The following is a 72,089-nucleotide window of genomic DNA, read 5'->3' as shown; positions in this document are numbered from 1 at the left end:
CCAGGAGTGAAGCTGGGCTGACCCCTGGCCAACCTAAGCGATACCTTGGCACCACAGTCGGCTGTTATGACTGCAGCTGATCACATGTTACTCTGCAGAATAGAAGAAATACATAAAAATTACCAAGACCAAAGTGAACTGGTAGTACTGGTCATCAAAAGGATAATCAAACTTGGCTGTAAGTTGCGAATCTACTTTTTTTTTCTGGCAGCACTCAAATACTTTTCTGCCAAGGTTTCATCAGCTGTACTATATGTTTTAGTTATTTGAGTCTCCATTAATGTGTCTCTCTGGAACTAATTTTTAGGTGGTTTACCCACAGGAATACCCAGCCCATATGCTTAAGATAAAATGGGGGATATGCATATATGCATGTAGAGAGAGAAGGGATATAATATTTTTTACAAGTGATAGCATGCCTGTATATGATTACGATGTGTAAAAAGTACTCCAAAGCCTTCTCCTCAATCTGTGTTTATAGGAAAAGTCCCATATACTTCTAACAGAGCGAGGAGTTCTGAAACCAATCCCATAAATCAGCAGTAAAACTTCTACGCTACAGCCATGATGTAAGGCTTCCTGCATTGCTGCGAGAGTCTGAGGGTCTGTGCAGCTTCTTGCTGAGGTTACTGTGCTGCAGGCACTGAGGCTGGGAGTCATGAAGGTCTGAGCCCTCACTTCTTCCTCAACAGATCCAGCAAGCCTGTAGCTCAGTAAAGATACTCATGGTGCTGTCTCTTGAGCTATTTTCTTCCTGGCTATATAGAAAGACAAACACAGATGTGTCACTGCATCATAGTATTTAACACATGGCATAGTAAAAAGGAGAAGGAAAGTTCTTAACAGTAATGTGCTGCCAAAATCATATAGATCTTTGCAGTTATCTGCAGGCCAGAGTGAGCAGTAGCTGCATATTATGGACTATGCATCTAGTGCAAGTCAAGGAGATCTACTAGCGGCAAGGAAGCTATGAGGATTTAGGATATAGCCTTTACATCAATTATCTCTTTATTTCCTCTGCTTTATTGGTCTTATTTTATTTTCCCAGTGGCTCCTGCAGTGCATCTGCATTCCACATTTCTTTACAACTTAAGCTACTTGTTTCAGCTACCTCTTGTGCTGCTCCAAATAGTAGGATCCTATTTAAGCACATAAGGGTCACTGTTCTTTCCCCAGGAGCTGTGCATTTAAGTGCCATTAATATTAAATAGGATTTGAGGGAATGCATTCAGGGAAAATAAACCTCTTAAACACCTTTTTTTTTACCATACCCATTTTATTTCTTCAGCATTTCTCACCTCTTGAAGCTGTTTTCTTATTTCCCTATATACAAGCACAGACATATCTCACCCTTGCAGCAAGACTCCCCCCTCCCCTCTGGTAAGGACTCTCAAGGAAACCAGGCATTCTGCTCTTTGCAGTTTTCTTTTGCACTTCCATTTAAGAGACAGGTTTGTTTCCTCTCTAAACCCATTTCCATTCAGAGACCAAAAACTACTTTTCCTCTGTCTAGCCCTGACAAGGAACACGCACTTTCCTGAAGCCATTTGAAGACATAAAATGAACATAAAGGCCCGTTTATTTATCAGCTTTCTTTCAGCTCTTTAAAAAATCACCTTTTTTTTTTCTTATGGTATCCTTCATCCTTCCCAAGTTACCACTCCACAAATAACCAACAAAGGCTGTAGGGCTGAGCAGTTGTTGCTGAACATTAAGACCTCTTTGAAAGGGAACTCTTCAGCACAAATCCAGTCTCTGCCATAGGCTGTGCCACTGACTTGTGCCTCTCCATTAGTGGACAGAATTAGGAGTCAGTACACCACTTTTTGTGCTATTTCATTCCTAAAATGATGGCCTGAAAAGGAATGTGCCATTTCTACATGTTTTTGCCATAATGAATGGTAGTTCTGTGCTCAGATGAACCGTTTAGCTTCAATTGTTTTTCCATCATCCCAGAATGAACTGTTAAATGGGTTGAAAATCTGTTCTGAGCTAAGGATGTCTTTTCTGTAGTAATAATTGCTAGCAAAGTGAAATGGAACATCAGGAAGAAGGAGGACAGAAGGTCACTTGCAATTTATGTTCAAACAAAAACTAATCTGGGAAAATGTTAGCTGTAGGTTAGACATATTAGAACGAATGCACTTAACACTTGTGATTTTGGAGATATTGCCATTTATCATGGATTCATTCTGCTTTAGTAATTAGCTTCCAAAGATGTCTGTGTTACTTCATACCGCAGAGTTACCTAAGCAGTGTGCTAAGCACAACTTTTACCTTTAGGTGACAATTTCAACATGTCTCTAGCTCAGTCATTACTATTTTTGCAATGGTTGATAGCTAATCTTGTCTATCTGGAGTGCCCGTGATACAAATCTGTAATTGTACAGCGCCAATTAACCTTTATTTCCCAGGTGAGCAAGCTAGTTGACTGTGTAATGAAGGAGCACTAAAAGAAAGCATCATTCCAACTGGAAAAGTCGCAGCAGGAGAGTGAGAGAGAGAGCAAGGACATTACCATGCCAGGTAGTTCATAAGAGTGCTTTATTAAGGGCCTATGTGAGCTGTATACAAGGACTCCAAGAATAGCTCTTGTGTTAAGCGAAAGTTACCACATTACAGTTTGTTTTATACTCTTTCTTTCTTCTTTCCTCCCAAGATCAGTGGTCTTGTGAGCACCACAAAATAAGGCTTTTGGCTCACGTTTGCTCTCAAACCAGCACAGCTGTTTGCTGCAGGGCTGCCCCTGGCTGGATGCTTGTAGCACAGCCTGCGTGCCTCAGCAGCTCTCACATGCAGCACAGCAGCCCATAGAAAACTGATGACTGAATTAGATTCAGAGCCATCATCGATGCATGAATATTCCATCTCAAAGGGAGGGAAGGGAAGGGAAGGGAAGGGAAGGGAAGGGAAGGGAAGGGAAGGGAAGGGAAGGGAAGGGAAGGGAAGGGAAGGGAAGGGAAGGGAAGGGAAGGGAAGGGAAGGGAAGGGAAGGGGAAGGAAGGGAAGGGAAGGGAAGGGAAGGGAAGGGAAGGGAAGGGAAGGGGAAGGGGAAGAGGAGAGGAGAGGAGAGGAGAGGAGAGGAGAGGAAGAGGAGAGGAAGGAGAGGAGAGGAGAGGAGAGGAGAGGAGAGGAGAGGAGAGAAAAGGAGGAGAGAGTTCCCTCTTGCTCAGCAAGTGAAGGACTCTTGCAAGAGCATTCCTTCTATGTGAAGGGAGCACATGTGTCAACATTTCTTCTCTGCATATGCACAGGGGTGGCACTTGCAGGGAATTGTCAGGAAGCGAAATGACCCCTTCTTGCTTAGCAGACTGGAAAAAGGGAATGAATTTCTATGGCATCCAGGAGACCTGTTAGTCAGCACGCTATTAAATAAAATGGTGTAATTGTCACAAACAGCGCAGAGCATTTCTGTACAGCCTGATGTGTTCCATAAGCAGATGCAGAGCACAAAACATAGGGAAACTGTGTGAACGAATTAAGGTTTTGCTGTGTTGAGGTCAAAGGGAGAGGGCACCTTCAGGTTCCTACAGAAATAGCAAGAGGTGCCAAACAGCTGCAACAAGCCTATGAAAGGGCAAGGAAAACTTACATGGGGGGAAATGATGATGGATGTGTGGTGGAAAGAAGGAGGTACTACGCAGCTTAGAGGTGCCAGAGCTTAAGGAAGTTCTTGGTGGCTCTATATGCTGCAGTGTGTTTAGCATAGTGAGGTTATTACGTTATTTTTAGGCCCAGTTTTCACATGTGAGGTGTGAACATAGGCTTCGTTTTGTTTTCAAAGGCGTGACTCTTCCTTCACAAGCTGTTCTAAATACACGCCTCAGTGTTCAACGTGCCAAAACAAATGTTCTGCTACATTCTGATTCTGATTTGGATTTTCCTTCTGAGTTTTAAGCCAGTAACATGCACAATAGCAAACTTCTTATCAGTGCTCAACAGCATCAGATATATGCTATTTCATGGCTATACTGCTTTGGCCATCTTCTTCCCCTTCATGGAGTTACTGGCTACTCATTGCCAGTGGAAAAAAGGAAAGTCTTAGAAGGGAAGAGGACTTAAGTCACTGATATGAACTCAAAACTGTGGCCAAAATCTTTTTTAAGAAGAAGTTTTTCTTTCAGTCAGATTTCAGGAAGTCTAATTTTTTTTTTTAAATGAGACTTATGAGCATGTTGGTAAAGGTTTAGCAAGCACAACTGATGTTCACTATGTAAAGCCCCAAGCGCTCAGGTAGCCACCAAAATAGCTGAGCTCTTATGAGAACAGCTTGCAGGATCCTAGCATTGTTTAGGTTGAGTACAAACACTGATCTAAAGTTTCATATGGTAATGAGACTTAATGCAAGTGAGATCTGATCTGGAGCCAAGCTCCACATCTGATCCAGATCCAAATATGTCCAAATCCCTGAATATATTTTAAGTATACCACTTGACAGATTCCCAGAACATCATGAAAAGTTGTATGACAAATATATCCAAATAGGAATGCTTTGATAAGTAAAAGTTCTTGTGCCATTGGGTCTTTCTGTAACAGCGCAGAGGACTGGGCCAGGTACTTGCCTATACACACAGAACAGCGTGGCTTGTGTTGCTCTTCCATCCTCTCTGTACTCCAAAGCCAGGAGCAAAGAGCAGGATGATATTTGCACAGATAATAAAAAAAGCCAAGCTTCTCAATCGCTATGACCAGGTGCAGGAGGGCTCCTCACTGAGAGCTTCTGATCCCCAGACCAGCTGCGAGGCACCCACTTGTCGGAGAGATGCGACGCCTCGGGCTCTGGGCACCACACACAGCACTTTTGCACTCTCTGGCAGGTGGTAACCAAGCAACAATGCAGTTTCAGACTGAAATTGTCCTCTGCTGCTGGATGAATGCATCAGCCACAGCTGCTACTATCAGGAGGGAGCGACTGTGATTTTGGGGGAGGGTGGATGTAAAGCAAGGAGTTTTGTATAAACGCTCTCCCCCCACCAGATTCCTTCTTGCTGGTGCTTAGAGATACTCTTTGAGAGAAATTCAGGGATCTGAATTCATTCATGTCACTGCAAATGAGATTACCATGAAAGAGGAAAGATCCCAGATGCTTGCTCTCATTGTGAAAGAGCAAATGCTCTTGAGTGATTTTTTAGACTAGGTAATTGTAGCACCTGCCTTTGCTGAGTTGTGTAATGATGTAGCTCACCCTCACAGTGACCTTCAAAGAAGAGGAAATAGCTTGTATGCAGAAATACCTGTAACATCTTGCAAGAAAAGGCTCCGAAGAGAGATTGCCTGCTGGCTATATCACGTATGAGGGAAGAGGGGGGCTGGGACTTCATCCTGGATTCTCACACCATTCCTCTTTTACAACCAAAGGAGGTGGCTGGTTTCTGCTTTTTCTTAGCTGTTTTTCCTATAGCTGGATTTGTCGTCTAAACAGGACTTCATCCTGCTCACTGCTATAGGAGCATCATCAGTGTGCACAAAAGAAGGAAAAGAGACTGCCCAGGTGAGAGCCAGTGGAAGTGCAGCAAAAGGAGTCATTGCTGTGCCTGCTCTGTAGGCACAGCCAGTCCCTCTCCCAGCCTGCTGCTCCCTACTTTATGCTTCTACAAAAATGCCTATTTCTGACCAGCAGTGCCAGCTCCTCCTTGAACTCTGAAGAAACATTTATGCAAACTGTAAGTGGTGCAACATGAGGGGAAAGGGCAGGAATGAGCATGTCCTCTCCTCCCTACTGCATCCATGTAATTTTGCCATTTACAACATATCTAGTTGCCCTTAGCTGTAGTCCAGCCAGAAGAAGCCTAGACCTTACTTACTTTTTGGCTTTATCCTTTACATTGCATAAATATTCCTCAAAAGAGCTTCCTAAAATAAATGCACAAAGAGTGTCTGTATTTAGGAACATTCACTTAATTACCTTGCTTGCAGGCTGAAGGCGCTTCAGGAGGACCCTTTTGAAACTATTCTGCAAAAAAACTGGTGCAATTTATTTCTGTTAAAAGTTACAATTTCACAAACAGGGGAGCATGACAGGCTCTTCCTAAATTCCTACAGAGGCAGAGGGCTGGGGACTGCCAGCTGCTCTGCCCTTTTCTGCTGGAAGATCACAGCTGAATCTGAAAACTTGTCACCATGCTGAATCCACAATACACCTGTCTCTCCTGTCAGTCTCCTGTGGCAGACTCTTGCAGGGACTTAAAAATTCAGGCCATAAAAATGGGATTTAACTAGACTTATCCTAGAATGCAATATGTAACATACATGCTCCATGTGTCCCACGATGGGAATGTCCCCCTAAACGGTGATATGTAAACAAGACAACAGCTGTGGAATGGCATGAGCTGCCACACATTAATTCAGAGAAGAGTTAGATAAAACTTCAGAGAGACATTCCTTTTCATTAAATTCCTACATCCAGCAAAATATGAAGAATACGTGATGGAGATCAATATCGTATTCTTTTTTACAAAGTGGCAGAACAGTGAGAAGCCCATTAGAAAGATGAAAATGGCTTCTCCGGCAATGAAAACAGGGGAAAATACCTCCCTTTTTTCATGTTGTTAAGTCTTACATCTAGCTCAGGAAGGCAGCAACTCAGTAATCTCCTAGAGCTCACCTTTTATAGGTCAGCAGTGTGGGAGCCCTGGAGGAATGTACTCTGGTAAATGTATGAAAACAGCTGGCTGCAGCTGAATCAGTTGTTACCTCCCTGGAGATAAACGTTTGTATGTCTCCTTTTGCCCCTCTCTTAAAATAAAAATTGGACATTGCCATAATGCAGAGAAATTTCCTGATACTTTTAATGAAAGCTTGCCTAGGAAATGTAATAGCAAGCACTGCTCAAAGAATCCCTTTTTCTGTCAGTTAACAGGATTGTGGTTTGATGTTTGTTCCTTCCTTTGGTGAGCATTTTTTTTTCCTCCTCCCTTCCCCCCATGTGAAAACAAATCTATTCATCTCTGGTTAAAGAAAATGCTTTATTTAACTATAAATCAATCACTATGGCTGTTTTCTCCCCCTCTTCCTTATATAAAGCTTGGGTAAATTGAAGTTAAACGTCTCCAAATTGCAGGTCAAGGTGCTTGACCATTTCTAAAAAAAAGCATCATCCTAATGGTTTGATTAATTTGTGCTTAACCTGAAAATAATTAGTTCTACCAAGCTTTCATTACTGGTTAATATAACTTCTAACATTACGATTTTCTCCTCTTCTAAGTACAATATCCATACTGATTTTTGTGACACACACTAAGATTTAATATTCCCCTGGGCAAATATCGACCAGGATGGGAGGTCACTATTAGCCTGTCAAATCAATAAATCCAGACGTTCACAGTCACAATAGTTAATTTGTTTGTACTTACTTGAAAACAAAACAAAACCAAGAGTCAAGATTATCAAAGTTTATCAGCATTATGTTGTTTTAACACTTCTTTTACAAAGCTAGTAGCAAGTATTTACATGCAATGTGAAAATTACAAGTTAAGAATGTCATAAATCTTACCTACTTTGACCTAAACAGAAACTAGGCATCATCATCACAGTTTCCACTTGGATATTTAAAAGCAGCATCTGACTATGCCTGTAATTGTAGTACCTGATTGCAGGTCTACAGGGTCATAAGTGAGTACAAGGTCCTCTCTTAAAAAAATATGCCATCTCTGCTAAACACAGGAGGTAAACCCACTTGCACTGACATGCTGCATTACTCTAGGGAAAGAAAAATAAAGCTCTTAGGGAGAAGAGAAGAGATTTTGTTAGAGCAATTTCTTCAAAGATCTGGGTAGGAAGCCAAAATCTGCGTTTGTGAAGATTTTCTGCAAGGAAATAAGTGCAAGGTATGCATCCTTGAAAAGCTTTCCATATGTGGTGATGGAGCAGAGAGACTTCCTAGTAGTAATTCCAGTGTCCTCTAAAATCTGTTATTTATGATGGCCTCATGATAAAAAGTTAGCATTCTGAGTTACACTGAAGTTAGCATACACCTAATCAAGCTTTCTGAGAGGATTTTGAAAAGAATTTCCCACTTACTGCATTAATAACCCCGTGTTTGAAAGAAGTACAGTGCAGAAGCTAAGAGCAGAGGTAGAATGCTCTTTCTCCTCTGCAAAACGCATCACTGAGCAAAATATTTAAGGTCTCTGGACCATTTCTTTTAATTTCTAGAACTCAAGCAACAGCCTTGCCATAGATTATCTGTGAGATGGAAGTGCAAATTGCCATGCAAATGAGTACTGTTATTAACAGATAACAAAGCCTTTTCAAGAAAAGAGAAGGGTAGCAGGCAAGGAGAAAAGGTTCCCTTGGGTCAGCTATGGGGTTAGCAGAGGGAATTCAAGTCTTCAAGCTAAACTATCAACACTGTCTCTCCATTCTGACAATGGAACATTGTTCTAGCATCTCTGTGACGTCCTCTAAAATAACAATACTGTATTCTCTTTGAGTAGTCTGCCCCAGAAACCATATGGATTGCACATAAATTCCCACACGCTTTTGCAAGGGGAAAAGAAAGTATAGAAAAGCTGCAACTTTTTTTGCATTCCTTCAGTGCTGAGGTAAAATAATAACAAAGAGCATGCAAGAAAATATTCTTAATAAGGTATCTAATCTGGTCACGAGAAGGAGAGTGAAAACAGGTGTAGCACCAGTTTGATCCTTATTTTCAATGCTGGGATCATGGTGATATCCTCTTTCTTCATATTAATGCAGACAAAGTGGAGAAGATTTGTAAAGTGCAGTTTATTTCAGTTGTCAGCTGTAATTATGATCACCATCACTTGTACTGTAGTGATGCCCCCATTCAGTTAGAACCTAGAGAAGTATGAAAGGCATCAATCCAATCCCAAAGAGTTTAGCACCCAACTAACAGGCAGCAAGTCAAAGCCACATAAAAGAAATCAGGAATGAGGAGGAGGTACTAAAATGAAGATTATAGAACTGTTGGGTTACAATGGAGAGCTTTGTCCAAAGTCAAAGGTGCCTGAACAATTTAGAAGTGTTGAGCTTATTGTAAAACAAGTAATTAAACGATAACAGCTATGCTTAGCCCTAGTTCTACACGATCTCCTGCGCAGGCTGATCTATAAAAGCTCAGTAAATCCATGAGTTCAAGCTCAGGTTGCGTCAGGGCTTTGCTTTTCTCACACAACTCTTATTTAAACAGCTATAGGAAGCTGCAGAGGAAGCCAAAGATGAAGTCGGTTGTGGAAGATGGAGGAGGATGGCCATAGGGGAGAATACCAGCAACAACTGGAAATATAGCAGCTGATGAAGGTGAGGTTACAGCCTATGGCATCCCCACTTTCCTTTGGGGAAGGACACAAGAGCAGACGCAGCAATGTGGATCCTGGGGACTTCTGTCTGCAAAGCATTACAGGGGACCCTCAGAGACAAAAATGAAGATGTGTCTGTAAGCATATTCAAATATTTGACGCTTGTGAAAAGCCGTATTATGAGAGATGTAAGCTAAGTGGGTGGATAAGCTGCAGCCCTGTCTACAGGAGAAATTTACTACTGACTAAGCTAAGGTGTGAATTTATGCAGCTCCATACTACTCTGCAAAAGCTTCCTGTGTGGATAGCCTTAATCTGCACTAAGAATGCTTTAGTGAGCACAATGACACATTTACTACCGGAGCTAATGGTGAGCAGCTAATGCGCTGCAAATTCACACCCTGCCCAGTTCCATCGTGCCTGCCCCTGCTGATTGCACAGAAGCCTTTTCAGCAAGGGGCACTTTGTGCAAAAAACAGTTAGCAAAGGTATTTCCAAATGCTGATGCTGTAACAAAACAATCCTGCCTGTACTATACTTTGTGTATGGGGAACCATGTTTTAGAAACTGTTAACAAGGGTTGAACATTGATAGCTAGATGAGAAGTTTACTTTGGAAAGCTTGACATATTCTATAGCAATCACATTGACAATGGACACATCAGAATCCCATGAAATACATGCTCTTGTGAAAGAAACACGTCTGGATTTTTTTATAAGTCTGGGAGAGCATCCAAAGGGGAAAAGCATCTTTCCTGATGTGGATAAGAACTAATTTATATCATTAAATAATTCTTTAAATGTGCGCAGGCTAATATGCTTTACATGCTCTGGACTTCTCTTTGTTAGAAAAAGTGAAACTGAATTACAGGTAAAATGACTTACCCATGGAAAAGGACCCTTAAGCTCCTGCTATCAGGTCCTGTTCTTAGGGATTCTGACTGTGATAAGCTGAAACCTTTCGTCTTCATGAAAGTCAGAAAGATCTGAGATTATGCTCCAGCTATTGGTAAAAATTTTGCAGCTGAGGCATTGTAGCAGATGATGAACTGAGTGAAAAATAGCAGTTGCTGGAGTGCATTAAAAACAAAAAACAAACAAAAAAAACCAAAAAACAAAACACTATAAGGAAAGAGACTGTTAAATCCCAATCACTTCTGAAAATTGTTTGCTTTAATCCTACTAACATTGCTGAAACCCTTAATCCTCAAATTGTCTCGCTTACTTGAGTACACAAGGGTGGAGAATGGTCTCCTTCTGTAGAAACAAACATACTTTTTTTTTATAAGTGATAGGTTAAGCATGCAAAGTCCGTCATTACCATAATGACAAAAGTGATTCTGGATGAAGAATACTAATGAATCTACACTCATTCTATCATGGAGGGCATGTCACTTTTATGGTTGAAAGCTTCTGATGTGAAAAACATAGAAAGGTTTCTCAGTGCTTCCTGGTTTTGCTGAAGAGTACATCGCATTGTCACATCACACTGTTACATGATCTGGTAATGAAATATCACAATGCACTTATGCATGAAAATAGACTCAAGGATACAGAAAGTACATTTGCCCTGAATTGTATGGCCTTGAACAACCAATTAAGACACGCTTTATTGTCTTGTACATAAATGCAACAAGTAGCATTCTGAACCAGCAACTAGCACTGGCCACGGGAACAAAATGCCATCATCTGTGAAGGTGGACAGCAAAGTGACAGAAATGGTGGGTACTTCTCAGAGATGCTCCACCTGCCTTCGCTCTGTCTGATTTTACCCTTATAACTGTCTGTTTTACAAACAAACATACCTGCAGAAACATACTGCCACAAGCATTTGGCTGTACTGCGTAACACTGCTGTTGTATAAAAAAAAACTTCCATGTACTGGTTTGCAGGGATGAAGCTGTTTTATAAGTGGATACTCCAATAGGAAACATCTGTCCCCTATTTACAGGCATGGTTTAAGCCATTAAAGCACTGATTCTTTACTCCTTCCTCTCCTCTCTCACAGTGGCCTATTCTTCAGTTCACCAACGATTTACAGCCTTTTCTAGACGTTCCTCTCTAGTTTCCAGTCCTGATAAGCCATGATATTACTCATTATGCCGACATTTCCAATATTTTGCATCTAAGGAGATGCCTGCTGATTTCTTTTCAGCTCAGACAAGATTAGTACAAAGTGAGTGAGTTCCTCCCAACTCCAAGGTAGCCAGTTCACTCAGGCAGAGAATGGCTTGGTATTACCATATCCCATTTGTAATGCTATCTTTACATGGTTGACTTGCAGTTTCCATTATGAGCCTCATTTTCTAGGGTTTGTACTTCATCTGTAACTGGCCATTAAGGTTGTCAGCCCAGCAATGAATATTAATCCAAGACTTTGTTAGAGAATTAGCTTAGCTTGCCTTTTTTTAATTATTTTTTCCCTTTTTATTTAAGAGCTGAAGTGTAAAAATAGATTTTAGATGTGGGTTGTGAAAGTCCCAGCAGATCTCAGTGCCCTCACCAAAATATCATGGGTACTTTGACGCACACTCTCAGCAAACAGAGCAGCACAGACTGAGACATGGTACTTGAATTAAGGTTAATTGAATGTCTTGCTGCATCTTGGGTGCCACACTACTCCATTCCCAGCCTTCCAACTCTTATTAGAGAAGCTCTATATTTAGCTTTCCCACACTAACCCCCATTTGGCCTGCATCTCAATCTCACGGATTCTTCATTTGGTTTAGTTTTGCTCAATTTCAAGGGCAGATAAGAGCAGGGTTAAAAGCTCTGTACATTTCCAAGGAATGTAAAACAAATTCCACACTCAGATGGTAGTTCAGAGCATCAGAATTGTTTACAGTTGTAAGTTTCATCTTCCCTCTGCTACCTAACTCTATTTGCTTGGCTGTCTGTGCCTCCACTGAGCAAAAGTCATGGGAAAGATCATGAAGAGGAGGCAATTTTTGCTTCAGTTACCAAGTCTGAAGGAAGAACACTACTCATATGCTTCTGCAAGTAAGCTTTCAACTTCTAAGATCCCTAAAGCTTTGTGAAACCTTGATAGAAAAAAAATGTGACCTCTGTTTCTGGGTGCCTGTCATCTTTGCTTAGAGGGCCTCTCTCTTCTTTTCACAGCTCTGAGACAATGTCTTCCATTTCTTTAAAAGTTTAAACCATTGATGAATTTCTGCAGTGTCAAAGGATTGTCTCATTCTCTTCTGAGCTTGCCAGAGCTCCTTTGCAGCCACAGAATTTCTCTTTCAGGTAATGTGAATGTGGCAAATGTTCCACAATGACATTGAAAAAGACTTGCATCCATTTCTTAATTACACAGAATCACCAAGGTTGGAAAAGACCTCCACTTATCACCAATATTTTCCACAAAACCATGCCCTTCAGTACAATATCTAAACATTTCTTGAATACCTCCAGGAATTGTGACTTCACCACCTCCCTGGGTAGTCTGTTCCAGCACCTGACCATTCTTTCAGATTGGATACTAGGAAAAATTTCTTCTCCAAATCTCCCACCATGGTTTGACTGTTAGACTATAAACTCTTCAGAGTCAGGAGCTGCTTTTGATTTCATTGCAAAATAGAGTAAACAGTTGTGATAAAGTCAGGGAAATGGCAAAGGCTGTGATATATTGATAGCCTTAGCAATTGCTTGTGGAAACCAAAATTCAGAGGAATTCAGGTGGGATTCTACTAATAAAATCCTCACCTGCTACACTACAGTTTGAAGCTGAAGACAACAGCAGGAAACCCTGTGAAAATGTAAGACTGCTGTAATATTCTAGTAAAACATGACTGCAGAGTTTGTACAGCTCTCCTTCCCAGCTTCTACATTTGTACAGTTTAGTAATGAAGTACACAGTCCCCATCACTCATAGCAACATTATCCAGCAAATTTGCTGTCCCTCAGACCTACTCTATCTCTTTATCAGAAGCTGCTGCTCTGATGGCAGAGATAGCACAGCAAGCAACAAATCAGCTGCACTGATGCCACAGGACACAACCCAATATACCAACTGACTTTAGTCTTACATTAAAACACTGAGCTGTGCATTGCTGCTGAAGAGAGTGCATCTCTTGTTCCATCCCTTCTGCGGCAGGAGCAGTAGCATTTAAAAAAGGGCAGGACAGCCATCTGGAGCACATAGGATTTTAGTTTTCACTGCTAAATCTGACAGGGATCACGGAACAGAGCCCTCAATTTCATCTACATTATTCACTCATGCTGTATTAATTCATTCCTACCGTCTTTTACTACTTTGGCTAACATATGTGAGTATCATATTGCCTATTGCAAAGCTAAGCTTGCTTTAGACTGCAACAGGATGGAATTCAGAGAAAAGCAAGAAAATTAGTTGATCACTTATTCTTCTGGTAATGGCATGTCCAGGAACTAGGCATAATTAGTTCAGGGTGCCATACAGAGATGTACTGCTGTCTCTCTGCACCACATGCATAAGTAAACCACACTTCCTTAAGTAAACTCAAACACATAGTAGAAAACTGAAGCTTTTCCCCAAGTCTCCCTCTTGCTTGTTCAGTTTCTGAACCCTTAAGTTTTATTTCTTTTTGGAATACCACTGCTAATGTAAAGGAAATTAAATATCAACATTTCTTTCAGCACTTTTTAATCATATGCTTTGTGGCTAGAACTTATGCCATTAGTAAATGCACATTAAACCTTGAGGAAAGTACAGTACAGCCCTGGGAGTTCAAGAAACCAAAAGAAAATAACCAGTCATTGTCCCACTATTATTTTATGGCTACCTAGAGTGTTAGGAAACAGAAAATTAATACTGATTAATGTGTTCCTCGGATTTACTTTCAACGCAAGAATGAGCTAACAAATTGAAAACTAAATTAATTTTGATAGGAATTGAAGCTGTTACATCCAAGTTTAAACCTAAAGACAGCCAAAGTCATCAATTAGAAAGAGATGAAACAAAACACAGTATCTCTAAAACCACCAATTTCTCAGTTCCATGAGACAAATGTAGACTTGCTCCGAGTCCAGCTTCCTGCAGATAAAAAATAGGTGACTCCTTCTAGCAAGACTTCAGCATTTTCCTGCTCATTTGAAATTAAAACTGTGTAAACAGTAACACCATTACAGTATCACAGTATCTAGTCTTGTGCGGGTTGGAAGGGAGCTTAGAGATCATCGAGTCCAACACTACTTTAAAGTGAAACTGTGGTGTAGAGGAAATATGAGTAGAGATGGATAATATTAGGAAAATATGTTGGGAAAAAAATATTATGAGAAATTTCTTCTCAGAAAGGGTGGTTAGGTGTTGGCACAGGCTGCCCAGGGAGGTGATAGGGTCACTGTCCCTGGAGGTGTTCAAAGAAAGGGAAGATATGGTATTAAGGAATATGGGTTGGTGGGCACAGTAGAGGTAGGCTGACCATTGGACTAGATGATTTTAGTGGTCTTTTTCAACCTTAATGATTCTGTGATTCTTGATGCCTCAGAACAAGCAACAGCACATTCCAGAAAATAAAGAAATGTCCAACACTGACCAGAACTCTGGATACTTCTTCTGAGGTTGCATGTTATTTGGTGGGATTTTGGAGCAAGGCTCTCACCAGCTGTGTGGTTACTTCCTCAGCACAATGTAACTGTTGTCTTGACATGAGATTCTGCATTGACAGTTCACCTTACTGCGTGAACCGCTCAACATTATGAGCCAAAACAGCTTCCTCTCTTTTTCTTGTAGGAATTACATACTTGAGTTTTGCTCCAGTTAACAATTTAACAAAGTGGGACACCACCATAGGCCTACCAACTCAGCAAAATAATCTCTTACACTGCTGTCTTACTGAAATACACACCTGAGATCTGTTGGAAGAAACATTTTACAATGGGATGAGCAGTCCTACAATGTGATCGCTATTTGCTGTACATGGAGCAGCAAGAACAACACAGCATGTGTATCAAAAGAAGCAGCATAAAAAAGGTTTTTGCTGCTTTAAGGTGTAAATCAGTACAAAAACAAAGATGCAGATTGTGAAGTAAGTTCAGATTTGATATTTTGTAGGTGTGAAAGACACCAGTGTGGATTCTTATTGAGAGGCTAGAAGAATGTTAAAAAGCCACTAAGAGGAGGAGCTGTTCAGGATCTGGAAGACTGATTTATTTGTTTTCCAAGACTAATTTGAAGGTTATATCTTACATGATTTTCATGCTAAATTCACTCATCCTTACAGCCCAAGGTTGTTTTTTGGTTTGTTTGTTTGCTTGTTTTTTATCACATGTATTACTGCAATAATAGTGCAACACTGCTTTCCCATGTACTCTAACTTATTAAGTAATTTGTACCCGAGCTGCAATTTCTATCAGTTCTGAAACAAATTCCTTATGTCTTACTGGCAATTTTTTTTCTAGCTGCCAGGGATTATGACAGCATTAGAATAAGATGAATGAATAAACACCACACCAGAGATAAACTCCATTATCATAGGGTTTATTACAGGTTTCTTTCCATGCCTTCTCCTTCTCATTAGTTATGATTTCAGTGGCAGCATGAAATGTCAATTGTCTGACTCTCAACCTTCCCATCATGGGATACCTTTAATACTGACTTCCCATTCAGTTTTAAAGGAAAGGACACATAATCATCCCAGCACTTAATATGAATGCCCCTGCATGATATTCATCAAAAGACAAATAGTCCATCTCTCTTCTGTACCTGGTAGAAGCCGAGTTTACTTTTGTAATTCGGGATGTGATCTACTAAACATAGATCACTGAACAAAGCAGCAGAACTTTTCAAGGTCCCTGGGAAATGTGTATTAGTGCATTCTGAACACTGACCCACAAGAAGAACAGCAAACAGAGGAGCCTATGGCCAGCTGGTTAATTTTACTGGGGTTTGGTTCCTGACAAAGTAGCGTATGCCACCTCTGCAGCTGGGAGCTGAGGCAGTGATCCACAGTTGCTCCCTGCAAGCCCTGTAGGCTCTGGTGATAAATGCATAGTTCCCACGTGTCTGTCCAAGATCTCAGTGAGGCCTGGGCAAACTTTTCTTAAAACCCTCAGTCACATCCAAGTGCCCCTGCTCTAAAGCTGCAGGAACATCTGCACTTAAAGCCATCCTGTTTTTTGCTAGGTGAATTCAGTGCTCCTCTGTTTTCCATCAAAGAAAGTCCCAAATGTAACACAGAAGCCTAAATAGCCTTTAAAAGCATATTTTTCTTTCCACTGTAACTGAGATACACTACCTTCCCAGCTCTCTCTGCAGGGCCAAAATATATGTTACTGATTCATTATGAGACCAAACCAAAATAGCTTTGCTTAGCAGGGCTTTGTAATCTGCAGGATAAAGCAACCAACAAGTAGGACTCAAAGGACACAGAAGACATTTGTTTCTAAGAAAGAAAGGTTATAAACAAGGTGTATGCTATCTATAACACCTTATTTCCTCATTCACAGCTGAATCCTTCCTCATGAGAAAATTTAGCAGAGACATTACTATCATGACTATGGTGAAACCACAATAAATCCAACCGGATATTCCACTCCAGGGAGAGATCTGGGGGGAACGGTAGAAATTGCCAGCAAAAGCAGAACTATTTCAGGGTGGTCCACTTACAACTAACTTCTCCGTTTGTTGATTATGTTGTTGACAGTTGGCCAAGAAATTTGTAAGAAGTACCTAAAGTTAGCTCAGAAGGTCATACTCAGGAACGCAAATAAGTGGCCCAAATTACATGCATTTTGTGCTCCAGCAGCTCAGCAACTGGTTTAATTATGAAGGAAGCATGCTACTTATTCATCTTCATTAACATTTTGAAAATCTTGACCTTTCATTTACAATCCAAGGCAATGCAGCCTTTGTGTAATCAACAGTTCTTAATTGATTCCATCAAGAAAAAAAATGAGACTCTTCACATGAGACTGTAAAAGGCACAAAAATTATGTAACCATAGAATTACTAGTGTTGGCAGGGACCCTGAAAGGCCATCTAGTCCAATTCCTCTGCAATGAACAGGGACACCAGGTGCTCAGAGCCCCTTCAGCTTGACCCAACGTGTCTCCAGGGATGGAACATCCACCTCCTCTCTGGGCAACCCATGCCAGTGCCTATGAACAGAACAGTGATTCTTGTTTCCCCAGAATGGCCAACCCAAGAGCAAATTGCCAAATTCCCACTTCTTAGGTGCCTGCTTGCCAAAACAAGAGAACCTGTTTTAACCCTTAATGGAAAAGTCAAGCATGGAGGATGTTAGCTTTGCAGTATCATATTGTTGATGAACAATACCATGAAGCAAATGCATGGAATTAGATAGCAAAGGAGAGATCGGAGGATACGAAATACAAGAGGTTGGATCACACTGGGGTAGCACTGAAGAAGCTGGCATAGAAGCAGAGAGCTGTTTATGGTAACAAAGGAGAGAATTACTGCAAACCTTCATTGCCATTTCATAAGAGCAATTGGCAGCCATCAACTGCTTGCAGACTATACAAGGAAAATAGGGAACTGACCACCTTCAGCCAAAAGAAGAATGCATAAAATGAATCAGGTCTCCTGCACATTAAGAATCAGAAACCTAAACAAAAACCATTTTCTTCAACAGGCACAGTGCCAGCAGCAACACTCTGAACTGCTAGACTGCTCTGACAGCAAAGAGAAATGGAAGCTAATCCCAAATCTGCACATGGAGCTCGCTCTCTGGCTTTCTTTTTCCAGAGCAAAAATACTTTGGCCATAGACAAATTAGCTTCTGGGTTTGGATTTTGAGTAATTGAAAGAATTATGTAGTGATTTAAGAGGAGAGAGTAGATCACCCAAAGTCCATACATGGCTTGGCTGTGTTAGTGGAGCTCATGGCTCTTATCCCTCTTGATTCGAAAAAGACTTAATTGTCAACACAGCAGGGTGCATACAGAAAACAAAAAGTTCCAGTTCTGCAGCTCTTCTGTTTGTTTGAGCCTGCAGGATCTGACTTGGTTGAATGGTCAGTAGAAAACCAATAAAAGAGAAGGAATCTTAAGATTATTAATGAGAAAAGCAGCATTTATTAGTCTAGATTCTTTATTTTCCCTGTGAAAATATGTTCAGATACATCTATGCTAAAATACAGAAGAGACTCCCCATAAATCCACATACACTGAGCTGAACTTTGTGATGGGCAGCAGTTGAAAAAAACAGTGGAGAATGGCAGAAAAGGGAAGAACAGCTTTGACCAGAGCCTCTAGTTAACTGTTCTGATTCCTTCCTCCTACACTTTATTTCATTCCTTTGATCAGTCTAACATTATTTTCCAAATTATTCACTAGGGAAAGAAATATTTTATAGAAAGGTTAAAGTAGCGCTGACATTCTCCAACAAGACAGAAGTGTTGGAACTTAGATCCAGTAAGTTCTCGATTCCTCTGATGAGCACTGCAAATACCATGATCTCACATTAATGTGGTTTCCATTTCCACAGAGCTTGCTTGAAACTAATTTACCATAAAATACTTCCTATAATAGTGGAGCTGTTTGCAAGATCATGTCTATCTTTAGTTTCCTTCTGACACCCAGTGTCTGTAGATTTGTTAATCTAGATTCTTGTTCAGCTGAGTGTGTCACCCATTTTGATTCTCCTAGGAGCACTGTTAATCCTCCTTCCAATGGAGGACATACATTTCAGATTAACTTTTGTAAGAATTCACTGTGAAACGCTCACAAGCAGCCAAGGGACTTTCCAGGCCTGACACTCACAGATCAAATATCCTATGATTTGTTTGGTGAGACTGTTCTGAATGTTGTCCTGTCATTTACGGATCAAGTTGAACATTTAATCACAAAACCTCTCACATGCAAATCTCCTGCCACTTCCTCCTTCAAATCCCTCCTTAAACACATTTCCTTTGAAAACCTTCCAATGCTCTTCTGCTCACCAATAACATCTGTACCCACTTTATGGTAAAGCAGTATCGGTGACTTGTGTCTAAAGTAGACATTGTGCTAACTGTTGCAGGGCCCAGTCTTCCATCTGCTTGTAGAGCACACATGTTTTGAGATCACCCCCCTCCTTTCCCAACAAAGTCACCAGAAACTGACACAATCCAGAATCAAATTTTGATGGCAGAACCTGTGGCCAGGTCCTGCCAGTTGCTGAAGAAAACAGCCCCATTTTCCTAAGAGTTTCTTAGACAAAGAAAAGAAATAAATACCTCTATTGCACATAAGAATGTTTGGTAGCCTGACACAAGGAAAATTTGCAAATTTTGTGAAACATAAATAGCAAAAATAAATAACTTTCTTATTATACTTCCTGTTCACCAAGAAATACTTCCTCCAGTTGCTTAGGGCTTATCAACATAGACTGTCCTACGAAGAACAGGTCTTTCAACTTTAATTACAGCTACTTAATCCTTTCAGTGCACATTTCCCAGACTTTCCTCTGCAAAGCACCATGGAATTACAGGTGGCTTCCTGAGGCTGGCCTGGCATTATGCTCTAACACTTGATTACCACTGACCTATACAAAAATATCAGTGTATTACAGAGTGCCCATGTTCCTTTCACTATATGGATTTCCAGCTTCTTCAGACCCTCAGCCTCCCACTCCTTACATACCCACCTACTTCTCACACTGCTGGTTTTGGAACAGGCTTATGTTCTGCTACCTACTGCTGCGGTCACTGGATGGTAGCAGCTATGCCTACAAGTGGGATTTGCTTGCAGAAGTGTCAGCAGCAGCACTAGAAGCAGTGACAAAGAAATACATCTTTCCTAAAACAATACCTTAAAAAATATGCATTTGCTTTAGGTGCACAGTATAGTAAATCTGTGATGTAGGGGTCCATAAACACACAGTGAGTTGGGTCTAACCAGGGACTGAGCTACTTATACACTACCCTGGACTTTTAAGTCTGTGTATGTGGATACCCAAATAAATGGCCTCTTTCTGTAAGGTTGAAAACTGCATTTACTAAATATGGAAATAGGGTATCTAAAAATAGCCACACAAGCATGAACATATTAGCCTTATTCTATAAAATGGGGGCAAGAAAACTGTAGCAAATCACATGCTGGAAATAGTTCTAAAAAGTACCCCTTCTCTTGCCCAGCCCTCAAAGAATCCTTGAGCAAAACAAAACAAAACAGTGCTCATGAAAATTCCCCAAGTTGAACATGATGAGAAAGGCACAAAGATCGCTAGCGATAAGAGGGCTCCCTGCGGATGAATAGCCATTCATGTTGCCAAAGGACAATTAAAATTCTGCATTGTTTAACTAATTTTTACATTCTTTTTTTTTTATGGCAATAATCATCATAGGACAGAGGAAAACAATACTATCTAATGGCAAGTGCTCATGGAGCCCCAAGCCGCAGTAGAGAGTGATAAAGCTACACTGCACCTGGAGTCTGCTACATTGACAAGCAAACATAAGCACATAAATAGAGTTTACATTTGATCTTCCTATTTAGAAGTTCTTCAACACTGCTCTAGCAAAAGCTTTTTCAACAACTTAGTTTTAAACTGGAATCACCTCTAAACCTATCAGGTTTCGGATAGAAAAAAAAATATCACATGAATTCTCAGGAGTATTTCTAATTTCTTTGCTTAATTACATCCCTGAATTTTAATTTCATTCTACCCTGCAAGTTTTTTTTTTCAATCTATGTTTAAGGCATATTAAGGAGCAGGCTAAAACCTTTCATCTCCAGAAACACAGATCATCTTGTTATCCAAATCCCAGCAGTGAATATTCTAGATGAGAGAAGAAAATTCCTGGTTTAGTAATTTGTACAAGACTAAAAGGCAACGCGTTTTTCTTTTAAAGAGCTTTAGTCGTTCTCCCAAATTACTGAAAACTGTGAGTTACTGTTTCACTCAACACAACAGTCTTGAGCATATTTTTGTCTCAGATTTCCCCTCTAAATGCCTACAAAAATGTGCTACGGCTCAGTGCGTTGTGAACCATTCCTTCCACTTTCTTCGTGTTCAGTTATTCGGTTCAGCAGCATCCCCCAGTGGCCATTCTCCTTCTGCAGCTAAGATGGGAATTCGGAGTTTCCACCGTTTCCATATCCACCAGTTTGTACAGCAAAGAATCATAGAGTAGTAGATTCACTTGAGTTGGAAGGGACCCTTAAAGGCCATCTGGTCCAAATCCCCTGCAATAAACAGGGATGCCTACAGCTCCATCAGGTGCTCAGAGCTTCACCTGGGGTGTCTCCAGGGATGGGGCATCCATCACCTCTCTGGTCAACCTGTGCCAGTGCCTCACCAGACTTAGAAAAAACATCCTTACATCTAACATAAATACCTCCTTTTTTTAGTAAGGAGGACTCTGGCTCAGATATGGTTACAACAATACACAGTAGCACTTACCTCTGAACAGAGGGCTGCCACCTGAACTCCAAAAGGCAACATGAGGGTCATCATCCTTCCCAGCAGCTGCTGAGGAAGGCAGAGTGAGCTTTGACAAAGGACCCTTTCTAAGGGCCCTTTGTGGGAAAAATTTCTCCAAACCTCAAATCTGATATCAGGTCTAATTCTGTACTCATTTATAGTAGGGTAATGCTATAGAATTGCTGACTTCAGCAGGAATGAAAAAGCTATCTACTTTCTTTTATAAGTAGTTTAAAAGAACTTATTCGCTTTACTTTTTGCAAAGTAACATCCAACTTATATTGCAATAGATATATCGGAGTATTTCATTTTTTGTTTCATACCAATTTTGATCTCTCCTTCATTATAATTTCTCTGGCAAGCAGTAACAAAGCTGGTATTATTTATTTATTGAGCACTCCCTGTGTGACTGACATTTCCATTGCCCTCAAGGAGACACAGGCCCTGCCCCAGGAGCCTTGCAGCCTAACGAAACAACACAGTTTGGAATCACTGACCACGCAACAAGAGCCCAACATGTCAGCCTCTAACAGTTCACCATCTACAGCTAAATGTTGCTTTTTAGACAGATGAAGGCAGAAGGGCTTAGTATAAGAACAGTATTTGGGATAGAAAAAAAGAAGAAAGGCAAATTTGAATATCGAAAGGAAAATACTGCAGTAGCACAAAGGGCCCAGGATTGCCTCTAAAGGGCTCAGAGTATGAACAAGCTGCTGCAGAGATTGCGTTTTCTAGTTAAAATCCATACAAAATATCTTTGCCTTTTCTAGTTAAAATCCATACAAACAACAGACCTGAGCACCCAAAATGTGAGCCTTGGATGGATTTGTGTCTGAAGCTGCAGAATATTTCTTGGTTATGGCTCCTGAAGATACAAAACATCATTGCTTACTGCTTGTATAGGAACTGTCGAATCACAGCCTGAACCTCTGATTGAAAACCTGTGGTGAGCACTGAGTCAGCCATGGGAGCACAGGTGAAGGCAATTCAGCTAAGTGATGAGAAGGGGTGGAGCCTGGCTGCACTTCTCCTAGACCCCATTTAAGGGCTGGCTGCCACTGGGAAGGCTCTCTTTTTGGAGATTGCTCTCCTTGGAGTTTTCTTGTGAGCCTACAACACTGGTGAGAATTTTCCATTTATTACTACTTATCATTTTCTAACAAACTAATCTTTCTTGTTACATACTCTCTAAAGACCAGCCTAGCTACTCTTTATACTTGCCAATTATATACTTGTTGATTATACACTGCTGTTTTCAGGGGTTGATTTATTTATGTTCCCTTCTGTGCTTGTCTAGCTCTCTTCATTAATATGTTTACTCTGGAAATAGTAAAATAAAACTTTGAGTTCAGGCTTCTTAAGTGCTCACAGATCTCTAAGGAAAGAGGCCCTTCATATCCCTTCTTTCTCCACTGCATGTACACATACGGGTTTTGGTTCTGAGACAACCCTGGAGCACTAAGGGCAAACAAGAACAATGGCAGCTGTCAAAGCTATTGGAAGTAATAGTACAAAACACTGCATGTGAAGACTAAATCTAACCCCAATTGCCCTGTTCAAACCTAGCCCAGAGCTGGGAAGAAAGCAGCAGTATGCTGTCACATGTTTGTAGCTTCCTGAATAGCTCTATATTGGACTTGCTCTTTAAGCACTGTAAGAGTAAGTAAGATTGGAGACAAGAAAGCGCTAGTCCTGGCAAAGCCTTTGCTCTGATAGCCTGAGGCAGAGGCACTTATGCAGCTGATTCTCAAAGCTTCACCAGAAACACAAACTGGCAGTACAGTAGAAGATTAAAACCAGGGATGACTCACCACAGGCTAAGACATGGCAGTCTGCTCCTCCTAACTTAGAACAGACATCTACCAGAAAATAGTTTCATAGACCATACCACATGGGATTACATTAAAAACAACAACAACAAAAAAAACCCTGTTCCTCTTTGTTCCTACAGGTGTTATCTGCTCTGGCACTATTTCCAGTGTGAGGTGAAACTGCACAACACGAGCTGCTCTTAGAAGATAGCGAAGACCCATTTTCACTTCTATTAAAAGCAAAAGCATCACACCAAAAGTCAGCTGACTTTTACAAATGAAAATTTGCACTCTATGTTAGAAAAATATTTTGACAGAGACACTTCATTCAAAGAAAATGACTGATTTTTATTTTTGCTATTTTATGTTGCTGGATGGGAAATGCTGCAGCATCAGCAAAAGATGTACTTAAAAGCAGTGATTACTCTACTTCTTCCTTCTTAAGCAGTGGCACTATAGTTTCAAATACTCTCTTATTTCAATACAAGTCAGGGCATAAAAATATTAAGTTAATTTACTTTTGTTCCATGTTATGTATTAATTAAGAGGTGGCTGCTGGGAGAAAGTTAAAATAGGTGATAAGCGGTAGTTAAAACAATTACAAGATCAAGGCTAGTAAGGCTTTAAAAAATAATAATATAAACACCAAAGTTTTCTGCCAAAGGGGCAATTTACATATCTGAAAAGATTTAAACAAATGTGCCTTTCTACATTAATACTTAGTTACTTCTTGCTTGGAAGTGATGTTATTGCTTTTGATTTTTCTCATATGTGTTATAGTTCATGTGTGCGATGTTGTATAATCATTTATGACTGTCACGATATGAAAGCTTTCTACTAATTACATTTGTTTGTGCTGGAAGCAAGTTACCTTGGTTGAAAACAGTGGACATTTACCCATTAATAAATGTGACCTTAAATAAGAAGCATTTAGTGGGGTACCATGAGCATACAACCCTACTGAAAGAGTAAATTGCTTACCATTATGCCTTTCAATAATGTTTTGGGCTTTTTTGTCTTACTTGCATGGAATGCTATGTGCCCATCCATAGTTAGCCCCACAGCAGAGGACAAGGCAGTCAGTGCAGGATCTGGCCTTGGTCAGCTAGAGTATATAATATTTAATTGCTATGACATGCTTCCCAAATATTGCCAAAACATCTTGTGAGAGGAATTTTTCAATTAGTTGCAGAGGGCAGTAGTCTCCTCAGAGAAGTATATAGGTAATTTCAGCTTCTTATGTTGTTTCAAATGTACACAGAAAATGAGAGTTTCTGAAACATCGCTGCAGAGTCATAGAGGTTAATTGTATTAAGCTGCTAATTCACAGCATGGTACTTTTAAGTTTTAATTGTGCTTCAATGGTTTAATTATCTTCTATTTCAGTTTAGATGGTTTGATCTACAGTTCATGTGGGCCTATCTTACTGCCTCCATTCAGTTAAGAACCCCTTTGAAGCTAACAGTATTACCATGTGACTGAGCTGCTCAAGACCTGCAGTGTATATACACAGTGGTGCCTGTGCAGTCATGTGTTGTAGGGGAGGAATCATCTTTTGATTTGGCTCTGTAGGTTTCACAGTGCCCAAATCAAGATACAGAGGGAATCAGTAATGTAGACATTTAGAAAAACAAACCACTTTTAGACGTAGGTTCACATATTTCCACCACATTGCTCTTTAAGAAGTAATAGCAAGATTAGCTGTGGGGGCAAGTAGCACATCTGGAGCTACCAGAGTAAGAAGTGAGCTGCAATGATTTAGATGAGTCATTGTTCCACCTTAATGGAAAACCTATAAAATATCAAGCTGCCAGAGAGCAACAGATCTTTCAGGGGTTTATTGGTTTTACAGGTCTTATAAAAATTACCAGAAAAATATAAAACTTTAATAGCTCAAAAATGAAAAGCTTTCATGAGCTTAAGCTCAGCCTATTTGGATCACGGTGTAGCTACACCTCTACAGCTGGGATGTGGCATACTAGCTGCAAAAAACACACCAGACTCTCTTACTTTTGTCTAGTTCCCTTCTAAGCTCAAACACAATCATGTCTAGAGTTTCCCTCCATGCAAAACGAATGGAAAATGTTTAGAACTCTGTTTATAGTTAACTTGCAGGTTCGCTGTTAGCCACAGCATGTCTGGTGACTTCTAAATATGCTGAGGACTGAACCATGAAGCTGATGAAACCACTGGGGATTATTACAGTAGAAACATAGATACATTTATTTTCCTACACTGCATACTCAAGAGGCTTATCAGGCATAATTGCCAGTCAGGAGAATCTAGTTAAGTAAGAATTTGTCACATTTCCTGATTTGAAGAGGTACTTTAGAAATCAAAGACTAGACCTGAAACACCGGAGACCCATTATTATGTTACAAGATGGAATATCTGCTCTGGCTTTCAGTCTTGTAACCTCTCAGACTAAGCCTGTATCATGTGCCATATCCAGCAGTTACCAGACTGCAGAGCTCATAGCCAGAGAAAAGCTAAATTATTATATGTCACTTATAGCCAATTTAGGATGATACAGTAAGACTGCTGTTGATGCTAATGTAGACACAGGTAGCTGGAGCACAACTGTCATGTTAGTGGCAGTGACAGTCCTCTGCATAACAGGTAAAGATGTTTTCTGTGTAGAATGCACATATAAGTCTCTTGAGAGCTGGTAAAAATACAAGCAGGCAGACTGCACTGCTTCTTAAGTCTTTTCCAGTGCAGGTACAAGCACCCAGGAAAAAAAACACCAAGCAATGCAATGCAATAGTGGGATGGAAAGTGCTTTAATAAGACTGGAGTGGCAGAGTCTTTAGCAATAGCAAATGAGAACAAGCCCAACTACAAGAGCTGCAGAGAAAGGGAGGGAGGGAAGAACTCTGAAGGGCCTCAGTTAGGCAGGAAGCTCCAGCAAGAGATGTCCTTACCTCCACTGCCAACACTTAAATGAGGTCTGGGAAGGGGTGGATCCTGGCTCTACTCCTTCCAGTCATTCAGGTACATTCCATGCACCTGGGCTTTTCTGGGTTGGGCCTGTCTTCTCACCAGATGCTCAGTCACTGGTTCAGGCTGTGACTTAGCATTTCCAGTACTGTAATTAAACCTCACCACCTGCCAAAAGAACATGTAATTCTTTTTTTATCTGTGATATAAAATTTCCTAACTAAAATGTAGTTATTCTGATTACTGGTAAAGATGCCTAAGTCTGTTGAATCTAATCTTTAAACACGGTAGTTTACATATTAGTGCACAGTTATTGATACATTTCTATTGTTTAAAATGGAAGATAAGAGTTCCGCAGACATTCGTGTACATATCAAGGGAGTTTCAGAGCAATACCATGGAAAACATGCAATGCACATCACAGAATCACTAACTGCTAAGATTCAGATGTTGGCTTTTTCTTATTTTTGCAAAAGTGGATAGACTGATGGCTACTTTCTTACACCCCAGAAGCATAAAGAATTGGTTATTTCTGTAAGCTTGTTATTAAACTAAGCGGAATCAACAGCCTTGGTGAGTCAGCTCATGTGTTGTTTGCCACGTGATAGCATTCACTGCATGCATTAGTACTCAGTCCTTGCTAATGCATTCAGTTTCATTATAAATAAGCAAAAATAAAATTAATGGATTTGAGTTTATGGTAGATTTCCATTAGGGATTTTGTTCTAGCTGCCAATACAACTGGATTTCCTGTGAATGAATAGTTTTGACCACTGTGTAATTATTATTTGGAAGAAAAAAAAATAATTAAACCATGTAAAAGGATTGCAAAAGCATTCAGACCTGTGGGAAAAATCCCAGTTGCCTCTTTTTCCTTCTAGCATGATGTATTAGCACAATAATATATATCCCCTTATGCTTGACTAGACGCTGAAATATTAAAGCAGATACTGCAGTTCATTTTATGTAAATTATGATATCAAATATGTTTATGGTCTCACAGTACAATTAGGTACTTGGAGAAATAGGTCTCTGGAAAGGGAACACCTTTGTTAAAATACACTTTCCCACATGCCGAAGAACAGCATCAGTGTAATGAAGCACTCATGTACCTCCTGAAATGGCAGAGGATGGAAAAAACAAAGTAGCTGTCCTCATCTTTGAAGAATTTTGCTATGTTGTATTTCACATAAGTAATTTCTAGGGATGGAGGATAGTTTCTAGAGAATGGGATTGAACAGTGGATCTTCTTCACACTATCACAGCAACGCAGCCCTGGGAGGATCTTCAAGATGTTGTTTGAACCAAAGCTGGATGGCAATAGGGCTCTCCCTGCTTTTGTCTAACATGCTTAGAGCCCTTCAGCTATGGGAACATCACACCATTTCTATGTCACCCAATTCTTTCATATTTTAAGGCAACAGATTTTTAATAATCACCTGCATTTTGCTGCATTCTGTGCCCATTCTGTGTCCATTGTTTCCTGTTGTATCTCATTAAAACATAGAAAATAAACCACTTTTTTTTTTTTCCCCAGAATTTTCAGAGATGGATCCAACATCGTCAAAGTTCTAATGAAGGCCTGTGCAAGACACCTCTGCACAATGTTCCAGGTGTGCAGGCTGAGCAACTTTGAAAATGCTTGAATTAGTTTCTCTAATGTTTAAGGTTGCCTTGCATGCTTTCCCATCCCTGGAGGCACTCAAGTCCAGGCTGGATGGGGCTCTGGACAGTCTGATCTGATGGGGGGCAACCAGCCCAGGGCAGGGGTTTGGGACTGGGTGATCCTTAAGGTACCTTCAGACTTAAGCCATTCTCCAATACCGTGATTCTATGGCTTGAATGAGTAACATAACAAATCTGGATTATAAACTTAGCATACTGGCAAAGCAGCTAACCATTTATTTAAGGACAAACATGGATAATAACTTGTAGGAAACACAGCACACAAATGGGGCAGGAGTTGCTAAGCACTTGTAACAAGTAAAGGTGATTCAAGGCTGTTGGCCTCAGTCTTTAAGGTGGCTACTATGACCGCCAGGATGTGTGGGCTTCTTTACAGCCCAAACACAAGAGTTTGAGTAGGAGCTGAGGGAGTGGCAGGCGATGGGTGGCAGAGGCACCTCATCGGGGCCAACCGGGATTGGGGCGGCCGCTGCGCGTGGAGGCCCCGCCAGGGAGCGCTGTGGGCGGAGGCGTGACCGGCCGGGAGCAGCGCTGGGCCCCGGGGCGGCCGCTGCCTTCCGCCCGCTGCTGTCCCCCGGCCGCGGTGGGAGCGGAGGAGGAGCGGCTTGGAGCGTAGAAGCGCCGCCAGAAGCAATGTCTGCCCCAGCCGGGCTGCCGCCGCGGTCTGCCGATGCCGTCGCCGCTTATCCAGGCGGGCCCGCTGGCTCCCGGGAGGCCGTGGCCCCTCAGGGCGCTGCGCCGCGCTGCCAGAACGGTGAGCGGCCTGCTCGGGGCCTAGCGCGGCGGGCGGGGAGGGGCACACGGGGGGATACCGGGCTCCGCAGCTGCGGTGCTCGGGATGGGGCCGGGCAGGCCGCGGGGTGGGGGGCTCCGTCGTGCCGTTCGGCGGGGCCTGCGGCCGGGCGGGGCCGGGCCGAGCGCGTCCTTGCCGGGCTGGGGCCGGAACGCGGGGCGAACTTAGGGGTAAACGCGGAGTCTGCTGGGCTCGGTGAGCAGCGATGGGAAGGGTGTTCGTTTCGTCTTCCCATGTCGTGGTTAAATATATTTGAATTCGTCGCGATTTTTTTTTTTTTATTCTTTAAGTCACTTATGTCATAATCCGGCTTTGTGTGTGTGTATGTGTGTGCACAGGCATTGTTCTGTACAAGCTAAAGCGTAGGGTAACGACCTACAGAATTTTTGCTCGTGAATATTTCTCGTGTCTGAAGGGTAGCTGGGTGATGGGTGTCTCAAATAGGCTTTGGGTAACTTGGCAGATCAGGCAAAAGGTACCGTGATGAGTGACGGGGAAGGTAGTTAAATTGTACCCTTTAGGGAGAAACTGCTGCTACAAATGTATTCGCCGACCTATAATATCGTAATGCTGAGACTTGTCGAAATTATGTAGAAATTATTATATATATATATATATTTTTTTTTCCTGTCAGTCAAATAAATGTTTTTGGTCTTTTAATTCTGAGAAGCATATATTATTCAGTAATTGTCTTTCATCTTTATCGTATAACTTGCTAACTACTCCTATTACCTTTGGCTTCCGCTTTAAGGTATTGTTCCATGATATACATTTGATTTGTAGGCCAGACCTCTGAATTTGTCACTTCATGTATTTTAGCACCAGCAGCCTAAAATTCCTAAATTAGTCTCTGAGACTTTCAAGTGCTACTTTCCTGAAGTTATGTAATGTGACACAAGACTTGAAGCTACTTTTTATAACTGTAATAGAAGGAATAGTGAGGGGGAATAGTAACAGAAAAAAGACTGTACTAGAACTTTCCATTCTATCAAATAGAAGCTAAATTTCACAAAGATTGGTTTGGAATTTAATGTTGCATCAGTTAAATGTAAATTACCTCAGATAATGTAGTTAGTTCTATATTGGCTGTATAACATGCTATCATGTGTCCTTGCACATATTTGGAGAGCTCTTTGTGTTTTAGTTTCATAACACCTGGAATTTTTCAGCTTAAGCTTCCGAAATTACTTGCATCTGATGAAAGAAAGACTGATATTTTTTTGCAGAAAAAGGCTCATTGCATGGACAGCGGTAGCAAAACGGATGTTCCTCTTTGTCTTTAATAGGATTTGCCCAATCTAGTAACCACATCCATTTGAGACCTGTGGGGGCATCGGTTTTAACAGAACTTCAGGTTAAAAGTGAAAAAATATATATTAACGCACTTTATTTATTTATTTATTTTTTCTTCTCAGCGTTCTCAAGTTGATTCTGTACTTAAATTCAGTGTGTAAAAAAAGAAAGAGGATCTTGCTTGACCTCTTGTTCTTCTGTCAGGGGCTTTAAGATGCAGTTCTTCTGAATGAAGTGTTGCAGGCACAAAGTTACTAGAGTGGAATTTTGCAGGTGACTTTATATGTGACAGGAGAATGACTCTGAATGTCAGCTTTAGAAAGTACTGCTTGTTAAATTAGTATTAAGAAACAATGTATTTATTCCAGTAGCCATTGTTAATAGCCTAATGTATTGACATTTCCAATGCTGAGAGGATGGCTATGCTGAATTCCCCTGCTTCTCCACAGGATTTTTGTTTAATATTATTTGCAAGTACTTGGTTTAAAAAAATAATAAATACAGTTGATATCTCTGCAAGTGTTTTGGGATTATCATTTTAATTATCAGGTCATGTAGCATTGTTTTGCATCCCTCAGGTCTTTCGGATAGTTACAGTTATGTTAGAAGAAGGGGATAAATGTATGAAATTCCTGTATTTGTTATGGAAATGGGAAGCTGATGAATTCCACCACTGAGATGCTGTGAGAGCCCAGCAGGACTCTGTGCCGGGTGGCAGTGAAGGACAGGCAGAGCTGAACTAGGCAGGGCAGTGCTGCCCCTTTTCCTTGCTGTAAGAGACACCCGAGGGAGCTGTGCTGCTTATTCTGTGCAGGTGGGTAGAGATGCTAAAAGTTGCAGAAAACTTGACTAGGAAGGCAGCTTGCATTCAGTCTGTAGGTTACACGTGCTTGGCAGATGGCTAAATTATTCAGGTAAGAGGATGTATGGACAGAAATACAAGCAAACAACACTATTAAAAGCAAGCTGATTTTACTGGTTGACATGGATGTTGGTGTTAGTATAGCTGGGACAGGGTTTTTTTTGTATGGCAGCACTTTTTTTCTCTGAGAAAGTGCTAAGGCTTTTGGCATCCAGCTGTTAATGCACATGTATGTACATGTTACAATATTATGAGGTACAGATTGTCTGTGGCAGGAGAGTTTCCCTGCTTGCTGTCACAGAGATCACCCGTTAGCTGTATGCTTGCTATATGTAGGTAAGGCTTTCACCTCCTCGTATGGTATTTTCAAAAGGGAGTTGTCAGTTGGGGAGAAAGGTGCAGTGCCTGAAGCAGCAGGACAAGGATGTGCAATTATCTGGATTTCAAAATGACACCAAAAATATGCCCAGATTTCCCGTGTTGAAAGTGGCTCAATTATCTAGTCATCATTAAAAGCTTCAGCTACTAATTGCACTACAGGTTACTTTCTATTCGTGTCCTTTATGATGAAATGAATATAAAGCTCATTTCAGATGATGGGGATAATCCTTCTGTAGTTAAAAAAAAAACACTTTCAGAAGCTAAGGGTTTTTAAATCCAAAGGATCATAGATGTGTCTTTCTCGACTTTGTGGGATTTTCCTGTGTGCTCTTGTGTCGTTTTAAACTTGTAATAGCTGTTACTGTTTACAGGCATGAAGAAAGATAACTTGGGCATTCTCTGATGTGGAGACCGCTGTTTTGTACTGGTAGTTAAATCGATCCATGTAGTCTGTGTTTTTAAACCAGAGTTGGAGACTGCAAGGCTTTGCAAGATAACTTGATACGCAGCTGTTTATTTAAAGTGAGGTGCTCCTAAACCAGTCTCTAAATAATACCTATTCGGTTTATTCAACATACAATAACACAGTAAAACAAATGCACAGAATATGCAGCTAGAACAGCTTTCCTCACCACCTTAAATGGCACACCTACTGAAAGCAGTGAGCCTTCCTGTAAGTTATTTGTATATTTATCAGTTTGCTTTGCTGCTCACGTGCATGTAAGTGTAGCCCATAGCTGCCAGTGGGTTACTAACTGGAAAACTCTGTGAAGGAGGATAAACTACGGAATGTTATACAGTAGCTTCCACTTTGATAACTGTAATCAGAAGCATACAATTACATGCTCCTCAAAACTATTAATGTGTTGTTGCTTAAAAGCTCCAGTGCTTTCTCCCCAAGGGCCTTACTGTTACTTTACCCAGCACTCTCACATTACTGTTGTTAGCTTCTTTCTCTTCTACTCAGAGTTTGGGTTGTCGTTTATGAAAAGGCATTTATAATTGGATCAGAAAGTACTTTTGGATGGTATTCTGTTAACAAGTCATTATTACAATTGCCCTGCAACTTAGTCATAAAACACTTGGATGTTGCTTTGACAGTGGTGACTTCAAAACTTCATTCTTCAATATAAGTATACGCAGGAGAAATAATACTTGCTTGTTGAATGTGCACAAGAACTTCTTTACGGTGAGGGTGATGGAGCACTGGAACAGGCTGCCCAGGGAGGTGGTGGAGTCTCCTTCTCTGGAGATATTCAAGACCCGCCTGGACGCCTACCTGTGTGACATGGTGTAGGGAACCTGCTTTGGCAGGGGGGTTGGACTCGATGATCTCTAGAGGTCCCTTCCAACCCCTACCATTCTGTGATGCAGTTGATATAAGGAGGCAAATCAGAAATTCACTGTTCACTCACCTGCCTTTGAATTTGGATGTTGCAGCATCACGCTGTATGTCGCAGTTCACCAAATGCTGGGGAATAACGTCACATAGCGTGATGTAAACAGCAGGGCGTGGTGATTTTAAGAAAGGAAATAAACCAGGGAAATGCAGGCGGGGATCACTAGAAAACAGGAGTTAGAGCTTGGGGAAAGAAACTGAGAAATACTTTGATATTTACCACTAATCAATTTGAATAATGAGTAAATAAAATTTGGATGTGCTTAATATTTGGTGTCTCAGCATGTGTCCTTGCTGGACTGGTATGTAATTAACTTCTAACGCTGCAGAGCTGCTTGATGGGACAGCTGAAGCTCTCTGATATCAGCATCTCCTCCACCTGACTAAGTATCAGGAAGTAAACAGAAGTGCCTCTTTGAGCACTGTGTGGTTTCATAAAAATGATGGTTTCCGTAAATACAAAAATACATTAAGGAAACAAATAACTGCTCTGAAGAATTTTATCTTGGTCACCATACTGGGAATTTATTGAGACAAGTACCCATGATTTTTATATTAGCATATACATTTGACTGCAACTTTTTGCTTTCCATAACCAGTTTCTTGAAGGCATATTGTATTCAGATACTGAAATACTGATTTAGTGCTTGCTGTTGCTCATTATTTACTTAAATATTTTCTTAAAACGATCAAAATACAGATGTGGTGCCTGGGGTGCTGGAAGTGGAAGCATCTTTTTTATTTTTTATTTTTTTTTCATATAATGGAAGATGTCTGTTTTTCTAGTACTTTTGTGCATGCGCAAATGATTTTAGATGTGTTATTTTACATGCATTGTACTTGGTACATTCATTTTGTTCTGCTGGTGGACACTGATCTCAAGTGTAGGGACAGAAAAGGAGAAGAAACAAATTGCTTTTTAGCTACAGAAAGTACAGAGTATATTCGCACTGCTGTCAGATGCACCTTTAATACATGAGATGCTTTCTCTTCATTTCAGGTCCCATGCAGAGTCAGATGCAGTTCCTCTCTGGCTATGGCTCGCATCCTCCGAACTACAGTGCACCCTCAGGACACTATTCCCAAGTGCCCAATAAAGCAGTTTCATCGCATTTGGATAATCAGTATAGAGCCAGTTACCAATCTCCTTACTATTCAGCACCAGCACAAAATGTTATGACACCACCTGTGGGAACCAATGTGTTGAATACTCGGGAATCACAGCAATTCTACAACAAAACTCCTCCCCATACAGCGGGGTTGACTGAAGGACCTGTTCAAGGAGCAATACCATCTGGATCCTACTCGTATACAAGTGCTCAGCAGTCATATTCTGCATTTGGTGATCACTACAACGCTTCAGTCAGCTCTTCAGTTGCATCTCAGGGATTTCCCCTTAATTCTGGTCATTATGCCATGCCTGTGGTTTCTAGTGCCATGTATCCTAATGTTTCCTATCCTCCTGCAGCTCCTAGCAGCATGTATGGGCAGGCATTTACTTCTCAGAGCCTTCCTGCAACTGGACAGTTCAAAGAGACAAATACGTTTTCTAGCCAGAGTGCATCAGTGCCTCATTCACTTCAACAGCATGTTCCTGTGGGATATAACTCTACATTATCAACTAGTTCATCTGCTCAGTCCTTTCAAGACAACCTCAGCAAGAATCTCACTGGATCCGTTGCTAAAGCAAACAACCAAGTAAACAGAGGTATGGTGTTATTTAAAGGATGCACCTGGAAATCATCAGAAATCCCATGCTTTTTGTTGTTTTGGACTTGATCATTCTGTGAAATTTTATGTTATAATTTTGAATTCTATCCTTATCGATTCTGGAAGCTTTTCTCATTTGGTTACCACGCTCCTCACAATAGCAGCTAATGCTATCACTGACATGCTCCTATTGAGAGATACAGAAAATGACACTGCTGGGGGAGTTTAAGGGTTATTTGTTATTATTTTTAAAGTAACTTAGAAGGGAAGGCTTTTCTTGCCATTTTGAAGGAGGATGCAATTTCTTAATTGCAAATACATGTTTTTCATTCGATGACTAGAGAATTTTTTTTGATGCTATGACTTAAGTTTGTTCTTTAACTTCTACCTAAGTGAACACACATGCACACTCTCTCTTCAGACGGTTCAGAAACTTAAATGGGTTTGGGGCCAATGTGGTTGTTAGGTTTTTTTTATTCAAGAAGCAGATGCATGTGGCAGCTGTTCATGTGGTTGTAGCTGATTTTATTTTATTTTTTAATAAACAACAGCACAATTTTAGCATTGTTGTAGCAGTAGAGAATAAGGTGGGGGAAGTACCAGTTGAAGTTGCACTATTACCCAGTCCTTGCTGGTAGCTTCAGCTTCTGCTGCTCTGTGAGAAGGTTGACTAAAAGTTCATAGGGCAGGAAAAGTGGAAGGAATTAGATGCATGTGAGGAGGGCTTACATAATGAAGCATGTTGCTCTCCCTCTGTGTCTGTATCCTCTAAACAGTGTGTGGAAGAAAATTCGGATTGTCCTTCTATACTGGTCGTGTTCTGACTTGATACAGTTCTGACTTGTAAGCTGTGGAAGACTAATAGTTTTCTGATGAGATGGGTATTAGTGAGCCATAGAATGTTTCCTCCTTTATGCCAGATATTTCAGATTATAGTTAAGCATCAAAATTGTTTTTGGAGTGCTTGTAGTTGGGGCTTCCTAAGACCATGGAACATGGTTTTGATGATGGTAAAGCTTTGAGTGGGAGCACCAGCTTAGCTTAAATCAAGTTCATCCAGTACATGTCAGGGTTGACTGTAGTTTCAATGTTGTTTTGTTTTGTTTCCAAACTATGAGCGTGGTATCCTCAGCTTAGTTTTTGGAGTTGTGAATCCTGTCTCTGTATGGTACACTGTGCGTGTTTATTTAATATTTCCAAGCCAAAACAAAATAATGTTTGTTTGGTTTTTTCTTAAAAAAAAGGGGGGAGAAGCTTTACAAAGCTACTGAAAATAATGGTGTTTAAAGGCTAATCCTAAACAAACTGCCTCTGTGCACAGTGAGTTCTGTTGAGAAACTGATTTATTTGGAACATAATTCCTTCTTTTTAATCTGTACCATTTTTCAAGTTGAAACTCAACACAGAAGTGATTCTGTGTTTGCTGACTGGGAGGGAGCAAATTAAGGTAGCAACCACTAGCAGACTGAAGGGAAAGCAGTCTGGTTTACTGGCAACATTGGCACAATCAGCTGAAATGCTGTTTGATTAGCAGCTTTGGTGCAGTATCCCAGTAATTTACAAAACGAAGCCTGAACTAACATGGTCCCACTCTTTCTGTGGTATTGATACAAATATTTGAGGGCGCTGTAAGTAGCTATAGATGTTTCATCCAACTGAGTTGTCACATATAACTCCATTAGATACAGATAGAGTTCTAACTACCCAAGTAAGATTCATGGCCTACCAGTCTCTTGTTATTTAATTTTACAGAATGACATCATTAATGAAGTCAGAGTGTTAGGATTTTTTGTTGTTTTTATTGGTTTGCTGTTTTTTGTTTTTTTTTTCCTTTGTTGCTTTTAAAGTATAGAATTCAGTATCTTTGGCTTAAAATATATTAAAAACACTGATAGGTTGCCAGGTTAATGGCTGATGCCAAACTCTTGTTTGGTCTTGGCATAACTGAGTTGCTTTTTGGGGCACTAAAATGCTTTCTGAATTTCTCCGTGCAGTTTTATTGTAATCAGATGGAGTACTTTTAAATAGATAATTCAAAGTGTTGGCTGTCTTTAAAAAGAAAAAGAATTTGAAACTTGAAAATGACTTGCCAGTTTTTGTACATCTTTGGAAAGAGTACAACATGCTAACAATCCAAGGAAATGATAAACAGCTCATAAAAAGAACTGTTCTGGAGAACAGCGAGGAGGATGAAATATTCAGGAAGAAAACAGTGACAGAAAACAGATTCAGTCTCTTCTGTGCAAAATTGCTTAAAATATGCTGAAATTCCTGAGTGTTTTCTAAGGCTGTTCATGTAAATAAATTTTGATTGCCCCCTCCTACCTGCTGGTTGGAGTACCAAGAAGACTTTTTGTCATTGTAATTTTCAATTCTGTATTTCTGCAGAACATTATTGCTATGAATCTGTCTAGAGCAGTGCTATCCTATGTAAATAACCCACTGTATTGCTCAGGGCCTTTGCCTTTCTATATCAGTAGCTTTCTTTATTGTTTTTCCAGCTTATCTCAGTTGAAATTCTGAATGTCCTGCTATGCTACAGGCAGTGTGAATCTGAGTGTTTTGTCAGTCAGAATGTCCACGTTTTACTGGAGTCTCCTCTGCTCCCATCATTGAGGGGAAAACTCCAGAGGGTGTATGGGAATGGGTTTCTTTGCTTTATGGATCTTGTCTGCTGTGCAGTTATCATAGGCAGGCAGCTTGATCTGGAGACACTTACTTTTCTTGACCTCATGCACATCCTTCCCCTTATGTCACACAGGGATCTGAAGTCCTTGCTGCCTCACTTCTGTAGGAATGTTGTAATCCTGTATATATAACATGGGTGTTATAATACTGTATATATAACTGCAGCTGATATGTGGAAAGTTGTGGAGACAGGATACTGCAAGGAGGTTGTAGATCTCTCCATAGAAATTAAATGCTAAGCTGGGTGGGGGGAATAATCAACATTGTGCCTGTAGCAGTTTAAAACAGATGGATCTCTAATTTCTTTTGAAAACTAGATAGTACTGCTGTGGTAAACTTTTTCACCTGCTACTTTGGGTCTCAGGTTGGAAATAATAACTTCTGGTGATAGTATATAGGAAAAACGACAGTTTACCTCTGATACACACGTTTCCAAAGATTATTTCTGTAGCACACCTTTTAACTGTACGTGTGGTGCAAGGTTTTTGTAACCCAGGAGCTGGTTACAAAATCATTTGGCAATTTTTAGTGCAGGGTATCCTCGTTGTTGAAAGGCATGAATGAAACATTAGCGTGCATAAAAAAAGATTTATAAGTGAAGGGGAAGTACTGAGAAGGTTGTGTCACTGCGATGGGGTTTTGTATTTATTGCATCATAATGAAGGTCTTTCTTGGTCTGAATGTTTTATGGGCTAACCAGCATTATCCTGGATAAGCTAATAGGAAACTTTAAGTGGGTGGTCAGTCCAGCTTTGTCCCTGAAATGTAGCGTGCCATCCTGAACTGATCAGTGTTTGTATTGCAAGACAGTCTTACTAGTCAAGAAAAAGAGAATATTAGTAGAAAATTTGCCATAACTGCAGATTGTCTCATGGTCTCATGATGAATTATCCACATATTTTTACAGATTAAGTTTGTTCACTTTACTTGTGGCTTCCCAGAACTTTCCCATCACCAAATAAAGATTAATGTGTAATTTCACAACTTACATAAAAAGAGAAAAGCTGTATTATTTTTTGCTTTGAGTTTAAAAACCTTCTCTTACTGTAATGAGAGAGATTAATTTAATTCAGGTAAGGATCTCCATTATTTTGGAGGAAATTTTTGGATAGCTTGTGCTTAAAAATAAGAATCTAGTATCTGGCAGGGGGGCACTGAATCTTCAGCTAGTTCAAATGTAAACCAGTTTTGACTTTAAGCATGTGATACTGCTAACATGTAGACTGCTTTATGGTAGTGCTTGAAACTATGAGCATTGCATTATTGACTTGAAGCATGGAAAGTACCAAAATGCTATGCAGAACTCTTGCTGCTGCTAAAGCAAGGTAAGTATACTAACATCACAGATCCTCCCAGATCATCTAATTTATCTTGTTTGAGGAGGCTGTTTAGCTACCAGGACATCATCTCTGCTGGCAGATGCTGGTGCTTCCGAGGGAAATCTGAGAGGCATTGTGTGGAAATGTAGGTTACAGCAAATACATTTCAATAGAAAATGCTGTGTGCATGTACTTTGGAGAAATACGTTTTAATCTAGATTTTAGTAATGGTTGCAAAGAAGTAGTATATCTATTGCACACTGTGTTTAAAAACTGCATTATAAATAAAAGTGCCATTAAGATGGCAAAAAGTCTGCTGCCAAACTTGAAGATGAGTAAGAAAAAAAGAAGGTTATTTTAAGCCTGTTTTGAACCTTTAAAGGAGGCAGGAGACCTCAACTTCCCCACGGAGTCCTGTAAAATATCAGCTCTTTTATTGAGGAAAATGTCTAAGGTTGTATGTGCTGCTCTTTTATTTATGCGGAGGAAGCAAAGCTAAAGTTACACATGGATCATTCACTGTATTCTGTGATTTAAATTAATACTCTGAAAATGTAAGCATTTGAATTTTGTTTCTGCTTAATTTCTGCTGGTATGCTGAGTCATTGAGCTGGTCAGATCTTGTTTTTCCTACTGATGTATTTAATAGTTTGGTCTGTGAGAAGTTTTTAAAAAGTAATTGTTTTTAAAACGAATGCTAATACAATGTTTTTGCTGATTTATAAACAAAGAGTGACTCTGTTTAACACTAACTTAATTGAACTTACATTGTCCTCATCTGATAGGAATTTCAACTGGATCATTAAATCTCTCAAAGCATTAATCTGATTTTATTTTATTTTATTTTTTAAAAGCAGATTATATCTAGTCCAGATGTTTAAAACACACCAGAAGTTCTCTGGAGTGCTTGGGGCTGACTGAAGCAGATGGCTTAGAAATGGGTTTTGTAGTTGGGTAACAAATTGCACAACACCTGGAGCCTGTGAGAGAGGCAGAATCCTGGTCACATGCAGCTAACTTGCGAGTTTTCTGCTTGTGAGAAGTTTGTGGGTAGGAAGATATCCCTGCATTCCTCTTACCTAGGAAGAGGAACCTCTGAAAGTATCGTGTTTGGGAGATGGAATAAAAATGCATTCATTTAGCTTCTGCTTAATCTTGGTTGTGCTACCTTACATCTTTCTTTTTAGTGTTTGTTGTCAGAGCAGTCTGTTCATTTTAATGGAGTTTCTTACATTACAGTCCTTTCACATTAAAAAACAAAAACAACTGTCTTTTTCATAAATAATTGTGTGAAGGCATCTCCACTGGAACAGGTTTCCCAGAAAGATTGTAGATGCCCCATTCCTGGAGGCATTCAAGGTCAGGCTGGATGTGGCTCTGGGTAGCCTCGTCTAGTGGTTGGTGACCCTGCCAGTTGCAGGTGGATTGAAACTGAATGATCTTTGAGGTCCTTTTCATTCCAGGCCATTCTATGATCTATCTGAAGTACTATGCTGTTTCTGGTATTGTGAAATCAACATTAAATATAATTGCTTGCATTGTGTATTTGCCTGTGTAAATACAAAAAAAAAAAAAACAACAACCAAACCCCAAAGCATTTCTACTTTCTGCTTTTGTTTCCAGGTGTCACTGATTCTTCACAGCCTGCGCACTCTGTGAGCCAGACTGCTCAGCTTAGCAAGCCTGGGTTTGGGGCACCTGCTTCGTCTGCTCTGATCTCCTCAGCGAGGACTCCAGCTCCAGGCCTTTCTTCGCAGCCACGGTCCTCACCCTCCATTACGCAGTCACCGGACTCAACCCTTCAGGAAGGTACTAAAAGGGAATGGGAAATTATAATACAGAACTCTACCCTGCTCCACATGTGGATGTGAATCCTGGAAGCTTTATTGCTCTTTTACATTTGTCTGACTAGAGGACTTCTCTCATCTTGTCAAGCTCCCTTAGTGTTCACAGCACTCTGGTTCTGTTTGGTTTTTACTTTTTCCTCCTCTGTTTGATCTCTTCTGGTTATATATTTTTGCTGTCTTTGCCTGCCTTACTGGCACTCACATGTCTCTTTCTTTTAAAACACTACCCTTAGTTCTTTTAAAAAGTTGTTCACAATTCTGACATCTTAGAAGAAGGGCTTAAAAGTATCTTTTGTAATCAATCTGTTGCAAAATCAGATATAAACTAGCAATGGTGGAGTTGTTTTCCTAATGCCTAGCTGCCAGCTCCAAGCTCCTGTGGAAAGCTATTGCAGGAGTTCTGTGGGAGAACACAGAGGCCCTTAGTAAGCTTCTTCCTGTTTTCATGTTGGTGATGTCTTGATACAGAGTGGGTCTTCAGCCTTCTGCCTTGCTAACGTAGCTGTGATGTTTTGAGTTGCCTTTTAGGCTGTTTGGTATCTCTGTTCCTAGTATTCTTAATTTAATTTATTGCAATGTTTTCTTTCTTGCTGTGTTTTCTTCTGGTAATTTTAGAATGTTAAGTCTTTATGGAAAAACAACTTGGTGTGCAGAGTAGGAGCAGATACTGGTCTTAGTCAGAACAAGGTGATATAGCTGGCCTTCAAAATAACTCTCAAAACCGTAGTCTTTGGCAATCACAGTGTGCTTGTCATTTTAACTTTCAGAGTATTCTGACACCCGTGTCTAAACTTCTCCTTTACTTGCATTTCTTTCTTTGCTCCTGCAGAGTAAGGAATCTAAAGAAATAATTTCTGTGAAAAAGATAGAATCAATTCACAAAGATAATTATTCATTGCTACCAGGTGCTGTGTACAGCGTACTATTTTAAGGAAAATAATAAATCACTTTTCAGAGCTGTGCTTGATTCTTGCACAGTTCTATAGATTATTTTGGTACTGGGTAGAATTTAGTTGTACTGCAGGTGTGTTTGCTAGAAAAAAAATGCTGCTTAACGTCCATAATAATCCTACTGTAGATGAGAAAAAGAACTTAGTTGTTTAATTTTGCTTGCCTTAATGGGTTATGTATATATACCACATTATCACTGTGTATGTATATATATATATTTGTATATGCATTATATATATATATATATATACGTATGCATTTTCTGCAGCAATTCCTAAATAATGTACCTTTTTATATTTCCAAGATTATTATTCCTAATTAATATGATTGTTATTATAATCATTATATTAGTATTATTTATTATTAATACTGCTAAACTCCGCACTAAATTCAAAATCATTTATGTAAGTAAAGGTTAATGCAGTATGTAGCTGGATGAACATCCTTCACAACCAATACTATGCGTATATCAGGAATGCGTAGCTAAGTCATCAGGTGCTTGCAATGAGCTAATTATATTTACATTGTTGTAACCAGTAATTAATTGGTCTCTCATCAAATGTAAATTTCTACTGTTAGGTGGTGATATTTTTGTAAGCATTAGGATGCTTTCTAAACTTTTTTCAGTTAGCTTCTATTTTAGGAGTCTGAAATACAGAATGTACTCTTGGAATACCTTTTTAGCACCAATTAAGTGTGATAACTTCTTTTGTAGGAATTAACCTACTGAAAAAAATTGAACTTCTGAATGTTTCTCTGGGTTGTTAGAATTTCACACATGTTTCTGATACGGTGACAGAATTAACTGCTTTTATCCTAATAGCAGTGTTGTCTACATGGAAAACTTCTAGAAGTACAGTTTGCGTTATTTTAAGTCTGTTTCTTTGTTTTTAAGCTCCTCTGCAGGCATTCTTATGTAATTTGTTTAGTTGGGTAAGTTCTTACGGNGGGCGAAGCACCTAAAACGTGTTCAAGCCTGTTTCATCTTAAATATCCATACCGATGTAATGCAGATAAAAGAAATATACTGGAAATTGGCATCCTAGAAACTGACTTTTGTGCGCACATATCCTGTCTGGATATTGTTTATGTACTCCTTTATGTTCTGTGTTGTTGAGAGGAACTGGTGAATAACTGAAAATAATACAAAACAAAGAAAAAGAGGAGAGTTCACTTAGTAAATTTAGTATTTGTAATATTAAAATATTCTCATCCTCATAGCATGTTCATTGAAAATATGAGGCTTATGCAACTGAAGATCTTTAAAATATAGCCTATTTTTGCATGTCCTTATTTCCTTTTTCATTTCTGTTGAGGTCTCTATTATGAAACTTAACCTACGTAAGCGTACACTTTATGTTTCAAAGTCTTTTATTGTATGAGTGGTTGTTACTTAAAATATCTAGATAATTAGTTTCATAGACAGATGAGTTCTTAGTATAGGTTAGCACCTTCCTTTTTTAAGCGAGACATTTTTAAGACTGGAAGATCTTAACAAATTATTGGCTACTGTAAATGAGACTCAGCAGGATGGGTTATCACATCATGATTAGTTATGATAGTGCTTGAATTGCTGTGTTCAACCACCCATGCCTGTCCTGTTTCCTTTTCCCATGTGGTGGTCTACTGGTTGAGCTACTGGGCTGTGAACCAGAGTGAGGGGCTTCTGCATCTGAGGTTGACTTTTTAAATGAAGTTATTTTTCAAGCAGATCAGTTCATGGATTTGTTTGTGTAGCTGAACAGTTGTGTTGGTAGAATGTGGCAGTATCCTAAAGGCAGAAATTTTCAGTACTGATGGCAACAGAAATAAAAACAAATGAATCTACCCAAGCTGGCAAGGTAAGAGTTAAGCCAGCCCTGCCTCCAAACTTCATAATGACCTTGTAGTTTCTCATTACCAAATTACTGTCATTCACATATTTTCATTTATCTGCAGTCTTCTTTCTGAAACACATGTTGTCTTCATTTCTGTGACCAGTGACTGGAAAAGTACAAAAATAGGAATCTATTGACTTGTTTTTTCCCAACACTTTATAATGCTTCCAAAGGGGGCACAGTAGAATAATTAATTCATTCCTTTCATTTGCCTGTGCTTGGAATTTTTGCATTGGTGTGCCCTTTTCGGGTAGATCTACTTCCTTTCTTCCTCTGTCTGTGATATTAGTTAGGAATCGGTCTATGTACTCGTGCTGTGCTGAGCTTCTTCACTGTGACCTCTGCTTCTGTTACACTTCAGATTTTTTAACTCTTGTTACCCCTCCTATTCTCTTTTTTTACTTATTATTTCTGTGTTGGTGATCTTGATTTTTCTCCTCCATCATGATCTAATTGTTGTGTCATATTCATCATGGGTTCTCCTAGGACTGAGAAAAAATATGTGGTCTCTTCAGCTATATTCTCTTTTATGACAGAGAAAGTTTTGTTTTGTTTTGTATCCTTATCAAGTGCATTACATGGGAATGTAAAGCAGCAGTGTTAACAGTACAGAGGGACTGCAACATCATACCTTGCTTGTCTTCATTGCTTCCTACTTTTATTGAGGAAAAACTTGGTTGGAGTTGTAATAATGTTGATGTGATAGATGAAGGGAGATACTGTCAGTCACTTTGTGCACTAATCTCTGTGTGCAAGATACAGCTTCCCAAGAATGCTATGATACACCTTTGCTCTGTTTTCTTTTTACATCCACTGTGTATTGATACTCTTCGCCTCGACTCTGTTTTTTTCCTTAAGTGAAATTGAAGCAGTGCTTTGTTACTGCTAATGTGGGGGGGAGGAGGAGGAGGAGCACATGAAAATAACAGCATTTGTGCTTGATATTTTACTTAAAATAAAGGTTGATGTAGTAGATTTCAGTTTGAAGTTGGGATTAATAAATACCATGACAGTTTCGGATTGTTTAACTTAGCTATGACACTTCTGTAGTGCTATTTAGTGTTAAGATTTAAAAAAAATGCTCTAGTGTAATGGTGTCACTGTTTCTATGGGGAGTAAAATCCCAAATTCCTGACTTTTGAAGATTTAGGTCTTGTTGTAATGGTCCACCAGATTGCTGGGAGGAGAAATTACATTTCCTCTTAGTATGTCTCTTTCTGGCTGCAAATGAATTTCAAAATCTGTTCTAACCCCTTCCCATCGCAAAGGAAATTTAAGAGTTCTTGGAATGTTTAGACTTAATTAGTAACACTGTGCATTCATTATAAAATACTGCAGTGTGCTTTACTCTTTTTAAAGCGATATGTGCATGTGCTGCTTTTGTGTATTGTTCACATATGTTTAAGTATTGTATGTTTGTGGTTTGGAGCTGTCTATGAGTTGTCATCAGATCTTAAACATGAATGGTAATTTTTAAGTATTTAAATATGGGTCTACAAGCTTGAATTTAGGCACCGACTTTAAAATAACACTATGTTTTCAGGTTTGCCTAGTTTAAATTTCACTGTATGTGTTGCTAAGTGTAGGTTTGTATTCTTACACATTGTAGCAGCAGTATGTTTCATTATTTTCTGACAGCTTTCACACTTCGAAAGTGAATGCCTCTTCCCTTAAATAGCAACTGTGTCAAGTAAAACTTGAGTATCAATGCTTTTGTAACATAATTTAAAATTACCTGGGAAGGAGCATATTTACAGACAGATGTTGCTTTATGAAGGCATTTTAGACCAAGCTGATATTAACCATGTATACTGAAAGTCTGTGTGTATATACTTTACACACGCAGATGCAAAACTTTCTGCTAACTTCTGTGTTACTAATAATACTTCACTGGCTCACTAAAAACTGCTTCTGCTGTACGTAGTTCATGGATCAGCTGTGGGTCTGGTTCTCTAGATGGTATAGGGTTGTACATTCAACTGTTTGCATGTTGGGATTTTCTCTGTAATGGCTAATATCTCTCACTTTTATTGCGATGATTTGTGACTTTTGTTTCTCATCTTTCCTGTCTGTCTGATTCTTATGTTTGTGCTTTCCACTTCACAGGCATGCAGTATGGTGGATATGTTAATAATCAAGCTAGCTCTGCACCAACTCCCTTGTCATCAAGTTCAGATGATGAGGAAGAGGATGAGGAGGATGAGGAAGCAGGTTGGCTTTAGCTTTACACCAGTATCTTATTCTCTCCCTACTCAAGTTTTGTTCCATATTTCTTTCCCCTGAAATTATTTTTCTTTCTTTAAGACAGAAAGTCAGTTTGACTCAGCATGTATCAAGTTAACTAGAAACTTCCCAAACATTAAGTACTATTGCAAACAAAAAGGAGTTTGGTAGTGGTCATTGAATGTTCTGTTTGTTTCATTTCATGTTAATATCAGATGTTTAATGTATCTCATTAAGTAATATTCACAGCTTAAAAAAATCAATGAGTTTTAGTACTATTTGAAGTAGGTTTTGAGTTACCAAGTGATGATAGCAATATTAGATCGATCTTAGTTTGTTTTACAAATAAAGCAACTGCATGTCATTTTTATAATATTAAACAGCATTTACCTGGTTGCCCATTTTGTGTCTAGGAAAGCCTTACAATTAAGGTAGTAAAGTAAATATTGAAAGATTTTAAGTTTGGGTTTTTTAAGACAATAATCTAATCTATTTCATTTTTCCTTTTTTCTTCTTTCGTTACCTCTCTGCAGCTCAGACACATGGGGTTGAGTTTTAACCTGCTTGCTTTGTGGCAACCTAAATGCATTTACTGTTTCTTAGGAAGCAGTTTGACCTGCTTGGTTAGGCTCTTGGCTGCAAGGATTCTGTCTGAATTTCTTCAGTGGAAACTATTTCTTCCAGCTTACTCAAAGAAAAGTTTGCTTTGGTGGTTGTGAGGCAGATGCTGTTTGAACTCTGCTTTCTGAAGAATACGATTTTTTTTCATGCAGAGCTTTCTAATGAGTTTTCTGCAGAGAATTATGTTTGCTTAATTCCCACAGCCCCCAAAGCTTCTTTTAAAAGGCTGTGTCAAAGTTGTATTTATTGATCACATTTTTTTTTCCCCTATTTTGCTCTCTAGACCTACTAGAGACTAAATTTTCTTACACTCCACCATCCTAATTTCTGGAGATCTGTACTTCTGTTAAAGCCTGAAGTCTTTGAGCTATCGTTTTCAAAATTCATATGCAAAAGAGTGAAAGGGCATCCAGGCTCAAAGCATAATTTGCCTAACATATTTCCTGTTTTATGCCCTGTCACCAGGCGTAACGTATATTATAACAGATTTCTTGCTCAGGCTGTGCCAGTGGTTTTACGCCAAACAGGTGTGTTGTACATCTGGTTGTCTGTGTTTATGTAGGTTCTCAAAGCTTTTTTGTACTTGGACCTTTGACTATCTTGCTAACTGTGTGAAAGCTTAAGTTACATTGATGTAAATAACTAGGTAATTTCAAAAGTGTTTTGTAAGTATCACTTCTGTCTAGATAGTGTCTATAATTATTTCTATTTTTTAATTCTAAAACTTTTTTCCCCCTTTTTCCTAGTGTTCTCTAGTCTGGTGCTTAAAGTACTAAAATAAATGAAGAGCTGCTGGAGCTTATTTTAAGTTTAGGGCAGCTATTTAATTTTGTGGAAGTTCTTATGTTTTTTATTGAGGGAAAATGGTGAAATTTTAGATGCGTGTAGCCACCTTAGAGTCCAAAGCTATTTCTGATCTGCAGGGAACTGTACAGCTCGTTGTTCTAGTAGTAACCATGTAGTCTCCAGAGGAGAGTAGGGCATTTATTGATTTCTGTCCTCATTGGTACTCAGACTACTCTAAGTGTTACAAAATTTCAACAGTCAGCAGGAAACACCATATGTGTAAGCTCTTCAGTAAGTATATGGAATACTCTGATGGGAGTTCATGTTCTTTTGTTAGGCAGATGCTGCTTGTGCTTCAGAGTATCTGAGATTGTAGTTTAGCTAAAACATCTCCATATGTAAAAATTGCTGCTTGATTTTGTTGATATTGTTTTGTTTTTTATTTTAGTAGAGGTAGGACTAAGCTGCGTTATTTTTGTTCCCAGCATTCATTGGAAATACTTTCTTATTTTCTGTGTTAGTCACTGTGCTTTCTCTTGCCTGTTCCAGCTAAACTTGGGAAGCATATATTTTTATTTTTGGTAATTCATTCTATCATTAATATCTTCCAAGGATAAAGAACAAATTAATTTTATGTGCGACTGTATTCTAAATGGGTTTCATTTTCTGAGTACAGCTTATTGTGGAGAAAAATGTCTAGCTAGTGACATGGTGGTTAAATGGGGAATCTTGAATTAGCCTTATACGTTCAGAGTTGTGCTTGTATCTTCTTGATGTTCTTTTGGAAGGCAGAACAAACTCATCAGGTGAAGAACAATGTACTTAAACTCTTAAGTGTTTATCTTGTTGACCTAGTAAAAGCATATTTTGACTTCTCAGTAGGAGGACATAGCAAAGCTGTGCCATGCATGAAATAATGAGTCCAGTTTCCTTCCATTTCTAGAGCATAAAATAAGGAAACAACAAAACCACCAAAAACCCAACCATGTTGGTACATTGGTTCAGTTTAGCCTTAAGTGGGGATGGTGCATGATCACTCTGAAAATGATGGGAGTCTTCTGTTGTTTGGAGTTGTGAAGGAAATCATGGCAGTCTGTCTTTAAAATGTTGTACATCACTTTGTTTCATTTAATACAGAAAGAATCTATTGGATTTTATTTTTTTTTTTTAATTATTTTGAGAAACAACTTATTTGCATTGTTTTTGTGTATCTCTTTCGCCATTTGTTTCTAAAAATATGTTGATTGTTCATCTTTTCTTCACCCTCCTTTTTGCACTGGTAATAGCTTTCAAATCTTAGGGCTACAGTGTTATTATTGTGTGGTTGTTGTTTGTGTCTTTGTTTGAAATAAATCTTCATGGTTCCTTACCAGAGTTTTTAGAAAAAAAAATTCTCAAAGATTTAAAAGATTTACCATTTGAGTCAGCTAAGTTTTTATTTTTGTTTGTTTTTTTTTCTTTTTCCTAGCACTTGACAGTTCTTCTACTACTAGCAGTGCGTCTCCTGTTCTGAACAATTATGATGCCCTGGAAGGAGGTGGCTATCCAGGTAATGCTGTTGTATGTATATTAACATAGGTACAAGGGCATTTGAAGGAGGCTTTTGTTTTTTGTCCCCTTTTAATTGAAAAACTCTTCATTTTAAAACCTATGGAGGTTTGTTTTTTGTAAAATGACACTTAAAATTTTTGGATAGTAGATACACAAGTCTGTGGTTATCTTTCCATGTATAACCCCTTTTTGGCATCACCTGCGGTAGATGTAGTTGCTAATGGGTTATTTATGTGATCAGAATCACAGAAGGTTGGAAAAGACCTAGAAGATCATCCAGTCCAACCATCACCAATACTTCCCAGTTAAATCATATCCCTCAACACAACATCCAAACGTTTCTTGAACACTCCCATGGTCGGTGACTCCACTACCTCTTTGGGCAGTGCATTCCAGTGCCTGACTACCCTTTTCAAGAAGTAATATTTCCTAATATCAGTGCAGATAAAAATCTTGGTGGGTAAGGCAAAAATTTTATATGGGAAAAGTGTTGTTAAAATGTGTTCAGGATTTGATGTTTTAACTAGGAAATTGAAATTCTATTGAATATCTGACAGATATTTCTGTCCTTCCAGAGACACGCTCTGTGACCAGCAGTCCAGTTCCTACTCCACCAGCCCCTCAAACATCCAAAACTTCTAAGCCCTTTGGTTATGGATATCCAGCATTGCAGCCTGCCTACCAAAATACAGCACCACCTACTCCCGTGCAGCCCACTAATCCAAGCCACCATCCTGGGTTTCAGCATTATCCACAGGTTTGTATTTTTTATTTCAAAAGTTATTTGATGTAACAAGAAGTCTCTTCTTTTTATTTCTTTTTAACATTTTATATTTATAATTTGTGAACTAGTAAATGCAGAGTGTCATGCTGATATCCTAGCTGACTTCCTTGGAAGGCTTTTGAACTGAAATTTGAAGTATGATGCCAAATAATGAAGCATAACCACTCCACTTTTATTAATTAATCCAGTTATTAATAGCAGCTATGATTTTAAGGTTTATCGTTCTAATGATCTTTATTAATGAAAGCAATAAGGAAAGGCATACTTACACTAGTGAACCATCTTGCAAGTAAGATGTGGCCTGGAGTCCAGATGAAAAAGCTCCTCAAAACTGGAGTTCATGATGTGGCTCTGCTGGTATCAGAGATCACCAGACACCCAAACACTTGTGTACCTGGTTCCTATTAGCAGTGCAAAGAAGTGTGTGTGAAGGCATGTAGAAAACAAAACAAACAAAACTAGAAAAAAAAATTCATATACGCTGCTTTTTCTGTAATAACCCTCAGCAAGCAAATGTCACCAAAACAAGAAGATTTAAGATAGTTATGTAAACATGACTGTATGCTTATCAGTTTGCAATGCTCCTGGGGCGTTTTTTTTCCTTTTTTTCCAGCAATATCCAGGTGTGAACCAGCTGTCCTCTTCCTTAGGAGGGTTAAGTCTGCAGCATTCTCAGCAGCCAGAAGGCTTAAGACCTGTAAACCTTACACAAGATAGAAACATTTTACCTGTATCTTCAGTTCCAGCTCCTGTGCCGAACTTGAATTCTGATCTTAGGAAATTAAACTGCAGTCCGGAGTAAGTATACTATGTCTAAACGAGTGTGTTACGTGCTTCAGTGATGACTTGCATATTTTTTGACGTTACAAATAATTATAAGCAGGCTACTATTTTGAAATGTTTGTAATAGTATAATCCCCTTTACTTGAAAGTAAGTTTATCCTCTGCATTCTTACGCAAAACTTGAAGTTGTCCTACATGCTTTGCATGTAGTATGAGTGTAGATTTCTTATTAAAACATGAAGAAACCTGCTGCATCTTTGCCTTGTTTTATCCGTCTTAAAATAAATAAAAGAATACATACTGAAACACCTTGACATCATGCAGTTCCATCTCATGGAATTTTTTTTGTAATATTGCATAGGATTTTGTTCCAGAAAACTATGATGATCATACCTTAACATACTAAATTAACTGTGAGTATGTTCAACCATTGTAATACTGCAATTACGATGAATACTTTTACCTCCAATCCAAACATCCACCTGCTATTTCAAGTCAGGTGCAGCTCAGAATAGTGAAAATTGCTTTCCCCCAAACATTTTAATTCTAATTAGAAAAAGATATGTATTCATTGCTCCTGATTAACTCATATGACTGCCCTATTAGCAATGCATGTTCCCACCAGAAAACAGATCAGAAACGAGGATCTCAAAATCAGTCTTAGGCATGGAATACTGTACAGTGATGTTGAAACTTTGGGTTTCATACTACTACTAATTTGAGATCAGTCCTGTATGTTGCATTGCATGAATAAAAGAGGTTTTGATTGTCTTGGTATTTTAGATACTCTTCTGCTGGTTTCTTACATGGATTTTGCTTTCTTGAACTAGTGAATGCTGGGTTCCTTCTTTAGTTCTGTCATTAACAAAAAATAAGATCTTGAAAATGAATACAACCTGTCATTTTAAATTGAACCTTGTATTTAAAGCAATTATTTCTTTGTTTCAAGTTTGTTTTGCTGTATATATGCTACTAAACTACTTAAGTGATGTACAGTCTTTTTCAATTTTTCTGAAAGTTTTCTTCTAAGTCCTTTTCCATTACTCTTTAAATCAGCTTTGTAAAATATAGGTGCTCTTAAATTTCAGAGTTCTTTAAAATCAGGAGTTAACACAGTGTTTTTTGCATGTTTAAAAAAATTCATTTTCAACAAAATTCTTTTATTTCTTTTCAGTTCATTTCGATGTACACTGACAAATATCCCACAGACACAGGCTTTGTTAAATAAAGCCAAACTTCCTTTGGGGCTCCTGCTTCATCCTTTCAAAGACTTATCGGTAAAGTAGCTTACTTTTTTAGTATATGTATTTAATACATTTTAATATCCTTTTTGGATCAGACAGGATAAGATTTTGTGACTTATAATTGCTAAATTTAACAGAAGATGTTAAAAAAAAAAAAAAAAAAAAGTTTGTAATTAAGAGAGAAGGAATTGAAACCGTGGCCGTATTGTAACTGACTAATTTTGTTTAAAGATGTATGGCATCTAAGATTAATGAGTTTAGATTAAGATAATTACTTTTACTGATTTTAAGTAGATGTTTAATAGGCATTGTTACACACTGTGAAAATGGTCTAGGAAAGATACTAAGAGATGATAGAATGTCTAGGCTTTTGAAGCTTTTATACACTGTGCTGCACAATAATGGTCTTCATAAAATGTGTTACCTACCTTTGTAACAACTTTCTATTCTTTCTTTTTAGCAATTACCAGTGATAACATCAAGCACAATAGTGAGATGCAGGTCCTGCAGGACATACATCAACCCTTTTGTTTCTTTCATTGATCAAAGGAGGTGGAAATGCAATTTATGCTATAGAGTTAATGATGGTAAGTTTTGTAACAGAAGAAGTCTGCATTAATATATTTCTAGTATTTGTATTGCACCACTCCATGGAGTACTCTGAAGTAGATTAAAATGATAATAATCTTAAGATGTTTTCTTAAATATCTAGATATTGTCAGATACTGTGCATTTCCTAAGAAAAAATAATTTTGCAATTCTGTGGGAGGCTGAGGATGTAATCAAATTACCCCAATTTACTTGTGTAAGAAAATCAGTTTACTCCATGGACTGCCATTGTAAAATACAACTGGAAGGATGATGACAGCTAAATACTGTGTGCAATGTAAACCAGATATTATGATAAGCAGTAGAGATTGAAGCTTGTTGTGAAAGACTCTACTTGCATTCCTTCTTACAACATTTAGGTTATGTTACTGTTGAATATAAAACCTCTTTTGTTTCTAGTTGTTTAACTTCAGTGTTGTATGGGATGCCTTTTGTCCCATATTCTTAATGTGAATATTTTTTTTTTCTGTTAATAATTGAGATCTGTCTGTGTTCATTGCAATAATTGTTCTTATTTGCTAGCAAGTGTATAAATTCTGGAAACTTTTTTTTTTTCCTAGTTCCTGAAGAATTTATGTATAATCCTCTGACACGATCTTATGGAGAGCCACACAAACGGCCAGAGGTCCAAAATTCTACAGTGGAATTCATTGCTTCCTCTGACTACATGGTAATAAATAAATTTTTGTGGTGAGCTTCCACAAAATGGCACGTTAATATAAATGCACTTGAACTTAATGTTGAACATGGCATGTTGCTCAGGTGCTATGTAGTAAATTTCCTATAAAGGTGCTCCAAGACCAGAGAACACTTAAAGTTCATATTTATTTTGAGCTTTGGCAAATGTATATATTCAATCCAGTGCAGTTTAACATCGTGTAGTTTGTTTTGATTGTGGTGCAGTGTAGTTTCTGGATTTCCCCTACTTTGTGAAGAGGTTTTGAAAAACTGGTAGTGAAATAACAAGAGAGCTGGATTCAAATTATTATGTTTCTAACCAGTAATCAACCTATGATTGTTGTAATAGTAGTCTTGTCTCAAAGAATGATAAACAAAGCTTGGAAGTTGACCCTGCTCATAATGACATCGTTAACTGCACCAAAAGTAAATTGCACTTTTGAAATAGAATTGGAGCACTGTAGCCAAGATGTTTGGAAATGAATAAATATAGCTTACTATGTAGTTGTCAGTAGACAGTTTTTAGCACTGGATAATGTATTGTGTTGTCCACATGCTGAAAGGTCAGTGATGTTTAGAAGAGTAAATTCTGTATCTGGAAGAAAAAATTAATGCTTGAGTTTAGTGTTGGAGGGAGAGTCTAACAAATTGGATTTTTTCTCTGAAACGTAACATTGTATACTTCAAATAAGGATCATTAACTACTGAGAATTGTATAAAAAATTTATTCACCTGGCTGTTAGTTAATTTTATTCTTCGATACGATGTGTAGCTTGCATTCTGAATATTGCCTTTGTCACCTTTCTATTGACTGAAGTTCTTTAACATTTCTTTAACTATGATTTTTAATTTTTTTATTTGATATTTTTTTCTTTATTTCTTTTTTTTTTACTTTGTAGCTTCGTCCTCCTCAGCCTGCGGTATATTTATTTGTTTTAGATGTCTCTCATAATGCAGTGGATGCTGGATATTTGACAATAGTCTGCAATTCATTGCTGGAAAACCTAGACAAGTAAGAATATAAATAATCTTTTGATTGAGAAGACTACCTTCTTCTAAGTGTCAGTGAACTAAGTGTCTGAACCAGCTGTTCAGAAAACACTGAAAAAGTATTACTTGTGTTCATGCTTCAGGCCTTATTCTCTCACTGTCCTTTTCTGTTCCCTTTTCACCTTAGTAAGTAAACTGATCAACATTAGCAAAAACTGTATATATGCATGTCCTTTATAAGTGAGAAATTTAGAGCCTAATAATTGTCTTTTTCTTCTACTAATGCTTAGGCTGCCTGGAGATTCAAGAACAAGAATAGGATTCATAACATTTGACAGCACTGTTCAGTTTTACAACTTGCAAGAAGGCTTATCTCAGCCTCAGATGCTTATAGTTTCAGATATTGAAGGTATGTAAGAAGAAAGTGGAGACAAATTTGTTAGAAGATACTTTTTGTTCTAGCAGAAAGATTTGAATCTCTTGAATATTCCAGTATTAGGTGAATTTTATTGTATTTGTAGGGAATATATTTTTAAAAAGTAATCATAGGCTATCTACCAAATAGTTGGTGCTTAAAAAGTGAAAATCAAATATTAATTTTGCTTTGAACTGAAGCTTTGTAAAGATTACTTATCTCTCAGAAAAGTAGATCCTATTTGGTGGCAGTTACAGCAGAGAGCAATGAAATGTTTTGTTCTATTTTAATGTTACTTTTTCCTTCTTTATGAACTTATTTTTAACTTTTCTCTACAGATATTTTCCTACCTACACCAGATGGCTTACTAGTAAACCTCCATGAAAGCAAAGAGGTATGGCTACTCAAATTAGCTCAGCGCAGTTAATCAGCTAAATCTTCAAAATAAAAGTTCCTTTTAAACTTTGAATTCAAGACTGGCTTCATAATGTGTAAATGTAATGTTACTTTCTAGTTATAAAAAAAATTACACTTTGGCACACCATTTTTTAAATCTACAATTTTGTTTTCCCATATCAAGCTAAGCTAAACTATTTGGTATTGGTTGTTATGGCACTACAACTTTTTAGAAACAGCAGAAAATGTGAAGCTTGCAAATTTCACAAACATCTTTTAATCTGTTTTGCAGCTAATAAAAGATCTGTTGAATGCACTACCAAATATGTTCACTAATACACGAGAAACGCACAGCGCCTTGGGCTCTGCTCTTCAGGCTGCATTTAAACTGATGTCTCCAACGGGAGGTCGGATATCTGTTTTTCAAACTCAGTTACCATCTTTGGGTGCAGGGCTTTTGCATTCCAGAGAAGATCCCAATCAAAGGTCAAGCACAAAGGTATAAAAACTTAGTTATACAACTCAGAAGCCTAGTGACTGAATGTGTTTTTCTGTCTTCACAGCTTGCAGACCATTATTGCAGTTCACTAAATTTTAAATACACAGATTTCATGAATATGTATAGTCACTAATTTAAGCATGCATTTGTGACATTGTGCATGAACTGTTCTTTGGGCCTGTGGTCTATAACTTTTCTTGATAAGAAAAGGAACCTGTGTGTGTATCTTCTCACTCCATTTATCATCAGCTTGGGCTTTGAATATATATTGACCTGTGCACTTTAAATGTGATTTCTTACTGTATTTACAAGGCCAACAACACTAGTATAGGTGTAATTATATTAACTTCTATTTGCTTGAGTGTGTAAACTTCTCTAAAGGGATTATAGCTGCTTATAAAGATGAACTACAATAATGTGCAACATAAAATTTTATTGAAAAATGCCTGCAAATAATTGCTTACAGGTAACTTGCTATTGAACAGTATGTCTGTTGTTTCTGAATGTTTTAAGGGAGCACAATCAGTGTTCTAACTCTTTCCTGTGTAACGTTTTCACCACAGGTGGTCCAGCATCTTGGTCCAGCGACAGATTTCTATAAAAAGTTGGCATTGGACTGCTCAGGCCAGCAGACTGCTGTGGATTTATTTCTCTTAAGTTCACAATATTCTGATCTAGCTTCCCTTGGTAAGGAGTAGCTAATACATGTATTTATTCCTTCCACAGTGTTTGTCTCAGAAAGCATGAGCTACTTAAGGAATTCCTTAATTGTGTGACTCATTTTGCACTTCTGTAAAGGCAGCTAATACTGTGGAGGTGTTGACTTTGAAGTTGATATCAGTAAGGAACAGGAGAATTGGATTAGTGGTGTCAAAGACAATTTATTTTGAGATCTCGGGTTTAAATTAGAAAGTACTCTTTTACTCAAGAACATAAAACAATCCATTGGCAGGAAATGAATGAAGTTTAATCAGAAGGGAGAACTGGGAGCTGTTCTCGCCTTTCAGTATTAAACAAAAATTTGTCTCTGTACACACCTTTGTTTGATAGTGCAAGCAATTTGTACCCATCTTAGTTGCTGAAGGTACGTTGGGTTGTTGAAGTAACTGTATAATTAGGTCACTTCATGTTGAAGTGACTTACTACTGTCTTCAGTGAACTGAGTCACAGATGGTTCTTGTACAGATGTAGCACACATCAGGAAAAAGGTAACGTAGATGTGGCTTGCAAAACATTGTATGCAGTTTTTGTCTTGACCTCATGGTTTACCTGTTAACCATATATTTTGTCCTTCACAGCTTGCATGTCCAAGTATTCTGCGGGATGCATCTATTATTATCCATCTTTCCACCATAGCCATAATCCTGCTCAGGCTGAAAAGCTGCAAAAAGACCTTAAAAGATACCTTACCAGGAAGATAGGATTTGAGGCAGTTATGCGCATAAGGTGTACAAAAGGTATATTGTAATTCCGTTATATATGAGAAAGTTGATGTAAACATTTTCACAGTTATTTTGAGTGTGCTTATCTTTTGCTGAAGAATAAGATATTTGCAACTTGTACAACAGCTGTTACATTAACATTTTCCATTTGGGTAACAGAGGGGTTTTTTATGTTTACTTTGTATAGTTAAGATTGTACCATTTCAATTTCAAATTAGTTGAAATGAAGAGAAGTAATCAATTTGGAGTGTTGAGAATTGGGCAAGAAATCTGCAGGATCATTTCAAAACGTCTAATGATTTATATAATAATCGATTCTGCTTAATATTTAGGGTAAATGTTTTTGGTATGTATTTCCATATTTTTAAAGATTGAGATCTATGGCCTTTAAATATTTACCAGACTTTTTCAAACTGTTTTAACCATACTGTCTTAATTATTTGATCTTCTTCTAGGTCTTTCAATACACACTTTTCATGGAAACTTTTTTGTCCGATCTACTGACCTATTGTCTCTTGCCAACGTCAATCCCGATGCTGGGTTTGCAGTACAAATGTCCATTGAGGAGAGTTTGACTGACACATCTTTAGCTTGTTTTCAAACAGCTCTTTTGTACACTTCCAGCAAAGGTAAAGAGATTCAAATGAATTGGCTACTGTTAGTGCTTGTTTTGTTTTAACTATAATGTTTGTATAGCTAGTTCCATAGTTTTTTGTTTATTTTCATAGCCAGCAGGAATCTTGTCAAAGTTAAGGAGCCTGCTTGGCAAGTTAGTCATGTTCAGTAAATCAAGCACTATTTTGATGGAGATAGTTAATTTATCTCTGTTTTACATAAAGTAATATTGCTGATCAACTTTATTTAAAAGTCATGCCATTGCTTTAAGCAGTGATGTGTTTAACAACTCATGCAGAATCAGAGCTAGGAGGGTGATGAACTTGAGCCAGTTTCTAGTATTTTGAGTGGGCATAAAGAATAGCAGCCACTTTCTGTTGTGGAAGTTATCTTTCCAAAATTTTGGAACAGAAAGCTGCATACTTCATCAGAACTCCTACTGTGAACACTGTAAACTGCTTTGTTATAAACCTGTTTTGACTTATAATTCAGAAATGCTCTAAAGTATTCAACTTAAAGACAGGGATAGGAGCTGATGATACAGCAAATTGCTGACTGGTGTGTTTTTTTTTTTACCAAGAGCGTGGATCTTTATTGAGATGAGATATACTGTATGATCATTTGTGTATCATATGCCACCAGTAGATATTTTGTGATGATACCTACTTTTTATTTTATAGGTGAACGTCGAATTCGAGTGCACACACTTTGCTTGCCTGTAGTAAATTCACTGGCTGATGTGTATGCAGGAGCTGATGTACAAGCAGTTGTATGCCTCTTAGCAAACATGGGTGAGTACAGGTCAGAAAGATTAAAGTATCTTTTCTTCTGTTCTGTTTAAACAAAGTTGTGAATGAAGCCTGGCTGTTCCTTTTCCTCTTTGTTTTCCTTTGCTTAAAAAAGAAAGGAGCAAGATGAAAGTACTTCTGACATTCTCTTCTCTGTATTAATTCACTATATTTGTTGGATTAGGAGTCTTGCTTATCCCCTCCTTGCTGGTCACAAGTAGCTGTTTCATAGGTTGGTCTCTGCCATTGAATGTGTGCAGCTCTGTGCAGGATTCTAGTGTATGGCAAATAAATTAGAAAAAAAATGGATAGTACTTCCATATGTTCTTGTAAATGTGCGTTTAGTCCAGCAGGTGGCTTCCTCCAACCAAAAGATTTGTAGCCCTTAGCAGGGAAAAGTGAATCTTAAGTTGCCCTAACCACTGTGCTATTGAAGTGATGGGAGAAAATGTATCTGTGTATCACAGATAAAATATATTGTTAGAACTCCTCAAGAATGGGAATGAGGAAGTGCAGGCCAGCATGGTGCTTTTTTATTCTTTTCACTTGAGCATCATGAAAGGGAGTTTCTGTATGGCAAATTGAACAAATAAACTCTACCTGCTTCTTTTATGCTTCTGTCCAACAGCTGTGGATCGCTCAGTTTCATCTAGTCTTCCAGATGCAAGAGATGCCTTAGTTAATGCTGTGGTAGATTCTTTGTCGGCATATATGTCAACTGCCTCAAACCTGCAGCAGTCTATGCTGATAGCACCAAATTCCCTCAAGTTGTTTCCACTCTATGTTTTGGCTCTTCTCAAACAGGTGTGTATAAGCTGGTGCTACTGATGTTTGATTCATGGTTCTGTTTGAGTAATTTTTCACCTGGATCAAGCAATGTCTGTCTTATGCTATGATTATCCAATTATTATATTATATATATACCTATATATGTATACATAGGTATTTTAATTGAGCTTGCAAGATTGAGACAAAAAATAGCTTACTTTAAATTATTAGTGTCAGAACAGGTTTTTGTTTTACTTGATTTTGTATTTTTAAGTTATTTTTTACTGTGTGTATATATAGTATGTAAAAAAGGTATAGAAGCAGTAATTCTCAGGTTTCTGGCAATTAATGAATGGTGCCCAAAGGGACTGTTGTAAGCCATTTACTAGTAATTCATTGTATTTTGTGAAGAAGAAAACCAATAGTTTTCAGTGCATATTCTTTGTACTTTCAGGTACTAAGAAGGAAAATTAGTTACAGAAGCAAAAGGGAATATTTTAAAGTGTAAAAATAGTTACTACTTTTTTTAATGAAATATCCTCTTTTTTTTTTTTTTTTTTTTTTTGTTGCAAAACTCACTGCTTGCTTAGGATGAGAGCTTACCTACCACGGGGTCTTATCTTCAATAAATCTCTTAGCTTTAAGGATGGTGTTTGATATTTGACTCTTGTTTCTTATTACAAATGAAGCATTATGTGAGTTCAGTTGGAAGTCTGATTGTAATCATTTTTCCCTGATGTACTGAAGACTTTAGTGACTATTATATTGATTAGGACTTTTTAAACATTTACATAAGTAAGAGTGGGGAAAAAAGCAATCATTTAGTATCAGGAGAGTCCATGTAAAAGACTGAGTAGAAGTAAAAGGGGCTGTGGAAATAATTAGTTCAGCATAGTTTTATAATTATCTCTGTTAACAATAATAAGCGTAACATAGAGGGAAACTGAAACTGGAAGAAAAAAAAGCATCTGGCATGTATATCTTCAGTAGAGAACTGAATTTGTATTTTGATTATAGGAATACTGATGCGCATTCGGTCAGGTGCTTTCTTCATTGTGTTGTTTCTCACAGTTGTTTACCAGTTTGATTAATTTCATAATGCTGTTCTATTCAATTTGAATTTGAAAGAATTTTTTAGTGTGGAGTTAAGATTTTGTAATAAAATGTTGATTTTCTAATGTGTCTGATACAGGTGTGCTTGACGCTACTAGAATTTAGGAAATAGGCTGTTTAGATGTGACATAAAACACAAGATTTGTGTAACAACATTGTGTTTTCTTTAACAGAAAGCTTTTAGGACAGGCACTAGTACACGCTTGGATGATCGTGTTTATGCCATGTGCCAGATAAAGAGTCAGCCTCTTGTTCACTTGATGAAAATGATACATCCCAACCTGTACAGAATAGACAAGTTGATTGATGAGGTAATGTATGAAGCCTTGATTTTCATATTTGCATGTAAATCCTGATTTCTTTAGGAATATATTAAGGATTTTTTTTATGTTGTGAGGTTTTTTGGTTTTTTTGGTTTTTTTTTGTAGTCTTGTTCTGTGTTGGGGATGTGTTTAGCCTCTAGAATATGTTTCTCCCTATGTGATTTACAAAATGTTTCATGGGTTCTTCATAGCTATTTAGCTTTATCACATCCTGTTTTAATCTGAAATATATATGTTGTTTTGGCTTGTTGATTTGTTTTAAGTTTTCTTCAGCTGTGGTCTAGCAGATTGTTTCATTAAATCCGTCTTAGTGCTGCATAGACAAGCCCATACAACAAAGTTGTTTTTAGTTACCTCTAACACGTCAGTGAGGATACTGAATCATGGAACGGGAATGCAAAATACTGAATCCTTGTTAGGAGTAGAATTTGATATTTTCTTCTTTTGCAAAATTTGTTTAGAGAAGTGGAATGCAATGAGAAAATCTATGAAGGTTGATTGCAGAAAATTTTGATTGAGTATAGGATGCTTATTTTGAAACCTTGGTAATTTACAGCATGAAAAAAGTTACATATGTGGTTTTAACAAACTTATCATCTAAAAGAAAGAATTATATAAAGCAAGCTTCAGGTTAAATGACACATTAAAATTTGTTGATGCAGGTATGATCATTGTAGATTTAATGTAATATTTTTTTACAAGATTGCTCAAAATGTTGCTAGAGATTACCTTTGCTTTTTCCTGTTTTGTCACATCTTGTTAAGACAAAAATAGTGATGTAAGAATCTTTTTTTATATTACTGTATTACTGTCGTTTTCTTCACAGAGTACAATACATGTAAATGACAGAGTTGTTCCTCAGCCTCCTCTTCAGAAATTATCTGCAGAGAAGTTGACAAGAGAAGGAGCTTTCCTTATGGATTGTGGTTCAGTAAGTTACTAGTTTTATATACTCAAGATGCACTTGAAATTGTTGAAAGCAATTAGTTTTCAACATTAGTTCTGGTGAGAGACTATTTTGGTCTGTGGAATATCTATAGTAGAGACTGTTTATTAAGTTTTCAAAAGTTCACTTTTTCACACTAAATAAATTGGCCAAGAGTTCCTATCGAGTCTACAATACTTGTAGCAGGTCACCAGCTGGACTTAACTCCTTTAACCACTATCCACTGGACACAGGCAGTTCCTTACCCAAAGGAGGGTATACCTGTCCAGGCCATGGGCAGCCAGTTTCCCCAGGAGAATACAGTGAGAGACCATGTCAAAGGCTTTGCAGAAGTCTAGGCAGACTACATCAACAGCCTTTCCCTCATCTACTAGTCTGATCACCCAGTTATAGAAGGAGATAAGGTTGGTCTTGCTTTTCCTGAACCCGTGCTGGCTGGGCCTGATACCGTGGATGCCACGCACATGCCATGTGATCTCATCCAAGATGATCTGTTCCATAACTTTCCCCGTTACTGAGGTCAGGCTGACATATTTGCATTTTAAATTTTTTTTTTTTTTTTTTAAAGCATTTAATGGTCTTACTCCAAATGGTACCAATTATTACTAAGTTAGTATTGAATTAATTAATACAGAAGTAGTCTGCAACTGAAGCTCTCAGGTGATAAATTTGCATGATATTGAAATTAGATTACTACTCGTCTCCTCTAAAATGTAGGTACTAACCTTTGTTTAAACTGATTCTGATATCTTACAGAATTTTTATATTTGGATTGGAAAAAACTGTGATAACAACTTCATAAAAGATGTCCTCGGATATCCAAACTATGCGTCAATACCCCCTAGAATGGTAAGCATTTAATGATCTGTCCTGCTTTAGCGCTTACATTTGGAATCTATTTCATCTAGTTTTTGTGCATTGTCAGTTTTAAATCATATAATTGAGAATTCAGTATAACTCAATGTCTAACTTCTTGCCCACTCCATAGGACGCAGAAGTTGTCAAAAGCTTTTAAGGAAAGAGTTGTGTACACATGTTCACTGAATGACAAAAATTGTCCAATACTTTTACTGCCTTGGGAATTTTTGTGGGTTTATTTGTAAATCCTGTATTTAAGCTAAAGAGTAAATATGCCTATGTAGTACGCAGTAATTCTGTAATAAAAATGGTGGCTATTTTGTTGTTGGGTCATGTCATGAATATCAGGATCTGTTTATTAAAAGAATTTTGATGATAAAAGATAATTTCTTTCCATTTCTTTCAACCAGACGCAGCTTCCTGAGATAGATGCGCCTTCTTCAGAAAGGACACGGTCTTTCTTATCCTGGCTTAGAGACAACAGACCTTTAAGTCCAGTTCTTCAAGTAATAAAGTAAGTATTTTATTTAGATACTGAGTAATTATTGGCAAGTTGTATTTACAACTTGTAGTTGACACTGATGAAAAGTTGCAGTATCTAGACCAGAAGAAATTGAATACTGTTCCCTCTCCAGATGGTATCTCAAACCCCATCACAATGGAGAGCTGTAAGTTCTAGTTTTAATTGAGATTTAGTTTAGCATTTTCGGAACTCATTGCCATCAACATAATTTCTAAGTTTGAAAAACTAATTCATTTTTATGCTTCCATTCTTATATTCCTATGAGGTACTTGGAATATCACCTGCTTTTTTCTCATGTTGTCTGTTAGAAATATCACAGAATTGTAGGGCTTGGGAGGGGCCTCTAAAGTTCAAGACCAACCCCCTAAGATGCTCTTGTTTGACAGTATGTTGCAGAATTGAGATCACTTCCCCAAGAGCTGTTTCTGAACTTTGGGTTATTTGTACTGTTGTACCTTTAGGCTGAGTCCAATATTAAAAATAATAATAAAAAAGTTAGAAATTCAGTAGAGCTTTTGTCCCTACCTAAATTTACAGTGGATTTTATTTTGCTCAATGTTAGGATTAAAAGACCTTCTTCTATTCTTTCAGAGATGAAAATCCTGCCAAAACAGATTTTTTTCAGCATTTAATTGAAGATCGGACAGAAGCAGCTTTCTCTTATTATGAATTCCTACTGCATATTCAACAGCAGATTTGTAAGTGAACAAGAAATGAAACAGAGAAAAAGAACCCGGCTCCAGTAGCATTAGCCGAGAGCAGCATACGGGAAGTTGCAGAAGTGGGTGTTTGTTCTTCACAATATGTAGTAACCAGAACTGTTCTGGAAACTTTACAGCTAAAAGAGAAGTATGCTTTTCCAGAGGAATTTCACAGACATACTTCACTGTAAAAGTGCTAGGAGCAATGAAGCTGTTTCACTAGTAATCTTTGAATTGGTTTATACATGTTTCCAGTAGTGCAGCAGTATGGTGCTCTGTTTATTGCAAGCTGGTGAATTCATGTAGCTATGTGGGATATTTCTTAACAAAATGTACAATTAGGTAAAGCCTTTTTTCTTACGTTTGTTATGGTAGCCCTTCAAAAAAATCAAATTCTTAACAAAGATGTTAAAGGGCAGTGCTGTATGTTGGTTGTTTATATGAATTTCTTTTTAAAAGGAATGATTCGTATTTACTAAAGACTTCAGCAAATTCCCTGTGAAAGTTGTAGAATTTCACTAAAGTAAAAGGGTTGTAGAAATGAAATATATAATGTACAGAAGTATTACATTTGTAAAGAAAATGTAAAAATGTAACTAAAAAAAGACTTAGCTTAGTGTACGGAATTGTTGAGTGTTCAATGATGAATTGTTTCGGTCTCAAGTTGATTATTAAAACATGCTTTAAAAAAATCCCTGTAGAAAAACACCATTTCTTGTTCTGTTTAATTTTTAGGTGAATTTATTTAAGATTGGCTTACTAATTAAAAATATTTTGCTTTATCGTGTGTTTTTTATATCTATGCAAGTATCATGTTTTTGCAACGGAACTTGAACTGAACAACATATTGATGAGAACATATTTACTACTTTATTTCACAGATATTGAAAATCAATGAATGGTTTTAAACTGAGGCAGAGGAGGTTTAGGTTAGTGGAAGTTTTTCACTCAGAGGGTGGTGATGCACTGGAACAGGTTGCCCAAGGAGGCTGTGGATGCCCCATCCCTGGAGGCATTCAAGGCCAGTCTGGATGTGGCTCTGGGCAGCCTGGTCTGGCGGTTGGTGACCCTGCCTGTCACAGGGGGGTTGAAACTGGATGATCTTTGCAGTCCTTTCCAACCCAGGCCATTCTATGATTCTTTGATCTGGAAGGGAGGAACAGACATTGCATAATCTGAAATGAGCTATCAATACAATGGTTAAAGTTGCTGAAACTCTCCCTGTGTATGAACCTAAAGAAGGCATATCTGTTAACCTTGTTTTACTTTTTGTAAACTGCTGTAGTCTTGGTTCAGGCTTCTGTAATTTGTTTTGTCAGCCGGTTAGAGTAAACATAAGTAGTCACCCAGTCTGACCTGATGCAATGACTTCAACTGTGATAGAAAGAGGAGAAAAGAAGGGAGGATGAATGAACTTGCAACAATGAAAGTAAAGGTATTAACATGCAAAAAGGTATTAAATTGCAAAATGACATAACTGTTTAATCTCTCTGAAACCTTCTTTCTAATGTTTTATTAACCTAATGGTGGAGCTTCAGATAGATTTAGCCCAGATTTTAAAGTTTGGTTTTAAAGTTAGGATGGGGGTTTTTGTTTTGTTTTGTTTCGTTTTTGCGGTACATTAGAAATAATTCAGAAAGCAATTCAGAAAGTCACTCATACTTAGTATTTGGAACTTTTTTGTTTGTTTAATGAGATGTGACTAAAATGAAATACATACCCAAAGGTATTTGGGTATGATTACATTTAATTGGTATGATTACATTTTATTTGAAAGTAGTCTATAAAATATTAACAAGTTCCATAATTACTATATTCCCCTGGAAACAGAACTTGAATAGTCAAGAGAAAAAAATGTACTATCTATGGTTTGCAAGTGCTTTAAAAGCTTCACTAGTTAAATTGTTCAAGTGTTATTCTGCATGTTAGTGCTAACTCATTGTTTGGGGGAAAATATAATTTGTGTGCTGTCTTTAAATGTGCTTAAGTTGCCCAAAGGTTACCTTAGAAAACAATTCCATTTAGTAAATTATCATGTAATAAATGTCTGTGGCAATGCTGAATGTTGTTTCTAAGTCAGACCACAAGGATTTTGCTACCGATATGCTTGTTCATAGAAGACTTTGCAGTAATGAAGCCTATTTGCTAAAGAGCAGAGCATTTCAAGTATTATTTGTAATTGCAAAGAGAAGAGCATCTTTCAATTGAAATGCCCCATGCTGTCTGCTTCTGGTTTGTATATGTAATCACTTCAGCAGAATCACAAGGTAAATTTCCAGCTAGAAGAGACTAATGTAAAGGCTTTTGGACCCACATAATTCTGAGGCAATTAACATGCTTGTTACATAAAAGTTAATGTCCTGTAGCTATAATTTCATGTAGTGAAACACATTGCTGCAGCTCTGCAGCTCTTAAGGTGTTGAAGTCAAGAAAAGCGTTAATGTTCACATCGGTAGTTCAAACACTGGCACGACTATTTTGGTTTTTCCCCTTTATTTTAAATTCTTGGGTGGTTCTATTTGCTGATGTGTGTTGCTGGTTTCTCTGTCATTGTCATGGGGATGAAAATAATTTTGCTGCAGCTCTGGAAGGAAATGTCAGAACACTCATGGACAGCTTGGAAGGGCAGAGCTCAGCACTGGTCACACTCACTCTTAGGTGTGCTCTGATGCCACATTCTCCAGCTCACTTTCATGCTGTGAGCTGTGAGGAAAATTATATACCATGGAGATGCTCAGGTGTTATTGTGTTGGTGAGCAGGTGTGTAAGCACGGGGTATTTTTGTATGCTGTGTTTTTGATTAATAAAAAAGCTACCTCAGGGGTAAATCCGCCACTCTGGAATGCCTCATTTTTGCTGTATTTTTTTCTGTGAAAGCAGCAATTACTATCATCAATAACAGGATCCTCAGCTGGCAGCTTTTCACCTCAGCGGTTGGATAAAATCCTCAACTTCTTTCATGGCTCTGATTAGCCGCTACACTTTCTGTATAGTGTTTATAGAAATCATTTAATTTTATCAAGTTGGCTTCTTAGCCAATTTTTATAGTATAGCTTTTTCTTTCTGGAAAGTATTCAGCATTTACACAGACATGCAGTTTTTCAGGCAAAGTGAAGTGTGTTGTGGTTTTTTTGGGCAGGCCTTATTGCTGCACAGAATTTTGCTCCCAGAAGGATGTGATTTGCTTTAGTAGAGTCACAGGTTTGTAATGCCACCACTATTTGATGTGTGCTGAAACCTCGTGGCGGCCAGCTATTTTGCTTCCTCTTTGCTTGCACGCCTTAACTCCATGCTCAGAGAAATGCTCTGCTTTCACTGCTCTTGGTGAGGAAGAGTTCCTCTTCCTGTATCGTGATGAAGAACAGATGTGTTAGCACATCAAGCTGACAGCTGCCATTTTTTATTGGCTGTTCATTAACAGTCTGAGCCAGAAAACACTAGAAAGGCTGATTTTTATTTCATTAAACACAGTTGAGCTAGATACCGGTTTGATAATGCAGAGAAACTAAAATGGATTTGCATTTTATGACTGTTCATATACGTGAGATTTCTGATTTAGTTTATACTGTGGATATGTGTATCAGGCTGCCCACAGCCCTGGGCTTTTCAGCTGCTGTTGTAAATGAAGCCTGAGTTATGCAGTTTCTTGTAGCTCTTTAAAACCATGTTCTCTTGCAGTTGCACGTCATCATTAGCAAAACTTCCTGTGCTGCGTGGAGTTGTTGGTGTGATGACAGTGTCTCCTGCAAGGGGCTTGGCTTGTATTGAGAGAGTAAGGTAGGAAGCTCAGCTGAGAAAGACCTGGGAGTCATGATGGACGAGAGACTTAACATGAGTCAGTAGTGCACTCTGGCTGCTCAGAAAGCAAATGGGATCCTGGGCTCCATCAGGAGAGGGGTGGTCAGCAGGGATAGGGAGGTGATTGTCCCTCTCTACTCTGCTCTTGTGAGGCCCCATCTGGAGTACTGTGTCCAGGTGTGGAGCCCTCAGTACAAAAAAGACATGGAGATTTTGGAAAGGGTTCAGAGGAGGGCCACAAAGATGATCAGGGGGCTGGAGCACCTCCCCTATGAGGACAGGCTGAGGGAGTTGGCTTGTTCAGCCTGGAGAAGAGAAGGTTGCGGGGTAACCTCATTGCAGCCTTTCAATACCTGAAGGGAAACCTACACCCAGGGGGAGTAAACTCTTCGAAAGGGCTGACAATAGCAGGACTAGGGGAAATGGTTTTAAGTTGAAAGAGGAAGATTTAGGTTGGATGTTAGGGGGAAGTTTCTCACTAGGTGAGAGTGGTTAGGCCCTGGAACAGGCTGCCCAGGGAGGTTGTGGATGCCCCGTCCTTGGAGGTGTTCAAGACCAGGTTGGACGGGGCCCTGGACAACCTGATCTAGTAAATGTGTGTTTGGTGGCCCTGCCAGGCAGGGGGGTTGGAACTACATGATCCTTGAGGTCCCTTCCAACCCAGGTCATTCTGTGATTCTGTGATTGTGTGAACTGAAATGGGAAAACTTTTCTTCACAAAGCATTAGCTGTTTGATGTCATTAGTTCAGAATGTGTCCCACTTCTATTTGTGGGATTCTCTTAAATTGTATATCTGCACAATAAAGGTTGTGTGTAAGCTGCAAGGTGGGTTTGCAAACATGCCTGCCAGAGTGTTTTTGTTTTCTTTCCGTTTTAGGAAATGATGCATGCTTGTTGCTGAGGAAAGGATTTTTCCTGGTTGCAAACTAATCCAGTTGGGGAGCCAGTGGGTTTGGTTACCTGCAGAAAGCAGGGCACTGAGTATTTTTGGTTTTGTCCTTCCCAGTGTCATCCATATCTGTGTAAAATGTGCTGTCAGTGGTGCTCTCAGCTGACAAGCTGTTGGCTGTTCTGTTTTTCAAGCTGTTCCTAATTTTGTCTTGTCCTTCCTGTGAAAGGCTTCCAGTTACTCTTGTTTTCTACCACACTGCCATAATGCGTTTAGTGTTACTCATTTCCAGTTTGTCGTTTGCTTTTAAGTAGTTTGGGGAGAATCAATCTTATCTGCATCCGAATAGCCACAGGAGAACTTAAAATATGTTTTTCCTTTTTTCTCTTGCTTTGTTTTTCCTTTTGTCACACAAAAGCAACACAAGAGCAACTCAGACCCATCATAAAATGAGTTCTTTCTTTCTGCAGGCATCCTAATTTTTAGTAAGTACATGTTAATACACAGGTAAGTGTGACCTACAATATAAGCAGCTCAGCACCAAACTGGCCACTAAAATACATGTCCATTGCAGGTGTGCAGCCAGGACATCATTGTATGGATGTGGATGGGGTGTAAAGCTAGAAATAATTGCAGACTTGTACTGAGATGATGCAAGAGAGGCAGCTGCATCTCAGATACTTCCATCTTGTTCAACCTCATCTTGCATGGCACTTGCTGAATCGAGACACTGTTTTGTCTATTCTCAAGTATGAAAGGAGCCCAAGCTCCAAATGACATAGGAAGTGCACTCAGCTTTCCAGATCACCACCAGCTTTTCACTTATTTATGACAGAGCAAGGAAAAAAATAACAAAAACTTATAGACTAGATAGAAGTATAAGTTTAAAAAAAAAATAAAATTATTTAAGACATTAAAATTGAGCGTATTTTACCCCACATGTTTTTCTGGTTTGTGCAGCACACATCACCTTAGGGCACTGGCTTTTTCATACAGCAGAGTGGAAGGGCTTGCTTGGTCAGTGGTGCCTTCTGAAAGTGGATGGATGTTTGGGAAATGAATGAGCTTTCCGGAATCAAGTAATACAGATCCTGTTCATGACAACTCAAGGCAGCAAGACTCATTATGTTTCAAGAAAAGTAATCTTTTTTCTTATTCAGATTCTTTATTTAACTGTAAAAGAGTTCACTGATTTATAGTAAAAGAAAATGTTTACATTTGTGCTCTGAACTATCTGTTACTTGTGAAAATAACTATGTTACATGAATTAGCAGAGGCCAGCAGTGACTGGCTTATTGTCATTCAGATTTACTGCAAAGACCAGAGGCTGCTGTCAGAGTTCTAATGTGTTGATTTTGGTCATTTTTTCCCCAAATTTCTTTGCTAGGTACCTGAATTTGAAGCAATTGTTACAGAAGCTGCTGAGCAACTTCACATTTTCCCAAGTCAGTGAGCTCTAATTTTAGATGCCCCAACTGCAAGGCTATGGATGTAACTAGACAAGTTCTTGATTGTACATGAGTAATCTAAGTGACTTGAAAGGAGCTGCTCATGTAAATGGGGAGTTCAAGATGCACCTTAATACTCACTGGAACGTGGTATGGGTTTCAAAAGCTATGAGTTAAGTTTTTTGTTCCTCCTCCTTGTTCTTCAAAATAATCATTAAATAAGAAAAAGAAACAATTAACTAATACAACTCCTATGATTTTTTTATTCCATTTGAGCAAACCAATACATGCCTTGGTGAAATAAAAAGCAGCAATTAGTTAATACTGAACATTTTTGTGTGCCATATAGTCTAATGTGGTAACAGAGAAGCATGTGAGATTCTTCAGTGTTGCTCTCACTGTTTTAAAATTGATTTACACGGTGATGTTTCTGAAATAAATGTGTCTGATATTGCATATCATTTTAGGTTTTTTCAATCTACTGCTATCTCATTGGACAGTCTGGTCTACAGCAATTGAAGAACACAATGTCATGGTTTAATAATTTTGTAATTTTTGCTATCAGTATTCCACATCATAACATCATATTAAGCATGAATGAACTTTTTACTGAATCTGCAACTTTACAGAAGGAGACTACATCTCCCAGGGAACAACACACACGGGTCACGGGGACCTTGGACCTGGGTACTGTAAACTCTGATCGCAGAACAGACTGACGTCGGTTTCGAGTTCTGGCGGTTTCAGGGAGTGTGTGGGAGCCTTCAGCCGTTCGCCTATTCCAGTAGGCTCTCGGTTACGGTGACTCATTTCTCTGTCCCGTCCTATTTTGGCTTGTTCGGTTACGCTCAATTTCAATTATGTTATTATAATTGTGTTATCTCTGTATTTCGATATAGTATTTAGTAATAGTGTGCCTCCTTAGATCGTTGCCGCTGTTTTTCTTTTCCTAAGTAATTTTCCTTTCGGCTAGGGCCCCTCTGGGGGCCTACGGGCCCCTGTCCACGGACGGCAGGTAGGATTCTTAGTTCAAAACCGTCGGACAGATTGGTTGGAGATCGGGCAAATTGGAGTGCTGTTTTTCTGTGTTTCTTCGTGTTGTCTCTTTTAGCTTTTACAGAGCTACGATTTTTTCCCTGTTAAGGAAGCTATTCTCGGTTTGGGGATTCTGCACCTGCGAGCTTGGACCTTGAAAGTTCCAGGCGGAACTGCCAATACTCCGGTATATTTTATAAACTGCTGAGCGGTTTTTTCTTTTACTTTTTTCTCTCTATTGCGAGGAAAAAGATGTATTTCTCGTACTAATTTGTTGTACCAGGGACTGTGTGTGCATTGGTTCCTTTTTTTGAGACGCTCCGAAATATTTGGCCATGATTTAAGCTAGCCCTTTTTCTTATGCGAGGCTATAGCAATTGTATAATGAATTGAAAGCATTGATGTTAGCAGAATGCTACTTCGTTCTTGTCAACAGCTCCAGAGGGAAGAACTTAATGCAACTATTATACGAAATGGTGATTTTTTAAGCTGCTCTCTTTCTTTCTATGATCCTTTTGCAGTTTTGAATGATCAGTGCGGTCCACTCTTAATCTCCCTGATCATTACTGTTGATATTGTATATCTCACTCAGTCTGCGATTTGTTCTAAATTACCGGAGGAAGTCTTCCTCAGAACAGAGATACTCTGAGTTGGAGGGAGTGTGGAGAGGTTTTGAGAGATTCTCAAAGACAGAAATCTCTTCCAGTGTTATGGACTTCACTCCTGAACACTGAGAATCCTGAGAGTTTGATGTGCAATATTATGAGGCAGGAATGTTGTGGCTCAGGCAGATCTCAGGAAGGCACAAATGATTTTTGGGCCTGCTAATGCCTTATCGGGGCCTTAGTCAATACCCATTCCTTGGAGGGAAGTTTAGTTAGAGCGTGAGCAGAAGAGAGTCTCAGGCCGAGAAGTGAGAGTCTTAGAGCTGAGGCAGAAAAACTTTGCTGAGAGAGGTAGAGGAGAGAAAAGCTTTTGAAGACTGAGAGAAAGATCTCCGGTACCAACGAGACTCAATCTGGTACTAGCAGAGAGAGAGCTCTTAGAGCTGACGCCAGCAAAACTTTGGGATGGGAGAAGGTAGAGAGACGAAAAAGTTTGTTGAAGCTGAGAGAAAAGATCTCCTGTACAACGAGACTCAATCTGGTACGAGAAAGAGAGTCTTAGACGCTGACGCAGAAAAAACTTTGGCTGAGAAAAGCTCCCTGCAATCCAACTCAACCACTCTTTCCAGTCCGAGTACAGCGCCCTCAGGTCGAGCACGACGCTCTCAGTGCCGGCAGCACGGCGCCCTCCGGTCCGAGCACGGACGCTCCTCCATCCGAGGACGGCGCCCTCCGGGTCGAGCATGACACTCTCCAGACTGAGCGCGATTGCCTCCGGTGCCGAGCATGAGACACTCTCCAGACTGAGCATGAGTGCCCTTCCGAAGTACCAACCTGCGACACCTCTCCGTCTCCGAGCACCAACACTCTTCAGTCTGTGCATAATGCCCTCCAGGTCGAGCATAACGCTCTTCAGCTGAGCACAGTGCCCTCCAGACGAGCACAAACACTTATCGAGTCCGAGATAATGCCCTCGAGTCCGAGCATAACGTCTTTCAGGACTGAGCAACGATGCCCTTCGGACCGAGCCACAAAACACTCTTTCGTCGCGAGCATACACACTCTTTCAGACCGAGGGCCTCCACAACAAATGCCCTCCAGACCAAGCTCAAACTCTCCAGGACTGAGCGACTGATGCCCTCGGTCCGAGCATGGACACTCTCCAGGACTGAGGCGCGTGCCTCGGTCCGAGCACGAGCACCTCTCCCAGTCCGGAGCACAGGCGCTCCTCCTGCTGTAAGCGCGTCGGATCTCAGTCAAACATGACTCTAGTTGACTCGTGTTACACTGACGCTCAAGGCCCGACTACAACGCCCGTCAAAGGCCAGTCGGCAGCACCCTCCGGTCTCTGTGACGACGAGCTCCTGTCTGACTACGACGCTCTCCAGTCTGAGGCACGCCCCTCCAGTCTGTTATAACGTCCTCAGGGCGGAATGCGTACACCTCAAGTCTGAACCGTATGTTACTCCAACTTAACCAACCACGCGGGGGC

General features: G+C 38.9%; 1 protein-coding gene across 1 annotated transcript; it reads left to right on the top strand.

Moving 5' to 3' along the window:
- Positions 1-28,646: 28,646 nt before the first annotated feature.
- SEC24B (SEC24 homolog B, COPII coat complex component) lies at positions 28,647-65,649 on the top strand. Its single transcript, XM_015861360.2, has 24 exons — positions 28,647-28,799; positions 33,774-34,481; positions 40,114-40,299; positions 45,272-45,376; positions 48,264-48,344; positions 48,922-49,103; positions 49,744-49,928; positions 51,088-51,190; positions 51,618-51,744; positions 52,327-52,436; positions 53,344-53,456; positions 53,725-53,843; positions 54,188-54,243; positions 54,538-54,744; positions 55,308-55,431; positions 56,043-56,201; positions 56,642-56,815; positions 57,482-57,592; positions 58,218-58,393; positions 59,644-59,781; positions 60,620-60,724; positions 61,496-61,588; positions 62,008-62,111; positions 62,712-65,649. The coding sequence occupies exons 1-24, from the start codon at positions 28,679-28,681 to the stop codon at positions 62,824-62,826; spliced, it is 3,702 nt and encodes a 1,233-aa protein (XP_015716846.2). The 5' UTR covers positions 28,647-28,678; the 3' UTR covers positions 62,827-65,649.
- The last annotated feature ends 6,440 nt before the right edge of the window (positions 65,650-72,089 follow it).

This window comes from Coturnix japonica, chromosome 4 (genome assembly GCF_001577835.2).
Source record: "Coturnix japonica isolate 7356 chromosome 4, Coturnix japonica 2.1, whole genome shotgun sequence".
NCBI classification, from domain to species: Eukaryota; Metazoa; Chordata; class Aves; order Galliformes; family Phasianidae; genus Coturnix; species Coturnix japonica.
Note: the sequence above shows the minus strand (reverse complement) of the source record. Positions and strands in the feature narration are given on the sequence as shown.

What these genes read in the sequence shown, in the direction of transcription:
- SEC24B (XM_015861360.2), top strand. Translation starts at nt 28,679, where the DNA reads ATGTCTGCCCCAGCCGGGCTGCCGCCGCGGTCTGCCGATGCCGTCGCC. An exon ending in AAATTAAACTGCAGTCCGGA is followed by an intron (nt 49,929 to 51,087) that starts GTAAGTATACTA and finishes ATTTCTTTTCAG; the next exon opens with TTCATTTCGATGTACACTGA. An exon ending in ATGCCTCTTAGCAAACATGG is followed by an intron (nt 57,593 to 58,217) that starts GTGAGTACAGGT and finishes TCTGTCCAACAG; the next exon opens with CTGTGGATCGCTCAGTTTCA.